Source organism: Urocitellus parryii, chromosome 8 (assembly GCF_045843805.1).
Source record: "Urocitellus parryii isolate mUroPar1 chromosome 8, mUroPar1.hap1, whole genome shotgun sequence".
Lineage (NCBI taxonomy): Eukaryota > Metazoa > Chordata > Mammalia > Rodentia > Sciuridae > Urocitellus > Urocitellus parryii.
In genome coordinates this window covers 150,395,939-150,468,027 of record NC_135538.1, presented here as the reverse complement: position 1 = coordinate 150,468,027, position 72,089 = coordinate 150,395,939, and positions in this window count along the sequence as shown.

The following is a 72,089-nucleotide window of genomic DNA, read 5'->3' as shown; positions in this document are numbered from 1 at the left end:
CCAAGCCCGAATTCGCCACGTTTTTATCTGCACATAGTTTTGGCAAGGTATCCAAGATGAGCAGGTCATTCGGAGACCCACTTTGAACATGAAAAACATCAACGCTTTCTTCTCTTTCTTGGATCAAAGAAAGAAGTTTCGAAAGACAATCCAGGTTTTAATAATTCTTTCCTTTAACACATTAATGAATGCTTTATGGGACAAAGAGGGAGCACACATTTTTATCTTATTATACCTTTTTAAAAAAAAAAAAAAAAAAACCTCTTAACACATTCACAAGTTCTTTCATTACCAAGTAAATGTAACTTAGTTCAACAAAGACGTAAAAGGTGTCACTTACGGAAAGCTCTGGAACCCAACCTACTTGCTAAGGCTCCCTACAACACACGCTCGCTCAGGTGGCTTCCTTTTGACCCTGGGATTTCATACTTCTTTCATGTCTTCTGAAACGCTTTTTTTTTTAACCGTTTCGTTAGACTGACTTAATCTTGTGGTCATTAATTGAACATAATAATTTTCACCACTGTGACTCCACCAGCAAGGCTCGCCCCCGGCCTGCCCTCATCCTTTGAGGACTGGCCTTTGGTGTGTGATTGTTGATGTAAAGTGGAAGCAGCAGACTGGAAACGGCAAACTCAATCCAGATTCAGGTCAGTGCTGCGGCTGCTGCTCTCCCTCAGAGCCCGGCCTGCTTACTCCCTGAAGAGCCAAGGTTGGGGAAAGCTAGCCGGAGGGATGGCAAACACACAACCCGAAAAACATCTCGCACTACTATGGCCCATGTCCAAAAGCTTCTCATCACACATGTACCCTACGGAATACACAAATTCACCCAGAGCATTTCTCATTATAGGCACAGTGAGATATGTAATGGAAGGTGGACGAGTATTTATACACAGAGAAAGAAACGTAAGAAACCAGGCATCTTCCGCAGTGAAATTGGGAGGTGACTCTATTATTAAAAATGAGATCCTGGACTTTTGTTTTGGTCTGATTCACATCCGTATTTTATAAAAATGCCTAAGGGTTTTTTTTTTTTAAATTTAATGCAAGTGTATTTCAATCACACCGATCATCAAACATAAATAATTAATGCAAAAAGTGTTGGGTGTGCTGAAGCACTCCAACTAGCATTTTTTAAAATTTATTTAAATCAGGTCTATATGGCAGCAGAATGCATTTTGATTCATTGTACACAGCTGCAGCACAACATTACATTTCTATGGTTGTACACGATGCGCAGTCATAGATGTACCCAGGGTCATGATGTCCATCTCATTCCGCCATCTTTCCTACCCTCATGCCCCCTCCCCACCCCTCCCTCTCCTTTGCCCCATCGAATCTCCTCCATTTTCCCATGGCCCCTCATTATGGATCATTACCAGAGAGAACATTAGGCCCTTGGTGTTCTGGGATTGAAAAATGCCCGAGTTTTGCAGCAAAGGTGGTGGCCTATGGTGCTCACCTGCCCAGAGGCCTGGAGAGCACACCCCACGCTCCCCATGAGGCTGCCCCTGTTATTTCCACCTGGCCATGTTTCACGGAGATCATCACCAACAGGTCAACCTCCAACCCAAGGGCCTCGGCGTTTTTACCTCCTATTAAATTAAAGAGAACTTAAAGGCATTTAGCTCAAGTTCCTCTCCTTTAAACATGCCTACCACAGAAGAATCTTGGGAATATAACTCCCCAAGTTTGAATTGGACCCCCAACTGGTTCATCTTTGGATACAAAATCACTGTTGTTCCATCTCAGAGCTTTGAAGCCTGTGGATTCGGTACCGGCCAGCAGTTCCTGCAGTCATCCGGGGACGAGGGTCACTCCCTCTGGCCACCTTCCTGGTCTCTCCGTCCTCCTGCGTAACTGCTGCTCACTCTGATTGCTGGTGCAGACCCCGCAGCTGGCCGGTGGACCCTCTGATGGCTAAAGGAAGGGGGACTCACACCACTTCACCTCGTTCTGTCAGGGTCACAGTCCCCAGTTTTCATAATGAGTCACTTCAGAAATGCATGTGTGTTTTTTTAAGTAATCAAGGAAAGAATCGCTAGGTATTTCTGGGATAATTCTTCCATTATTTAACAATCCACTCCGACAGCCAGCCTAGGCAAATCCTGAAGGCGATCAGGTTTGGAGCGGGCTAGGCAGGTGGCACTCTGGACTCCTGTCCTAGCTCCTCTTTCTGTATCCCAAACACCTACAAAACAGCCAGGCTTTGACCCCTTTGCCTCCAAGAGCCTCGCCCTGACGTCCATCCCTGTCCTGAACCCTCACTGCAGCACACGCCTGGCTGGACACCTTCACCTTGTGCTAGACCCCTGCTTCTTAAACTCCGTGATCTACAGATCCACTCCTGCTCTGGTCTGGACATGGTGGGATCTCAGAGGCCTCCTGTGTTGGGGCATGGTCCCCAGTGAGCGGTGTTAAGAGGTGGTGGAACCTTCGAGAAGTGAAGCTAGATGAGGGGGAGGCCACAAGACAGGACTCCTCCTGGTCACTGTCTGGCTTCCTGTCTGTGCATTCGACCCTCCTGCACAGTCTGTCTTTGTGACGCACCTACCATGAGACCCTCACAAAGCAAGCATGACTTTGGACCTCTAGAATGGTGAATTAAATGAACATATTTTCTTGGGCTGGGGTTGTGGCTCAGTGGTAGAACCTTGCAGGCGTGAGGCCCTGAGTTTGATCCTCAATACTACATATAAATAAATAAGTAAAATAAAGGTATTGTGTCCATATACAACTAAAAAAAAAAATTAAAAAACACCTTTTCTGTATAAAGAACTCAGCCTCTGGCATTTTGTTATAGTAACAGGAAATGAACTAATATACTCATATTCCCAGTATTGACTTAAATCACAGTCATCACTATCAGAGGAGTACCTCCATAGTCACCAAAATCCATAGATGCTCAGTCCCTTGTTTGAAATGGCAAGGTATCTGCATATAACTTACATTCATTCTCCTGGATATTTTGTCATTTCTAAATTTCTTATAATACCTAATACAATATAATGCTACCTGAGTAGTTGTTATACTGTATAGTTTAAGGAAAAATGAATGACATGGGAAAAAGTCTGTACATTTTCAATACAGACTCTATTTTTTCCCCTGAATATTTTTAGCCTGCAGTTGAACATACAGATGTAAAATTTGTGGCTATGGAGAGCTGATTATATTTTATTACATTTTCAAAATACATACAGAAACACAACAAGGAATAAACTTCTTCTGCTTATAACTCCCTTACAACTAGAAAATCAAAACAAATGTAATTTAAAAATTCAAGAAAAGTTCTACAAAAAACCAAAATTTAACAATACTGACTGAATGCGACAGACGAGGCTTTGCTACAGCCGATTTGCCCCTTGTGGCGTGACCTTGGCACTGACTAGGTCAAGTCCTTTGAGCTGATGGGCAGCAGGAAGGCTGGATTCTCCTATCACTTTTTCTATTAGACCTCTATCAGAAAATGATGTCAGCTGGCTAATGTTGGTGGGAAGCCATCATTTACAAATCCACCATGAGCCAGAAACAAAGACCGGTCCTGAGAGGCAGGCACACCGTAAACACAGGTGCTCAGGCCTCGGGGGTTGACCTGGTTATAAAGTTGCCTTCAGAGGATTCAGAAGGCGTTTCTACCAGTTTATTACTGTTGTCAAAATGAAAACCTGACATTGACCTGTTCTGGTAGACAAGTCCCTGTGTGTAGATGTGCGGCAGTGAGGGCCACGGAGCCCCAAAGACGACACTTCTTCCCCTACTTGCAACCCAACCAGAGTGCCAAGGCAATGCAGTGCACCAAGCCCTATCTTACTGACATGGCTCGAGGGCTGCCGAGGCCTGCGGCCGGCCTGCTGGACCCTTGGGAAGCAGCAGTGGGCAGGGGAGTCACCACTGGGGAGGGTCGGAGCGCGTGGCCACGTGGCACCTCCACACAGGCACAGCAGATCTGAGGCATGGGGAGCCCGTGCCCAGCCGAGCCCACGTGGGATTGCCTGTCACCCTTCCGTGGCCAGGCCTGAGCATCGCAGGGTCGCCTGCTGCAGAAGCCCACTCCACCCATCCCACCACCTCACCTCCCACTTCCTGGCCTGCATGGAGAGACTGGAAGGGGGGAGAGCTGAATGGGAGTCCAGACTGGAGAACTGACCAACAGCAGTTACTATGTTTCCAACCTTAATTAGCATGATTTTGGACCAATAGCATTGATACTTCTTCCAAACCCTAATTAGCATAAGTTTGGGCCAATAGCCATGACCCGAGTGCTCTCTAAAGCCCTAGACTAAACCACTCCTGCAGACACAACTTCCTGTAGAGGTGCCTTCTGCCTGGCAAGTGGGTTTTTGTTTCTGTGGGTCAATAAATCTTGACTCTTACACCTTGTTCATTCTGGTCTGTGTGTTTCATTCTTCAAGTTCACCAAAGAGCCTGGAAGAAAAAGGAACTGAGGGTGAACTGCTAGGGTCCGTTGCGACATTGGGGGGCACGGCCTGTGGTTAGGAGCTGCAGAAGCGGAGAATCGAGTTTCATCTTAAAATTCTGGCTTTCACTACTAAGAATATTCTGCTCTTGAAAAGAAGCTCTTGGAAGAGGCCAACGTCTAACTTTAGGATCACTGTATCGGAGCCAGCTGGAGGGAAAGAGGGGAGAGGGAAACCGGGGAGGGGGTGGTAAGGCAAGGGGAGCCACCGTGGAACCTTCTTTTAAAGTGCCAGGCCTCTTCAGAAAAAGGTGACTCCCTGGTGTCGCTCAAGCACGGGTGCTCCACGGTCCACAGAGTTACGCCCCAAGAGCTCAACAGCAGCAACCCTCCCCAGTCTTTTCTACCTGCCTTTGGAGAAAGCACAGATTTCGTCCTACAGCAAGCAACCCCGCAATGACAAGTTCTGCCGTGTCTTTTGCTGCTACGGCCCGACCCTCAAAGGCAGAGAAGGGCTTGAGCTGAAGGCAAAGCAGAGAGGTATCCGTCCCTAGGAGGATGCTCACAGTCACACTCGCAAAGTTCTGACCTCAGGCAGCTGGAAACAGCTACGCTCTCAACAAATGGAACTCACCAGCCTTTTCCCAGAGTCTATCAGGTGAGACTTATTCTGGAGCCTACACCTTTCAGGAAAACTACCCTGCAGGGAAATAATCACCATCAGCAGCAGTGCTGGCGATAATAACAGCTCGCACGCGTAGTGCCCGGCACAGAGGATAAGAGAGCTACTGAGATTTTTTTTTAACCTCATGACTATGAAACATGTAAAATTACCGGAGAAGATAGTGACATCTATGATATTTAAATATTTATAAAGAGCTATTCCTATAACCATTAAGACTGGAACCCTGGGAAAGTCCTTACCATGCTCTGACACAGAAGGGCTCAGTATGACATATGATCATCCATGTGCAACGGACTTGTAAAGAACTGACTACGTGCTGGGCCCCGATGGCACATGCCTGTAAGCCCCCCGGCTCCGGAGGCTGAAGCAGGAGGATGGTGAGTTCAAAGCCAGCCTCAGCAATGATGAAGCACTAAGCAATTCAGTGAGACCCTGTCTCTAAATAAAATACAAAATAGGGCTTGGGGTGTGGCTCAGTGGTCCAGTGCCCCTGAGTTCTATCCCCCACGTCCTGCAAAAAAAAAAAAAAAAAAAAAAAAAAAAAGAATTGAGTAGATACAAAACTGTTTGTGACGCAGGAGAGGTGGAAGGGTGTTCTTGTAAACTACCGCCACTAGTTTGCAAGGGCTGCTCTGTGAGAATTCCGCAGACGGGGAATACGCGACAGTCGACAGTCGACAGTCACCCACGGACTCAGGGCTCTGGAGGCTGGACTTCTGAGAAGGTGTGGCAGGCAGGTTTGGTCTGAAAGTGCTGCTGTCTTCTGATAGCTGTCCCCTAACTGCCAGACGGGAACAGGCTCACCCCCGAGGGCTCAGGCAGCTGCCCGCTTTTCACTGGGGCCACAGCTCCAAATACAGCCCCACTCTGGGGTTCTGGGGGGTGGGACTTCAACACGGGAGGCCTGGAGAGAAAGCGCTCAGGCCCCAACACACACCAGGAGGACAGAAGACACGGCCCCCCCGAAGCCCCCTCTGTGGCTCCCTCCAGGTCCCATTCCCTCCACGGCCGGGGATAATGCTCTTCCGATTGCTATCCTGCACTTGATGACTTTACCAACCACATTTGCACATTTTAAAAATCTTATGGAACCATTTAAAGCAATAAATTTCCTTCTCAGCAGAGCTTAGGCCACACCTCCTACAGATTTTGATATATTGGCTACACATCATTTCATCATTTCAAAATGTGCTCTGGTTTCCCCTTTGATTCCTTCTCTGGCCTATGGGTTACAGGGAAGTGTGTGGTTTAGTTTCCAGATGGGGGGTGTGTCTTGATGGCTTTGTGTTATTAATTTCTAACTTTGCCATTGTGAGAGAAAATCCTTTGTATGATCTCAATCTTTTTTAAATTATGGAGACTCGTTTAATGGCTCAGCATATGGTCTTACATTCGGAATGAAAATAATAAAGTTGATAATAGCATAATTTAAAAGCATAGGTACAGCCACTGTGGCTGTTGACTCAAAATATTATAGGATTACGGAAGCAAATAATAGCAAACCCAAAGTTCTTGTTTGTTTTGTTTTGTTTTTTAGGTGAAAGTCTGATTACCACTCATGGGAAAATGGACAAAGAATTTATTTTTAGGAACCCAAGGATTCTTTTTCACTCAAAGTGGTAACAAAAAGATGCTCAATGTTACAGTCATACCCTTTCTTTGGAAGACAATCCCACACAATTTCCAAACCAAATATTAATCGCTTACTTTATTTCTAGCAATTAAGAGAGTAGTAAGAGAGATTTTAAAAAGAGTTTAGGACTTACCCTGTCGCAAATTGAACTGAATAGCTGTTTGACATTTCCTTGAGAAATGTCCAGAAAAAGGGGATTGTCTAGCCCCAAGGCTTATATTAGAAAGACAACATATAGTAGATATTGAAGACACTTTTTCAGAGATTCCCAAGTGTACCCTAGGAGAAACAAGCATATAAAACTACATTTGTGTTTCTAAAAAGATGGTAACCTAAATATATATATATATATAAAAGTTCCAAACTGAAAAAATACTCAGTTCTTACTGCCTTACTTACTTGAGGGAAACCATTTAGTTAAGCACATTTTCCTCCAAATCTATTTAAACCCTGAGATTCAGAAGTAAACCTTATTTAGAGGACTTTCTTAGTCAAGGATTTGACCTACATAAGTTATATAAATCAAAAGCCAGGCAGCATCCTCCAAGGCAGGGGCCAAAAGCGGTTTAAAACTGTTCAGCCTTGGGATAGATAAACATGAGCCAAAAGGAGTATAAATTTTCCTGAATACATTGTATCACACGGCTAAGCAGAGAAGACATTCAATGCCTAATTTTCAAACTTTTAAAGGGGATTTCCCGTGAGTACCCTGGAGCTGGGATGCCCTAATTCTGGCCCCATTCACGGCCATATTCATGTGCCAGCTGTGACCTTTTCAGATAAGACCCATGGATCCAACATCTGGGGGCCGCTGCCTTCTAACACGCTCTGAGTAACACCGTGTACACAGAGCTGTGGTCTGACCGGATTCCTGCTAGTGCAAACTTTCCACGGGCCAGCCTGTGTTAGGGAGAGTTCTCCTTTGCAAAGACCCTTGGGGCCACCCCCACTGAAATCCTGTCTCCGAGCCAGCAGAGAGCCTCATGCACCAGGTCGTTAACTGTACATTTTTCAGGCATTACACCAGGTTTTTCTTATACAGTTCCCTATTAAAATGGTTTAGATTCCAACCCAAGCCTTGGGAAACAGAGCATATCGGATCTTGAGCCCTTCTACAGCATCTGCAGTGGGACCAGAGTGTTGTAATGACATCGTCTTATACTAGGAAGAAGCGAATCCTCACTCTAGGAACCAGGGGCAAAGCCTTTTGTTACCATGGATTGCAAAATATTCTTGGGACAATTTTGATTTTTATAAAATTACTCTTGGCCTTAGCCTGTGGGTACTTTCCTATCATATCACCACCTTTATGGCTCATTCTTGTCAAAATGACAAAGGAGAATTGATTTCTTTGGGTGCGGTATCCTTACCCATGGAAACTGCTATGCCCTGATGGACAGGTATTAGAGGAAGGAACTATCAATTGATTTGAAATAAACAAAGTAAAATCTCTCCTTGTGACTAGCAATCCATAAAGACAGCACTTTTTCATCAGTAAATTTCTTTAAAATTCATGAAGAAGCCCAAGTCAACATTCCCTCAACTTATTAATAAATTACAGCTTTATTACAGCAATTCCCACGGACACAGCCCACATTAAAGGTCACACTCTGCAGGATCATCTTCATGATAAGTAAAAGAAAAGCCAAAGTCAAATGGAAAACATCACTTAGAGTGACATGGTGACACAGTGGCAACTCGGAGGCTCTGCAGTCAGGAGGTCTAAATCCAAATTCCAGCTCAGCACTTGAAGATTTTATCAAAGCTGTCAAGAGGCTGTTTACTCATCTCCAAATCTGCAACCCCCCCCCCCGCCCCCCGACCCCCGCCCCGGATGAGTGATGGACTACACTGGGTTCAAAGATGCATTTATCGTATTTAAGAACACACTTCCAAGGCCTTTCTAATCATGAGCCCATGGCACGGAGGCTAAGTGCCTGTGACCACCTCGGCAAGAACAAGAGAGCCACCAGAGCAGCCCTGTCGGGGGCACCCGGATGTGGACAGGAGGGCTGCTCTGCGGTTGCCGTTCTTGTAAATACTGACGGAGAAAGAGAACGAGAGCCCTGGAGATGAGGGAAAGGAAGGTCCCACTTTCAAGAAGACAAGAAAGAAAAACAAAAAGGGAGAGTCCCAACCCTCCAGGCCACCGCGGCTGTTGCTGTTGATCCTGGACCAGGTTCTTGGCAGCACGTTCAAAGGACGGTTTGTGACGGCTCCAGAGAAGCAGGCAGCCATCCTGGCCGGCGGCACGGGGTCAGCAGGGACAGGGCAGAGCCTCTCCTCCTCTGGCAGGCCAGCAGCCGGGCACACCAGGGAAATACAGTGGCCACCGCACGTTTGGACGTGAGTGGGGAATGTGACCAGGGCTCTCATGACAACTTAAAGGACCAGATTTTAAAACGCAGGAGGATGCCAGTCCAGTGGCCAGAGGGCCAACAAGGCCTGCTGTCCGAATCCAGTGGTGGGCGGTCTAGGGAAGGTCCCTGGGTGGGGCCTTGTCCCAGGTCCTTCTGCGTCACCTTTTTATTTCTTAACCAAGGACCTGGATGAAGCCTGAGGAATATCTGTTCAATATCTGTCCAGTATTCATATGAACAATTAAAATCCAATATCTGTGCGGTGCTTTATCCTCTCCCTTCTGTCCCCACTGTCTCTACATTCAGTGTCCCTGACCCTCACAGCTATTCCAAAGGGAGTCAGGACGTCCACTCTTCCATTTTGGAAACGAGGAAACTGAGACCCAGGGCAGTAAAGGACTCGTTTGGTGTAACAAAGCCAGAAAATAGCAGAGCTGGAATTCGACCTCAAGTCTCAAGTCTCAACTTTACATTTTTGACCAAAATCTGAGACAGGCAACAACCAGAGATACAAGATTCTAAATAAATAAATAAATAAATAAATAAAAATCTTGACAAGCAGAAGGGAGAAGCAGGATCTGAGAATCGGCTTGGAGCAGAGCACCGGGGTGGGGTCCCCGTTCACACGGAGGTCCTGAAACATACCGTCTGACTTACAGGATGACAAGTTAGCTCATCCCACCCGCCTGCATTTTGTAATTTAGAATAAAAAGGATTATAGTTCTCCCTTCTCTCTGTAGGTCACAACCCACTGGGTAAAGAGATTTATCCAGCAGATGTGATATTTAAGATCCTTTCAACCCTGGGGCTCAGTATTCAGGTGTAAGGTATATGATGGCTAAATAAACATATTTTAAAGTGAATGCTAACAGCTCCATCATATGATCACTACGACATCACAAAGGGAAATAGATCAGAGAGCCTAAATCCCAGAATGCCAAGTTTATGGAGTAGTTATTTAAAAAAAAGTTCACAATAGCCATGTATACACCCACACACACAATCTTAGCACAGACTCCCGACCACAGGGGTCGCATCTGCACAAGGTATCCAGCACTACTTGGAGTACAAATGGAAAACCCAAGGGACATTCTGGACACCAGGAAGCAGAAATGGTGGCAACCATTCCCAGGCCTTCGCTGCTCTCCACCCTCTCCGTGAAGTTCTGCCCAGCAGCATCTTTGGAGTCCCCGCAGAAGGAGATGCCTGGAGGTGGCTTGTGTCCAGAACTTGTGAATCTTCCTAAGGGACCTGCTCTCCCTTCTCATTTTGACCAAGTGCCCCAGGGCATGGATTTCCAAAGGCAGGAGAAACTCCATCCAGCCAACCAAATGGAAGGGTATGGCAGCCTACCAAGACGGCATCAGAAAATAGGCAAGATTCTCCAAATAGCGCAGGAAATCCATATTTAAGCATATGCTCCATTTCCTATGCCAATAGCTTCTAAACTTGTCAACCTGTGCCTGCCCTCTGGCATCCAAACAGAATACGCTCGCTCGCTTCTACTTTGGTAACCAAAGTTCCTTCTAACTAATTCACAGCTACTAAACTTTTGCCTCCTAATATCCTCAGAACTTTGAAAACCACTTTACATGGTACCATCTTCTGCTGTTCTCATCTTGAAATGTCTCCTCCTCTTCCATTTCTGACTCTTCCCACGAGTTTCCTTGTTCCCAGCTTCCTGTGATCAACACCCAGGGCGAAACTCATTAAGTAAACAGGCCGCTGGGGGGGGCGGGGAGGAACTAACTAAAACCCACACCACCACACCCGCTGCTCCTGGGGTTTCTCCAGGAGGGGGAGGCTACAGCTTACTCTGGAGCAGTTCAAATACCTCCTGCTGGGACCTGGGCAGCCTCTCCTGCCATATGCACCCGGTCACCAGCCAGTGCCTCTGAATGCCAGCGAGAATCTGCAGATTAATGCCACTCCTCCCAGCAGCAGACCTGCCACGGCTTTACTCCTTTTGACGTTATAGGAATGCATCTCAGGCCCCCGGTTTACCGTCCGTCTGTGCTGATTTTCCTGATGGCAGCCTTACGCCCACCAAGACAGAGCATCCAGACAGCAACCCCAAGGGCAATGTAAGGAGAGTTTTCTGATTATGTCATCCAACAGGAAGCCTCACAGAGACTCTGGGATTAATGTGTTTTCCACTGGAGCTGGGCTGGAGGCAGGCCGGAGGGAGTCACTGGAACAGGGAGACGGAGGGAAAACTGTCGGTGGAGGTGGCCTCTGTCACAGGACAGTTAGAGGGGCCACTCACAGGTCCCCGCGTCCTCAGGCCTCCGAGCGAGCAGATTCTGTCTGCGGCAGCGAGCAAGCTGTCTGAGCGCACCCCACCCAGAGCAGCTCCAAGCCATGGCAACGTTCTTGCTCCAGATGGCATGGAAAATAATTTATAAATGACAAAAGTTCAAGGAGTGTGTGCCAGCTGTTCAGCCCCAGTTCTCTGGCCACCCACTTCAGAGAACTGAGAGCTTTCAATCAACTCCCGGCTCTCGGAGGGCCTTCAAACGGCCCAGAACATGTGTACAATATGTTCTCAGAGAGGAGCTGGCCAAATAGGAAAGATTAGAAAATCAAGAGACATAAAAATAGAAAATAGAAATATACACTTGTTTTGTCCCAAATCGTAATCCCCAGCAGGGACGAGGAACAAAGGACTTGGCTGTTCTGAAGCCACACCAGGAGACCTCCTCGTAGCCTCCCAGCTTCCTTTCCACGCAATGAGAAGTACCTAGAAGCCCAACGATGCCATTTCAGTGACCAACGATGCCATTTCAGTGACCAACGATGCCATTTCAGTGAGGGGCCGTCAGCACTTTGCTGTCCTCCTTCGTTGGCTCCTCCACACCCTTATATTCAGAAAGTATCTTGGCTGGGTTAACCGAGGGCCAACTGCCACTTGGGAACCTAGCACCCCTCCCCACCATTTTACATTTCCGTTCTGAACACCTGAGCAAAACAAAACTTTAAAAGACCACCCTCCTGCAAAAAGAAAGACTTTCCTCCCCTTTCTTCAGGAAGAGTGACTCGGGGGCTGTGCGAGTCCCGGGAAACCACTGAACCCAGAGGTGAACAGAGATGATCATACCAACTACACCCTCTAAGCTATTTAAAAATCTAACTGGCCGAGGCAGCAAACGCAGCCTAAGCCACTTGCCACTTCCAGAAGAGCGGATCTCACGCAAGGCAACCACCGTGGCTGAGGCTGTAATTTAAGCAGAGAGGACTTAGGCTCGACAGTGTGGTGAGGTCCATCTGCAGGACTGACGCTGGCAGGCACTCTTGATTGACTACAGAAGCTTGCTAAGTCTCAGCCCAAGAGAGCTCTGGGGGTGGGGGACAGACTGTGAAGGATGATAAACAGGAGGCTGAGATTCTATCACTGGAGGCACCCACCCACCCACTCACTGCCGCTTTAGGCTTTTCCATAAATAGCTCTCTTAAAGGAAGGCTCATGGGAGGACTCCGAGGTGATGTGGTTGTGACATACATGGGGGTCTGCTAAAAAAAAAAGAGAGAGAGAGAGAGAGAGAGAGAGCTTCATGATAAAACTTATACCTATAGCACACCATTTTAGGTGAAGATATTTATAATTGCAAAAGACTTGAAGAACCATCAGAGCCAGCTGAATCAAAATAACAAAATGGTTCACCAAATTCATTTTTAATCTCACAGGAGGGAGCGCTTGGTGGTGGCCTGTTCTTTTAATACCATGGAACTCATTGTTCAGTTTGTACCTTGTCTTTTAGGTAGTGTTCATCAGTGAATGAGAAACAGAAGAGTTAGGAGAGAAAACGGATCAAGCAATCCAGAGGAACACGGAAACCAATCATCTTCCATACTTTTTAAAACACATATATTTTCTGTGTTTCCTAGCTGTTACTACCGATAACAAATCAGCAATGCAGAGTAGAGGTTTTCTTAACAAGTGAAGGCATTTGGACACCAACCCAGAGCTGGGTAGCAGATAGAGAGATCTGCCAAGCATTAAAATTATGCTGAAGATACTATGAGGATTAAATTTCATACCAAAGAAATTGTATTCACTGTGCAAAATATCTCCAGTTAAACAGATTATTCAAAACTTGGGACTGAATACATTCAATCAAGCTGTCAAAAAACAAGGCTCCATTGTCTCCTTTCTTTGCCTTGAGGAACTTGGACAGACAGCGACCAGACAGAGCTCAACTCCCCGGCCCGCAAGGGTGAATTTCTAGAGGACAGTCTCCTGTCTGCAGAGTGAACTTTAAACAAGTCGTTCTGTAACTTAAGACTCCCTGTGTTCGATTTTATACTAAATTAGTCTGAGTTTGAGGCTGCTTCTCACCCAGTTCATCCATCAAACGTACAACCCATCAAAACCAGCACCACCGTCAGTGTCTTTAACAAAATGATAATTATTTAGAACACAGAGTTGGAAACAAGGTAAAATCACAGTGGTCTTCGCTGTTAGGTGTTCTATGGTGCATGACAAAAGCAGCAGCCCTCCCAGAGTACCCAAGCACACTCTGTACCCAAGATCCTATTCCAGCTATGAGGTCTGGAGGAGGATACCCGATTCATAATGTTTTCACCCAAATAAACAGAGGATCAAAAGCAGACCATGAAAACCACCTAGAGCACCGCTGTCCCGCAGAACTTTCTGCAGTGATAGGAGTGCTCCGTACCAGCCTCTCCACCCTGGCTGCCCAGCAACCACGACACCAAACATCTCAACTGAGGCTACCGCAATCGAGGAACTGAAGCTTCAGTCTGCTGTGATTCTGTTTCCTTAAGGACCATCATACTGGACACCAGGGCTCTCAGGGTCCAAATTGGTAGGAATAAAAAAGTAACCACTCAGGTTGGGGGTGGAACAGCAGTAGAGAGCTCTTGTCAGCCGCGCACAAGGCCATGGTGTGAGCCCCAGGGCAAATAAAAAAAAAATTTAAAGGAAAAAAAAAATTACCATTGTACCCTGGCTCCAAATAATGTTAAGATCCTGAAAGAAAAAAAAAATTGAAACTAGAATTACGATCTATCCTTAGAATAAGGTAAAAGATCTAAAGGTCTGCATTTTAAAATTTTGCTCAGTTGATTTTCTGTAAACTAGACTATTTTGCACACCACATTAGGATGTAAAAACAGGCAAGGAATTGTGTTAAAAATGGGAATCAGGCCACCCCATGAGTATTCAGGAAGGTAAAATACCACTGAAAAAAATATTCATTTTGCTCTGTGGATATGACTGGTCCTTGACTTTAAGAATGGAGAGCTGACAGCTCATGCCTCCGTCTAGCACTTCCCAATCTGCAGGCTCATACCTCGACAGACACAACAAGGAGCTGATCTTGTCAGGTGTAAACAGTGTTTTCGCACTTCCTATAGAAGTGCGCCTTCGTTATTATTCAACATTTAATTAAGTCAAAACACCAGCAAAGATCTGGCTGTGAGTTTCAGCACCCGCTCTACGTGACCCAAGTGACAGAGACAGAGGTGGATCCCCACCCTGTAAATGGTATTCCAATCCGACACCTGGCATCAGCAGGAACGAACACCGTGCCAGCAGCCCAAGCTCAGCGGTCACCTGGACACGTTGGTCAGGCTCCACAACCCTCCTCTGCAGGCCAATAGGGGAGCCACATCTCAGTCATCCTCAGCTGGCTTCTCTGACTGAAAAATGGGGATAGCAGTCCGATTCAATGCTCCGTCAGCCCGGGGCAGAACGCCCTGCGTGCAGAAAGCAAACAGTAGGTGTACGCTCTGCTAACCTCAGGAGCATGATGAGGTTATCTTTGTCCACTTCAAATTACAAGATCTCTGATGCAACCCCCACCCAATTTCAACTCATTCTTGGCTCTGAATGAACAGGGAAAATCTTATTATCCAGTTTTATTTTTTTTTTTTTAACCACACAGGACAGGTGAGGCTCAGATGCATCCTGTCCAGATACTCAGGATGATGTCGTCTTCAATCCAGAGAAGGAAACAGCCACTTTACCCCAGCAGTCTTCCAACTCTTATAAACATGCTCAGATGTTACCAGACACTCGTTTTCTCCTGCAAGAGAGATTACTGAGGCAAGAAATGCCCATGAAGTCAGGATTCTAAAACATGATAAGCTGAGGGGACTTCAGAGGCCACGCAGCCTGTGCCCTTGGTTTTGTCTCTTGGAACCTGGGCTCTAGAGGGTAAAAAACGGACATTAATATTTACTTAGAGGTCAGTAGTTCCGTGATCCTCGTATTGGTTTACTGGAGCCTTTTTAAGTGATGATAGCAACAGTTACAGCAAATTATAATGTGTATGTGAAAATGCATATCAAGCATGGGCCGTTGTTATTAAGGGTATACGGGGTTTTACTTAAGACATAAATGGCCCAAGTCAATGGTTGGAATAAACACAATGGTTTTCGAAACATTGTTTTTAAAAAAAGCACAAAAGATAAATGTATTAGTCTGTTGGATATTAAAGACAAGTTCAATGCTTAGAATTTTATTGCTTTAGTTTCTCAGCAACTTATTTAGAAATTGCACTCATATCCTTCTCCTTTTCAGTAAGAACCTAAAACTACATTTGCACTTGCCCTAAAGGGGGTGGGGGGTGGTCCCGGTGTTCACTCTGGAATCACGACGGATGCCTAAGTGCCATTTGTACAGGGCGGCCTGGACTCCCGCGACCTCCCAGCCTGTCCCTCGGTGGCCGGACGGCACGGAGCACTTCTCAGCAGCACAGCAATATGCACACCATGGTGGGCCAGCAATGAGTGCAATGGCCGGAGAGTCTGGAGGTGGGCGGGAGGAGAGGTCATGGAGACATGGAGGCGATTAGGGCCGACAGGGTGGGCTGGCTCGATGTGTAGTCTCACTGTTTTAACACACTGGTCTTGAGTGGGAGAGAATGGAAGAGTAACCAAGTGCTTGTTCTGTCTACCAAATGATAGAAAGGATGGCTTAGGGGGTGCAGGTCTCCTTGGGGGTACAGGGACACAACAAGTGACCAGGAGAAACAGGCGAGGGACCCCAGTGGCCAGGAGGAGACGGAATCTGTGCTCACTCAAAGCAGAATCAAGAGGCCCCAATCAGGGGTGTAAATGCAGATGGAGGTCCTGCTGTAGGCTGAAGCAGGAGCAGGTTCTGGGAGCCCAGGTGACGGACACCAAGGTCAAGAACAGGGCGCCATAAAGAATCATCCCAGGAAAACCTACCAGATCCCACCAAAGGAAAATTTAACTCTGTGGCGTTGCTAGATCTGTCCCCAAAGTCGTGACTCCTGGGTTTGCAACCACAGCCTATCGAGGCAGCTTCTCCTCTCCCACGAGGCCGCCTCGCTGGTGCTGGGCAGAGTCTTCTCCAGCTGTTTCCTGGTGCAGCTGCTGGGGATTCTGAATGGCTTAAGGGCCGGCGCCTCTGTGTGAAGGCTGAGTGTCCACTCAGAGGCCTGGAAAGCTCTGTCGTGCTCTCAGTCATCCTGCGGCACGGGCCTTGCTTTGTAGAGCTTATATCCTAGGACACAAGTAGGACAGGACACGGAAGAAATTACCCAAAGAAGTGAAAGATAATGTCAAAGAGATTAAAGAGGCGGAAACATAAAAGTGACGTGCTAAGAGTGACAGGCAGGGCCGGACAGGGCAGGGCCGGGCAGGACCAGGCAGAGCCAGGCAGGGCCAGGTGACTTTGGACAACATGACCAGAGAAGGGAAACCTGGGCTGAGAAGAACAAGGCGCCCTGGACACCCACAGCAAAAAGGACCCTCTGGTGTTTCTTTAAAGCAAAACAAATGTTGTTTGAAGAAATCAAAGGGGAGTGGAATGAACTAAGCTCTGGTTTGTGCCAGGGACCGTGCCCACCACCTGGCACTCATTAGGCCCCTGGTCCTCAGCACGGGTCTTGGGCTCCCTGTGACTGCCAGGTGCACACAGGTGAGGCCAGCTGCCCAAGGTGGAGACAGAACAGTCACCTCCAAGTCTGTCCAGGGAGGGGCTGAGAAGCCGCCTGGAAGGAGGTTTGGTGAAGGCAGCAGCAGCCTGCGTGGGGGTGTCAGTGACCAGAACCCCACAAAGACAGAGGCAGGTGCTGAGGAAAGGCCTCAGAGCCAGGGGGCAGGCAGGACTCGCAGGTGAGACAGCGGCTTCACCCTGAGCCTTGGGAGAGGGCTGCGGACGCTCAGAGGAACACGGGGCTCAGAGGCTTTGGACAAAGACCGTGAAGTGCCTTGGATGTGTCAGCTGACGAGGGCAGGGTGGCTCGGGACAGCTGGACACTGACATCCTGACAGGTGGGTGGAAATATGAGCTTCAGAGGAAAGGGGGGGAATTGCCAGGCCTTGGGCAGCTCAGAGCGTCTCTGTGCCGTCCCACAAAGAGTGTGGCATCCACGTTGGCTCCAAGAGCCCGTCCATCTCTCTCTAACCTCAGGCCACATGGAGCCACCCCCCAACATGACTCACCCCAGAAACACACAGAAACACACACACACACACACACACACACACCCATGATGAATTTAATTTTAAGCAATGGCCCTATGACACAGAGTCCAAAAAGACATGCAGGATGACATTCTGTTTGGATTCAAATGCATAGTGTTAAAATGCTGGGAAATCACGTGGGCTTCGCTTTTTTTTAATGTTATTCAATTGATGTCATTAAGAGAGCAGAATTAGTCTTGTAATCATTCCCTTATGAGTTTGGCTGTCTGTCTTTTAAAAAAAGAAAGAGCACTCACTTCTGTCCCAAGCCATCTTATTGAGGGGGAAATTAGTTGAGATAAAGACCTCAAAAATCATGTCTCAACGTTCACGTGGGAAGGGGGAGAAAACGCACATCAGTAATGACTGCTGTCCCTCGTCCCTCACCACGCCAACCGCCCATCCGGAGCTCGGAATCCGGTGGCCACACCAGAGAGGGCCAATCCCTCCCCCCCTGCTTGGGCCTTCACCTGGCCTACCACCCCAGCACTCTGCCAGCATGCAAACGTGAGGCTGCTGTTTTGTGCCAAGAACACTGTGGATTTCTGAAAGTCAGTCTCCACCACAGCCACAACACAGGGGCACAGTTGTGAAAAAGACCAAACGCGAGCTCACGCCATTATTAACCAGAAACCAAGAAGATGCTCCGGACATCGTTTTCCCCTTTCTATCTTGTGACTTTAGCCATTGAATCCTCTTTGTGAGCCGCAGAAGAGTCCAGTTTTCCTAATAAGCACACCTTCCTTTAACTCCATGAGGGAAGCCCGCAGAAAGCCAGCCTGTCAGGGGACTGTGGTGTTGTGGACCAGGAACCAGACAACGCGGTGATTGTCCCTGTTCTAACTCTGTGACCCTGGGGGCTCATCTCACCTCACTGAGAAGGACTGTCTTATTTACAGTGTGTTGTGGTACCTGATATTACCTTTAAATATTTATCTGGTATTTTGTACCAGAATGAATCCGTGAGCGAGGAGTATCAGTACATTCACACCTGTTAAGACCTGTCAGGTTCTATAATGACTTTAGAGCCATTTTATGAATGTCTGTATCATCTTCATCTTTTATGGGTTCCGAGGGCTGACAAGAATACTTATGTGTTCGTCAGCTTTCTGTTGCTATCATGAAATACCTGAGAAAATCTATTTATAAAGACAAAATGTTGACTTTGGCTTAGAGTTTGGTTCCAGCCCAGGATTCCTTGGCCCCACTGCTTTGGGACCACGGCAGGGCAGGAGAAGGTGGCAGAAGAAAGCCACTGACCTCGTGGCCCAGAAGCAAAAGACCATGTGGAGGTGACTGGAGCCCCATGACATCCTTCAAGTGTATCAACGCAATGACTAGAGACCTCCCGCCAGCCTCGCCTCCTTCGGGGCTCACTGCTCCCCAGGAGCACCCTGCCTGCAGCCACGCCTTAGGGGTCGCTGACCACCCACATGCCAGCAGTGTTCTCTCCCCATGGGGAATCATTTGTGCTTCAATAAGGTACATAGAAGATGATGAGCTAAATGGAGAGCAGTGAAGCTACTGTTTTAAAAAGCGACTTTTAATTTACAAATGAGTATCACCCGAGTGAAAATGCGATTTTAGTTTGAGGCACCTAACACGTGTATTTATTTCAAAATTCATATGGAAAAGCCAAGTGCACAGACACCTAAGTCCACCTTGAAAAAGAAGAAAAATAAGCAGGACCTACTGTACCAGATTTTGCATTAAAATCACGAGCTTTATTAACAAGACACTGAACTCCAGTTTAAAAAAAAAAAGATCAGAGGGTCAAAGTGTCCCCCCATGAACTTGAAGAAAAAAATCACCCTAGGAGAAAACAAAACTAGGTTCCCGCCAACCACCCGAAACACAGGAACTTAATGGAATGGGTGAAAGACCTAAATGTAAAAAATACCATGATAAAGTCTACATTAAAAAAGGCAATTTTTATAAAAGATAGAGAAAAATTTATTTTGCAAAACTCCCAAAGTAAAATATTAATGAAATGAATTACATCCAAATTAAAGAGTTCAGTTTAATTTAAAAAAAAATAGAATATACTGGACAAAGTTAATAGAAAAGTGTCGGGTGTGGATGAGTCTGTGGTTAAAGTACAAAAGCTTCCAGTGGAAAATTGTACAGTGAATTTAAGGAAAATTTGCATAAGGAAAAAAACATAAAATAAGCATATGAAGAGATAATAAAATTCATCAACAATCCGATGAGAGGAAAATAAAACAAAAAGATGTTTTACAAGCAGTATTCAGAAGTAGGAACACCAGAAACCTTACAATGCCGAGGACTGGTGGGAAGGTGGGTATCTACCCCCATGCTGCTGCTGGGGCCTGAGTAAATCATCGGCAAAGCCTTGGGGAAGTTATTTGCATACACATCTGAGCTGGGTCCACACGCACCACGGCCCAGTGAATCGACTATTAGTCCAGATCCCCAATTAAGTCCCCCTGGTGCTTTCTAGTCAGGGATGTGTGCGGGGGGTGAGACAGAGACAATGCTGATGCCCAGCCCTGGGGGAAGCATGGGAGTAACACGTGACTCGGGCACACTGTGACACCCTGGAGCGTGTGGATCCCATGAACTTGATGTACCCACAGCAATTCTGTGCACTTGGAAACAGGGCAGAGGGGAGGAAATACTAAGAAAGAAAATGGGATATACAACGCATATAAATTAAAATGCCATCACTGTAAATGTAAAGTAGGGTGCTGTGTACATTTCAGAACATGCCCACTGACCAGGGCAAGCACTTTGAATGGTCGGGCTCTTGAATAAATAGAAAGAAGGGGAGTGTGTGCCTGCCAGCACGCACGGGTGCCCACATGTGCAACCAGCAGGCCCCGGTGAAAGCAGGCACCGATGTCTGTGTGTACAGATGTGTCAAACAGGAGCCTCCCGACGTAGCACACTGTCGTTTACATGGAAGGTTCTCTTTTGATACTGACTTTTTCTTTCTTTCTTTTGGTTCTGGGGATTGAACCCAGCAGAGCATGACCACTGGGCCACATTCCCAGCGTCAAGTTGCTTAGGTCCTCACTAAGTTGCTGAGGCTGACTTTCAGCCTCTCCTCCTGCCTCAGCCTCCTGAGCCACTGGGATGACAGGCGGGGGCCACCCCATCCAGCTCCTATTTCTTATTTTTTGACGCTGATCTCTGGCCTCTACATCGGCTGTCTGACCTGCCAACGGGTTACGACTTCCACTTTAAAGCCCTGATGCAGACAATCATCGGGGGTGCTGGCGAGGTGCTGGCGCAGTCACAGGAGCGCCCCCCACTCCCCCTGGAGCCCGGAGTCCTCAAGGACACGGCAGGCACCGGCAGCAGAGCGGAGAGGAGCCGTTCTCGGGCAGCCTTCTCCAGGGGTTCCCGTCCCTGGAGTCGCAGGGGGCTGGGACTGCTCCGTCACGTGACGCTGACCTAACAGGCACTTCCGGAGGGTGAACTTTTCACCCCTGCTTCAGCCCTGCCTTGTGGGACGGAGGCCAAAACTCGGGCAGGAAACAAGATGCCAGTTGCTAAGGCACAAAGGGAGATTTTAAAACATCGAGGGACACTTTAAAGCATTCCTTAAACACACCAAAATGAGACGTAGAATCGTGAAAATAGGATCCTTCTCTTAGAATCGGAAAGTTTGCCAACAGGGTTGCAGTACGAAGGTCCTAAATGATCAAGTGGAAAGGCCCCAGGACAGGAGTGGGTCACACAGGCGCAGAGAGCAGGAAGCTGTCCGAGGAGGGGGGACGCCAGGCAGGAGATCAGAAGAGTCCACCGGCTGCTCCCAGCCCTCGGCTCAATAAACAGAAATTAAAAGAACACAAGAATGTCTCCCCCAAAGCAAGTGACTGTCAGCTTCTGGGGACAGCTCCAGGTCCTCCTTCTAGGACAAGGTCTGCCCAGAAACACATTTTGGGGACCAGTACTGCAAACATCCATTTTTAAGTGGTCTGATGGACGTGGAGACTGCTGAGCTAAACAGGACTGGACACTCCTGGGGGAAACGAGGCTGGGGACGAGCTGGTACTGGACATGGGTTCTCTCTCCACAGCTGTGCCCACGTGCAGATGTGAGGGGGCACGCGGCCCTGGGTGTCACCCCGTCTGCAGCCACCATCAGCAGAGAAGAGGAAGCAGCATTTTAAGCCCCATCCCAGCTGCCTGGAGGGCCACCATTGTGGAGGGATCCCCGAGAGCCAACCACCAGAGCCTGGGTTTGAAGGGGATCCACAGAGGATTCAGTGAGGCGCTATTTAGAACAAAACAAACCAAAAGGCTGTAAAGAACTATTTTCCATAGAATCCCCAAAGTGACCTGAAGAAGAAGGATAATCCACATATGGAAAGGACTGGCTTTGAGTCGGTAAGGTAGGAAAAGGTAGAGAAGTAAATACATGGCCATGCAGGTGAGACGGGAAGGGACTGAGGCCAGCCACAGGAAGCAGGGCAGGCGCAGAGGAGCCAGACTGGGGGTTTAATTCATTTGCCAGTTTATGGTCCTTAAGTGACAGGTGATCCCAGAGTCCACATACCACACGGGAGACACTGACCAGCCACTGTCGCAAAGTCTCTTTACCTGCACATCGGCACACTGTCCCTTTCCTGCCCATGAAGAGACAGACATCAGGATTAAGGGGCAGAACCGAGACTGGAAACTAAAGCCAGGGCTTCCTGACTTCAAATTGTCTTTTCAGGAAGCTTACTTATTCCAGAAGTAAACCTAAGTGAAAACAGATGAAGCCAAAAAAAGAAAAAACCCTCCATTTAAAAACACACTAGAAGGCTGGGGGTGCAGCCCTGTGTCCACGGAGCGCACGCCGAGAGCAGGCGAGTCCCTGGTTCTGCACTGAAAAACAGAAATGAACTAATTAATAAGAACGAACACAAAAATGGGCTCAGCTCTGGAAAAGTACCAGTGTCAGAGTCATGGTTTTGAGGTTGTCCTGTGGTTATTAAGGACAGTATCTTTGGGAAGTTGGATGAAGGTACGTGAGAACCGTGTGCGACCTGACTCATGACCTAACATCAGTTTATAGAACAATGGGAATGGACGTTTGGGAAGGTTGTATAGTAATTTCTCTTTGGATACCTGTAGGTGTGCCTGCACGTGTGTTTTGAAGGCTAGTTCTCAACTGTCTGCAGAGACCTAAGGTGATGAACAATGCTGGACGCCTTCTATCCCTTCAATTCAATAAGCTTCTCTCAGGTGTGTCTTACTGCCTGGGGCCGTGCTCTGTCTTCTTCACATTCGTTCTTTGCCCACCACCTACAGATACCAAGGAGGTACAGCTACAGTCACGTCCAAGTTGAACCCAAGAGTCAAAGCCTTCATAAGGACAATTTGGTCACAAAATGTATGCATTTATCCTACAAATTCTTAAGCTACCTTTTTTTTTCAATAAATGGGACAATTTTGAAACACCATTTATTGAGTGCCTTCTTGTCAATAAATTTACTATCACAACATTATCAAACAGAAAAATACCAATTTTACATAGAAGGAAAAATAGACTCTGAAAGACTGATTTGCCAAAGTCACACAGCTATTAAGAGGCAAAATGAGGATGGAAACTCAGATCTCTAAAGATAATACACCTCCCATGTACCTCTGCTCTGCAGATTGTATCCGCTACCCACCAAGTCTTAAAGGCAGAATATCCATTCCACGCACGTTCACACATTTTTTTAAAAAATTCTTAATATTCATTCCTGGCTCCTATTTAAAGAAAAAGTTGGTTCCTAAAGCTGAAGAAAAATCCTAGAAGAACGAAAGAAATGCAAGTGTATTCCAAGCAATGTGTGCACGCTCAAGTGGGAGACCGACCGGAGAGGAGCTGCTGCCAAGTTCGTTTTGGCCCCATTTGATACTATCTCACTGATCTGAGTCCAACTTACATTTGTTTCTCTCCATCTTTCCCTCCCCCACTTCCTCTGTATTCCAGAAGCATAGAAAAAGCATAGCAAAGAAGCTGGGTAGAGTTTCCAAGAGCACTCTGAAACACCGTCCAACACGGGAGTGGCTCTCTGGGTCCCCCCGGAGCTGCGTTCCAATCAGGAAGACTCTGAGCACCTGAAGCAGATCCTTACGGGGCCCCGCGTGACAGCGTGACAAGATCATCTCAATATTGGTTGTACAAACAAATATATTTGGGGGAGAAACAGTTAAAGAGAACTAATTAAACTTGCCTTTTCATCTGTACTGATGCACGGGACGTTGTAATTTCGTGTGATTCAACCTTCAAGCTGGATATACTTTTTAATTCAAACTTATATGTTAAGTCTGTAATTACATTTAATTCTACTTCCAGCCTTTGTTCCCCAGCACTGATTCCTATCTATTCAACTCTGGTGCCAATGAACCTCAGATTTCTTATGCTTAACATTAAGCACCATCAGAACTAAGCATGGTTTTTGAAGGTCAGCAGACTTCATCACGCTGACCTTGACTTCCCTCCACACTTGGGAGCCACTCTACACAACCGGTTATTTTATAAAAGGAACACCTCGTTTGCACTCAGTCTTGCTTTTCAAAGGGTCAGTGAAAAGGTGGGTGCTTGGTTTGTCTTTCTGTAAGTCACCCTACCACGTTCCCCACACGGTGCGATTCCATGGCACCCCCAGTTCTTTCCTTACAAACTTCCTGGTGAATCAGAGACAGACCTATATTAGTAAAATGGGAAGGAAAACACAACTTTCTAGAAAAACAGATACACAGGCTACAAAGCCTGTCGGTTGTCCTCACCAGCCAGGCCTGGCTTGGTGAACCCCACCCCACAGCGTCCTTCTCCTGCCCCAAGCTCAGGCGGTCATGCTATGAAGTTCAGTCCTCCACCTCAGAAAAGAAAGCAGAAATAAGATGGGACCGAAATAGCTGCGTCAGGCTGTGCTAACCCGGGAGAAACCACGGGAAATATTTTAGTGCCCTCTCTAACAGGTTCACACTCTGATGCAATCAAGTCAGCAGGCTATTAGGATTCAGCGAGATGTGGAATGTCACCAGAGGAGCACAGGTTGCCAGGGAGTGTGTAGAGGGGCCTGAGAGAGGAGTGTGGGCACTGACAAGTGTTCCCCAGAGCAAAAGCACCCAGGGTCTAGGAAAGTGGACAGTCTGCATCCAGGGAGGTCCTAAAAATGACTGACCACCTCGAGAGTTGGAGGATGTGCAGAAGTGGGAGCCCTGGTTGTGGCCGGGGGTAGGTAAAAGGGTACCTACTGCCACATGGGAAAACAGTCTGGCAGTTCCTCAAAGGATCCATCCAGCATAGAATTTCCCCACGACGCAAAGTTCCACACTAGGGCTACATCCAGGAGAAGCCCAACACGAGTGTCCACAGTAGCCTGTTCCAGATAGCCACCAAGTAGAAAGGACTCAGCGTGTTCAACTGATGGGTGGACAGACCAGACGTGGCACATTCCGGAACGTCTTGCTGTGAATGAAGTTATGGCGTCTAGGAATACCACAACCCCGGGACTCGGTGCTCTCTGAAGGCAGCCAGAGGCCAAGGGCCACGGTCTGTGATTCCACGTGGCTGAAATCTGCAGAACAGGCACATTGTCAAGTGCAGAAGGCAGACTAGGAGTTGTGGGGGCAGGGATGGGGTGAGTACTAAAGGCGCGGGGTTCTCTCTGGAGGAAGACCAGGTTCTGGAATTCGATCGTGGTGACAGCTGTGCCATTCTGTGAATGTGCCGAAGAACACGGAACAGCAAACTTTAAAATGCCACATGGCAAGGCCTAAGAATCATCTCTCGATTTTGAAAAGGGAGAAAAAGGAAATAAGAGGAAGCAAGACCAACAACTCAGGGGTCAGGAAGAGGGAAAGCAGAAGAGGGAAGGGGGAGGGGGAGGAGGGCGGCCTGTTGGGTGAGGGGGTGGTGCCGCCCAGAGCCCAGAGGGCAGCCAGTGGCCAGTCCTGCATCAGGCAAAGGCATTGCCAGGGCAGGGCAGGGCTGGGCGCAGACAGGGTGAGGGAGTCTGCCACAGCTTCTGCCCTGAGTGGAGGGAGGGAAGTCCAAGGTCAATCGTGGAGCTAGAACCCCCTCTGCTAAGAACAGAGTGAGAGAGGGCATCTGACTGGTAAATAGGCCAGGTCCTGGAGTTTCTCACACCCGCCCTGTAAGCACATCTCCATATCAGACTCTGCAGAACAATTCTCCTAGGCACAAATGAAAGGGGGCATCTTAGAAGAGATTTTCTCCTCTGCTCGGCCTCTGGAATCCCTGGTCTGAGTGGACCCCAGCTTATTTCCCGATGCTTCTTATGGCAGGCAATATGTGCATCCTTTTCAGGGCTTCCTGTTCAGTTTTTCCATCGCTTCAGTCCTGCGGTGGGATGCGTCTGAGTTTGTTTTCTTGCATTTTGTGATACATTTTAACAACTGGATACTGCAGACATAAAAAAATGGATGTGATTATTCTTAGTAGGAAGCCTTTCGAAACCCTCAGGCAAAACAAACCCCCCCCCTCCTCCATTCCATCTTCTCTTTCTCTACCGGCATTTTATAATGACTTCTTCAACATGAAGAAACCAGAATTCTGGGCGGGGGGTGTAGCTCCAAGGTAGAGCACCTGCTAGCACAAATATGCAAGGCCCTGGGTTTGATCTCTCGCAGGGGCGGAAAAAAAAAAGATCAGAATTCTAATTGGTATCTTTTAGATCTCAAGACAGGTTCATAACTTTTGTTCTCCATGCTGAAAAACTAGTAATTCATGTGTCAATAAATAATGTTCACTTTTGCCTGTAGCTTTTGAGGTTGACACAGTCTGAACTGGAAGATCTTGTCAGAAATGTCCCCATCAAGACGGGGATTTCCTCAGGTGGTAATGGAAGTACTCCAGGTGGTTCACCTACGGAAAAGTCGGTGCCGACTCGAGCTGCGAGTGTGGTAGGAGTCACAGGTTCCCTTCCTGCAGACAGGGGCCCCCGACCCCACGTTCTTCCCACCTGAGTTACCTGCAGCCGATCCATCTGCGCAGGTGACATGGAAAAGTCCCTTACACAATTCAGAGGTGTTAAATAATTTTTATTGGATTGTCGTGATTGTTCCATTTCTAGTTATTGTTGATCTCTTAGCGTGCCTAGGAACAAATTAAATTTTGCTGTGTTTGTAAAGGAAACGTCCTAGTTCTACCTGTGTGTACAGACAGAAGGCCTTGGTATTGTCTCCCGTGGCTAAGGGGGGAGGACGCTACACCAAGGCTTCCAAAAATATTGAAGTCCCTGTTCCTAGACATAAGTATATACTAGCTAGCATTTTCTGAAAGCTTCCTATTGAGCAGGTACTTTTTCACATACATCCTCATTTTTTATGACATTTTACAGATGAAGAGAACGGATTGCCTAGGAACCAACAGAGCAGGACTCGTACCCAGCAGGTCTGACTCTAAGATCCAAGTTCTTATCACTGCACATGCCTCCTGTACTCTATAGAAGTCCCAAATCCTAGAGGCATGAGGAACGTCAGACTGCTCACCCCACTGTGTTGCTAGTGCTTTCCTAAATAGGTAAATGTGTCCAAAATTCAAAATACCTAGTCCAGGGATACAAGAGGAAGAGGCTGAATCAAGGGGAGGCAGCTTCCATTTTAGGAGAAATGCCGATTAGTGAGCTAGGTGACCGCCATGTGCTGATGGGTCTGGACTCCACAGAACCAAACAGGAACAGCCACCCTCCATGTGACCTTCACCTCTTCCATTGTTAGTGCGTTTCCTGCCCTCGTCATTCACAGCCCACCCGGGCTCTGATCAAACCTCCTCCTTCTCTCTCTCATGGCCAATCAACCTCTTCTTTCACTTTTTACCATTAATTCAGCTCTGTCCTGGACAATTAGCATTTATTAGGATAAGAGATGATTCCATTTGTTCTTTTATAGCCTTTAAGAAGGAAGCAGATATATCTATTGAATATATAGATATTTGTGTGTACATGTACACACAAACACACACACACACACACAAACACTATGCAAATGTCATGTACAGTGTGTCCCAAGCTCCACTGGGAACCCTTCAGGGACAGGACACAGTCTGCAGAGCCCCGAGCAGGTGGCAGGATGCTGTCTGTTGGGAGGGGCTGTGTTGCCCAACTCCTTGCAAACATGGGAACGTGCTGAGGTTCAGCGCATGAACGTGAAGCGCAAAGCCTCCAGTCACTCTTCGCCCCGTGTGTTTCTGCCGAAGCCAACGTGTCCACCTTGGATCCTGATTCTTGCATCTCGTTTCCTTTGTATTTCGTCTGGATAATACCATCTTTGTTCCACCGTTTTTCCTGGAGAGTCAAAAGGTGCGCCTCGCCTCTCACCGAGGAGTGGAGAACCCTGGGATGTGTGGGTGTTGGGACTGGTTTGGGGGCTCGGAGAAGCAACTTGAAGGGTCAGTGCACGGTGTCAGTGTCCAATCACGGCCTTGCTGCATCTCCATCAGCAGAGTAGGACCCCTCCCCAGGGCAGCTGCCCCTCACCATCCCTCTGGTGATAAGTGACAGACGTCATAAGTGATACGTATGTGATCGACGTCATCACGGGCGCAATAGTCACACGTAGAGTAAAAGCAACATAACATTCACCCCGAGCCAGGATCCCTCGTAAGCACCTTTAGTGGTGTGAGTGGCGCGGTCCTCATAGTCCCCACGTGAGGGGCCCTTTTAGTGATGTGCGTGTTACAGATGAAGACAGAGGCAGGAAGGGCGATTCACTTGCTCCGTCACCTGCTGGTAGGTGGGAAAGGCAGACTGGAGCCACTCCCTCTCCCACTGATCAAAAATGACGAGCCACAGACAGGACACCTGTGACAATGACCCTAAGTCAGTCCAAGGTCCTGGTGGCCTTCTCCGTCACAAATGAGTGAATCTGGGTGGGTACACGAGTCACACCAGGAGTCAGGAAAGTCCTGATGTACAAAACTGTATCTTTTCCTGTCCAACAATTTCACAGAACATCCAGACCTCGGAGTCTGATTTGAGGACGACACCCCGGTAAGTCTCCCATCAAATAAAACGAGAGAGAATCCGGGTGCTTATGCCTTTTAACTTTGTACCATAAAATAAAAACAAAAAGCTAAGCATTTCCATCCTAGTCATTTTTTTACTTTTTATTTCAAAAGAATTTCAAACTTGCAGAAATGCTGCATGAGTGGTGTGTCAGCTTTTTGTCATTGTGAGACTAAAACACCTTGTCAGGGCCACTCTGGGAGGAAAGATCTGTTGTGGTTTCAGTCCATGGTTAGTCACTCACTCCCGAAGAGTGACATTCCGTCAGGCTGCCGAGATGCCCCTTTGCCCCTCGTGGGTGATGTGACCTGGGACCACTGGCAGGAGGTCATGCCTTCCAGGTCACTCTAGGAAAACTGCTGTGCTTCTCAATGGCCCCTCCTCCGGCTTCTGTCACTGGTAGCACCGGAGGTCCCCTCCCCAGGGGCATTGCCACGGTGCCTGCCCAGTGGTGATCCTTCTAGTGGATGGCATTCTGTCCCAAGGAAGCACTTACTTATTTACCCCAGTGTGGACTCCTGGAGTCCTCCTCTATTTGGGGGACACAGTCTCTATAATCTCAAGGCTCAGATGGCCCCGAGTTGGACAAGAGATTAGCAGGACCCCTCAGGCTGGCGGCTGGGTGCTCTGGGCATCCCCCCGTCTGTTGAGTACTTCTGTATTTTCTGACACAATTAGACACTGGAGTCCTCTCACACCTTATCTGTCCAACTCTCAAAGACCTTTCTCAAAGACCTGCAGATCCCTTTAGCAAAGATGGGCATTTAGGAGAAGGCGGTCCATTTGCTCCTGTCTCCTGAGAGTCACTCATTGGCCTGTTGGTTGAGTGGGATTTGAAAATGCGTGTGGAGGATGTGCACGGATCCAGTCAAACGTCTAATTATACTTGAGCATTTATTTCAATGCACATGTTTTCCCCAATCCTGAAATCCACGTACATTCACACTGATCCTCTAACTCCCACCCACAGCACAAGGGTCAGCCCCACTCGCCTCTCTTAGTCTCTCTAACTTGCCTCTCATGATGGGAAGGGTGCAGCCCCCAGTACCTTTGACGTGTTGGCTTCTTGGCCTCCCTGGGCCTCCTTGCCCAGATCTGCCTAATGGCTTTCTCACTAAGTTATTAAGGCAGAAAGGAAGGCAGAAAGGAGGGAAATGGAGGGAAGAAGCAAGCAAGGCAGGCGGCCTGTCCCAGCGTCTCCAGATCTGTCCGTCGGTTCATGATGCAAACACCATCCAGGCCGCCAGCCACACACATCAGTAGTGAGCCGTCTTCTGACACCCTGCCATCATCGATGGGTGAAGAAACACAACTGCTCACACACTAGGATTTTGATGTATGAAAGAATGTTACAGGAATATGAATTTTAAGCACCAGGTGTGAGTTGCAAAAATGATAAACCCAGGTACATCCTCACTGAGCAAATAATGGGGAAAGTGGGGTCACAAAAGGAGACAGGCCCTGAAACAGTCAGTAGCAAAAGAGTCCCGCTTCTGAGTTCATGACCCTCTCCATCACGGTGCCACGTCACCTTCGAAAATGCTTCCCCAGGAACTAACATACAACTTGAAAATGTGTCCACTGAGAAATATGCAATGCCACCAAGTCCCCAGAGAAAAACGTCCAAGGACAAGTGTCGCAGCCTACCTTGAGCAATCAGAAGAGGACCGCCTTGCAGGAGGATGTGTAAAGAGACACTCGGATGCTTAACCCTGAAGATGGTTCCCATATGCCACCAACACGTCCTGACTTTGGTATTCAGCGATTTCCCCAGTCGCCATAGTTAGCATCACAGGGGAAACAGAGAGAAAGGAGAACTGGGACAAGCAGGAAGCCCACCTTGGCTATGGGGAGGTTGGAGACAGTGTGGCGGCTGCGTCCACGTGAGCACCACGCGGCAGCCACACTGGATCCCTCCATGGACAGAGAGCACCTGCTAGGAACGGGGCTGAACCAACTTTTTGCAACATGGTCTCTGCTCCAGCATCAAGCTGACCTCAGTGGGCAGGTCATTCAGATTCCCAGTGCAAGAGAAATTAAATCCCTGTCCCAGTGAAGACAGCCGGGTGAGGAGGGGAGGCTTTGTCATGGTGCACAGTGAATTGTCATCCTGATCCCCAATTCTGAGATGAGTGGCGTTGGCGGGACCTTTAACTCTTCCAAACCTCCACTCCTTATCCATCCAACAGAGACCATGGCACCTGGTGTCAGAGCCGGTGTGCGAATCAAGTGAGAAAGCATAAATGGCACTTCACGTGCTGATGGTCCTCCGCATAATAAATGGCAGCTCCCAGTCGCCACCACCCTCCCCATCCCACCGCCATCGCCATCACCGCAGTCGTCACTAGCGCCTCCAGCGCTCACTTGCAGGGTGCATCGTGGGAGGCGAAGGCTGTGTGAGATGGACGATGGTCGTTGTTCTAGACTGAACGTCTGTGACCCTCCGGGATCCACGTGTTGAAATCCTAACCTGGGGGGCTCCTGTCTGGAGGTGGGGCCTTGGAGACAGGATTATGTCATCAGGGTGGGGTGCTCAGAGATAGCAGTGGTGTTCTTCAAAAGGGACACGGAGGAGCTGTCCTGTGCAGTCTTCACCAGGTAACAACACAAGGAAGTCAGCAGGCTGAAGCCAGAAGGGGGTCCCCCCAGAACTGGGCCCTGCTGCCACCCTGATCCTGACTTTCAGCCTCCGGGACAGTCAGCCATGAACCTGTGCCGTGAAGCTAAATACCCGAGGGGACTTTATTATAGCTCCCCAGCTGACAAGCCAGACATAGATAAAACAGAACTTCCATGTGCAACAGGATGTGTAGGCAAATCCTGGACCCCGTCATTGGTGTCTGGATTTGACCTCACACTCTCCTTCCAGATGACCCCAGTTCTAGCCCTCCATCCCCAGAGGCCGCAGGAGGTCAGTTTACCCAACAGCAAGGGTATGTATGAGAGACAGAATCCATCACCCAAGATAAGATCCTCTGGTCCTCTGCCACAAAGCGGGTAGTTAAGGATGAAATTTCAGAATAGAATTACAAATTAATAAATGAGCTAATATTATAGAGAGGGAAATGGCAAGACTCTTAAGAGATCTAAAACAGATCACAGACATAAACAGTCTTCAGGCAGGCCAAAAATGGTGGATGTCTCTTCATAAAGCATGACTCCTGGCCGATGGGCTGTGTTTTATTATTTAAAGGTTGGCTTTTTTTTTTTTTTTAACACTTTCTCTCCCCTCCCCTCCAGAAAATAAGTAAGTGGGGGGTTGGGGTGAGAGATTCAGTGGAATACCAGGTGCACGGTGGCTTTCTCTCTAGTTGAAAAACAAAACAAAACACTATTGTTGCTCAGGGCTTCAGTCTGGCCTGTCAAGCAGGAATTAAAATCTCTTCAAAAGGAAGCTTTGCATGGTTCATGTGTCATGTGGACATGAGCTGGATCGGCTTACAGAGGGGCCACAGATAAGGCACCCAACAGAGGCCAGAAGGAAACCGCCTCCGAAAAATCTGATTTTTTTTCCTCATCTACCCCCTGCCCCTCCCCATGTCTTCTTTATAAGAACTGGTACGATCCTTGACTCGAAGAAAGAACCACCTCTGTCTTTCCCTTTGTTCAAAGCAGCACTGGATTCTTGAAATTAACCCTTCAGGAAAAAATCCCCACCTCCCATTTCTAAAGATCTCTGTTTGTCTCGAAAAATCATGAAACAAACAAACAAAAGACATCATTTTATTCTTCTATGGGCCCTTGGGTGTTATGGAGTCCAAAGGTACAAATCCTGTTCAGCAAGGACTGTTGGGTTGGTCTTTAAAGAATGCATCAAGTATTAGCTGGAAATTGGTTGTAAACGCAGCCACTTCAGGCTCCATGGAAAGGAATTGCAGAGGCTGGGGTGGAAAATTGCAGGGAGCCAAAAAGAAAATTGAGGAGGAGAAAATGATGACTGATGGCTTTGGTGCTATTATCTCTGAGAAGACGAAGGACATCAGGGCTTTGGGGGAAATGGCATGGGTGACCTTGAGAACAGGCGGAGACTGAGAAGCCGCCTGGGTGTGGCTTCCCCAGGGTGGGTGTCCACTCCCACAGGGATGACACAGACGGTTCCCATGAGCAGCTCGGATTTCCCTTTTGCACATGGAGCCGAAAGCTGCATCTCCAAAAGGAACCAGTGTCACGCCCTCCCTGTGATGTGTGGCCTCTTCAGGAGCTGTGGACTAAAACTCACGATGGTCCCGGCACGACCTTGGGACCTGAGAGCCTGGAAGTGAAGACCCAACTCTGTCCACCGTGACCCTTCCATGGCTTTCCTCTGTCACTCCGTACAGAACAGGGAGTCCCCAGCCAGCCAGGGCACCCCACCTAAGCTTCCTGAAGTTCTACTCAAATGAGACCTGGGAGCAGATCCTGGACCCTGTGCCTGCAAGGAGGGCAGATCCCCACCCTACAGCTTGCTGCAAGATGTACTCGCCGACACATTGCCTCGGATGAATTGGTTAATCTCGGGATGCTTTCATTAACCTCAAAAATCACTGTGATTCCAAGGAGCTTTGGTTTACACAGGTCATACTAAGGAATATCTACCATGTGACAAGCTGGCACTGAGAAATGTTTAATATGTATTATTCCTTAAAATTACTTACAAATCCAGGGCTAAGGTTGTGGCTCAGCGGTAGAGCATTTGCCGTGCATGTGTGAGACACTGGGTTCCATTCTCAGCACCACATATAAATAATTGAATAAAACAAAGGCCTATCAACAACTAAAAAAAAATTTTAAAAATAAATAATTTACAACCCATTACTGTTAGCATAATTGATATATTTTTATGAACCATTAGATTTTTCCAAAATGATTAGTGGCAAGAGTAGTACTGCTGCATGCTGGTGGGGCATGTTTAATGTTGGTCTTCACAGGAGACAGCTGGAGTCGCCTACCTGCGGCAGTAATCACATCATTGGCAAATGGAGAAATCACAAAATAGCCTTTGCAGGTAATTGTGGATGTCCTCTGTCTGATCACCAACACCCAACCACATGGTAGTTTCCACGGGCATCTCAACAACTCTCAGTGAGCCTCCCAGTCTGCTCTATGCACACCCATCCATCCATCTAGCACTTCGCATGGATCCCTTGTCCACACCAGACTCCGCATCATGACAGATCATTAATGAAACGTGGATTCCCTGGTCTGTACAGAGGCCCCAGATGCACAGGGAACCCTTCACTGTGATCTTGGGGAGAGAGTGATAAGAAAGGCAAACACCATCCCATCATTATCATGAAAAGGTTTGACTGTGAAGACCACCGGGAAGGTCAGAGAGACCAGCCTTCTGCAAACCACTTCAAGAACTACCAATAGCTCACGCAGCTGCCCAAAAACAGGGTCTGAGAATGTGCAGGAGTTTTCTGGGTCAGAAGGGGTTCTTGGGCCAAAGGACTGGAAGGTGAAACGTGCCCCAGGCTGGCTTCCTTCTAAACAGGCTGATCTCCAGGGCTTCCAGGCCTTCTGCTCAAGGCAGAAGAAACTCGCTGGATTTGATGACGCCCTGCATTCATGTGAGCTTCAGCAACCACCACCCTGAAGAGCCCAAAGCTGAACCCTTACAGGTCTCAGGACAGTAAGCCAGAGCCCTTGACTATTGGCATTTCACCTCTCTGCTAAATTCTGAGGTTAGGGACCCTGCCACTCACCTAGGGCACCCCAACTGCTGTTGGAGAAGTCTAGTTTCTGGTCTAGACCATTCTCCTCCATCTTCAACGCTAACTCCTACAGCAGGTTCCTGACTTCTCCTGCTCACTTCTGTGTCCCAGTGCCTACCAGCAGGAAAGGAAAGCTCTTTAGAAAATTGGATGAACCAGTGTAGATCTGAACACTGTCAACAGGCTCCTGGTAAATGCCACCACCTAGATGCACACTGAGAAACGGCAAACCCAGCCCTCGACCTCCAGGGTACAGTGACGTTGGAACAGAGAGGGAAGAAGAGACGAACCATCTATCGGTAAGCCAGCTTGGCTTTAACTGGAACTACTTAATCCACGGCTGTGTTTGTAGTGAGGCCCTCGTGCCCTTTAGAAACTCGGATTTGATTTCAAATTCAACCCCTAACTATTTTTAATTCAATGAGATGCAGAAAGTCACTAAAGAACAAAATCCTGCTGCAAATAGGCTGTTGTTGCAATGCAACCTGATCCTCTACTTAAGGAGAAAAATAAATGATCCTTTAAAGATCAAACTTCTGTCAAAGTTGGGCAAGAAACCACACTTTGACTAAAATACTCCCTTCTCTCAAGTGTGTGTGTGTGTGTGTGTGGTTGTGGGCATATTGCGTGTGTAGTCATGTATGTAGTCGTTTGCAATTTGTGTGTGTGTGTGTGTGTGGTTGTGTGTGTGTGTGTGTAACTGTGTGTAGTTGTGTGCACATGTAGCTGATGCTGCACCAGTTCTCACGCTCCCTGTTGGCTGCAGAAGCCTTCCCCTGATCCTTCGCTCGCAGCAGCAGAGTGGGGTAGGTGTGGAGAGGAGGAGCAGAAGGCTGGCCTCACGAGTAGCCTTGTATTTCAGAAGTTTTGATCGTTTGGATTATGTAGGTTATTTTTTTTTTTTTATAGTCCTACTTGGGGAGGAAGTCTGCCTCCTCGGTGGGCAGAAGTGGCTGTTTGTGCAACAGAATTGATTATCTGCTCAGGATGGCTTAGGCTGCAAGACTATAAAAAATTGCAGGTGGCTTTGGTTACAAGGGAGCCATCAGTCTTCCTGAACTATTGACACGTTTTTATGTACTGTAGTCTCAAATCACTCACTGAGGTTACTTATTCATCCATGAAATCTAAAATTTGGAGTCCTACCCAAGGGAAAAGGAGGATTTAACCTGAAAAGTCCACTCTCCTCCGTCTCACAAGAGCATTGTGTTTTACCGCTGGATGGAAGGAAAGGCCCAGGCCCTGTGAGCGGCCACCCCAGAGTATCGCCCGTGTCCAGACACACACCTTGGTTCCCATGATAACTGAGAGCCACGAATCCCAGGGATTGGGGGAAGCCACTGAAACTCTTTTCACAGCTTTGACTTACGATGGGCCATGAACTAAGAAAAACTACAGTGAATATTTATTTTTCTTCAACAGCATCCTTGTAACCAGACAAACTGCAGATAAAATCAATTCCAGTCTGGTCCCAGAGGCTTAAAAGTTATTAAGCACATGCTAACACTGCTGCCTGAGAAGTCGTGGTTGAATCATGACACAAAATGCCGAGAGTGCACAGCTCCTTCCAGAAACAGAGGGAGACGCTGCCGCCGGGCCCTGTGATTCCCCAGCACAGGGCGGACCTCCAGGAGAGGCCGGCTAATGGCCGTAGGGTCAGTGGTTTTAAGCTCAGGATGCTGGATTGAGATGAGGCAGCAAACTGTCTTTATCAGCCTGTTTTCCCAGTATAAAGATTCTCTATCTGGATCTAACTTCGTGGATGTTGTTACACCTCATTCCACGGTCCCCCTCTTAAGTCTCAAGGGCTCTGCAAGCCCGTGTTCCATCCACGTTCCAACCAGGCCGTTCCGCCCTAGGACCCCGAAACCTTCGACCCCTCCAGTCATCTGAGGAAGAGCTTCCTTTCCTTCCCTCCCTTCCTAGCCGGATTTTTGGGTATTTTAATTCATGGGAACATCATTCAAGCAAAACCTTAGTCAAGCGGATATCGGGACAAGATGTGATGATATCAGCTGTCAAAAGAAATGAGCAGTTACCACGGGGAACAGAAGAACCCATCAATAATACTGCGGTCTCTGTTGCTGTTGATTTTCTTTTTCTTGGTTATCATTGTCTTGAAGCATGCAGTGTGTGCATTTGACCGTCACTCTACGGTGTCATCAGGGGTGAGATATACTGAAACCCTCAAAGCATTTCATTTGTAAAAGAGAAAGAGGAAGAACAGAGGCAGATCCAGGATCTTGGTGAACTACGTGAATCTCAGTCAGCTTTACTCCCCTACCTGGCTCCACCCAGGGCAGTGGCTTCATTTCCTGACCAGTGGACAGTCGTACGATATAGGGGACAGTAACTGACCAGGACAGTAACTGTCCTCTCCTCCTCCTTAAGATGAGCACTGACCACTTCAACTCTGCCAGAGAGCGCGTTTGAGCACACTCTCTCTCTCCTTTCTGGAAGCATAATCCATATGAAGATTCTCCATTCATTATGAACCATCACAAAACTTAGTTCTGCTCACATGAAAGCAGAATCACCATTCCCCCAGTTTTCCCAACCAAAATCACCCCTCCCTCCTTGTTCTGCAATCAGTTGGTCACCAAACCCCTTAATCTCGATTCTAATCTCTTAAATTGCTCTCACATCCCCCTTTTCTCTTCATCCCCATTTTCCAGAATATTCATTTCATTGTCAGGAGATAAATTAATACAGATACAGTTTATTCAATAAATAAAATTACAGAGAAGTCACCATGGAGCACTGAATCATAGAGTTGAGCATCACCTTCGTCAAGATTACAAGCACTCGTGTAAGTGAAATCTGTAAACGGAGCGCCAATGTACAGCCTGGCACGGAGGTGTTTTCTTATGGCGATTGAAAACCTTCCCACCAGCCTGATCAAGAGCCTCTGAGAAACAAAGGCCCCAGGTGGCAGCCAGGGTGAGGCTGGTGTCATCTGAAATGACTGGAACACAGCATCCAGGCCTGAGAACACGTAGGGTTAGACCTCTTTCCAAAAGTCCTTCGGCTTCTACTTGAATATCGTGGAGCAGAGCAGATCCGACCCACCTTCCCCCAGAGGACTGGAGTAACCAGGAGAGGGCAGGTGGTTGGAGGAAGAGCCTGCCAAGGTTCTGTGACGGGTGGGGACTGCAGAGAAGTGACACCTGACCCCTCCCTAACCCACGGCGGACTCCACTGCAGACAGGGCACTTTGAAAACCGCCAGACACCTGGGATTCTATGGTCAGAGCCGTATTTCACATGTCAACAGCAGGGCCGCAGACTCTCAGAAGGAACGTGGTAGCCGGGGAGACCCAAAGGGGGCCTGTGTGGGCAGAAGGGAAGCCCCTGCAGACAGAAGGGTGTCATACAGAGTGCAGTGACAGCCTGTGGGCAGAGGGGTCCTGGCCACCTGTCCTGGCCACAGAGAGTCCACCTCCAGAATTTCTAAACAACTCAACCAACTCAATGATTAAAAAAAAAAAAAGTAATCCAATTTAGAAATGGGAAAATGATCTGGAATTGACACATCTCAAAAGAAGAACTACAAATGGCCAAGCTAGGACAAAATGCTCAATGTCGTTACCAAATTCGACAAGAAACCATCTCACTGGGGTCAGAACGGCCACCATCAAAGAAAGAAAGAAGAAAGGGAAAAAATAATAACAAATGCTGGTGAGGATGTGGGAAAAGGGAACCCTACTCTCTGTTGGCGGGATTCTAAATTAAATAAACTGCCACTAGGGAAAACAGTTTCCTTAAGAAACTAAAACAGAGTACCACCAGCAATGCAGCTCCCCACCCCGAGGATGTATGTGAGAGAAAAGGAGACACATTCCACCCTGCTTCTCCTGCAGCATTGTCCCCACAGCTAAAACGTGGGATCCGCTTAGGGCCCCCCGTCAACAGGTGGAAGACGCGAATGTGAAAGATAACCAGGATGAGTGTCATTCAGCCATGCAGCAGGGAGAACTCCTGCCGGGTTCTGCAGAACAAGCAGAACTGGAAGACATCATGCACAGCGAGGGAGGCCACCAGGGCAGGTGCCACACGTTCCCTCTCAGGTGTGGAGACTAGATCATCAACCCGACACGGTGAAGCAGAGAGTGCGAGGGACGGTGCGGCTGGGGCGGGGACTGGCGGGTTAGGCGAGGAGGGCCGATGGCTGGGTGTCACCAGCTCCTGCTCCGCGTGTGGGTGGGGCCATCACACTGAACCCCGTTAACATGGCGCCTATTTTAAAAGACAGTTCTCTGTACAACTTTTCTAGGGAGAACTTTCACGTAGATGTGGAAATAGAGATTAAAGATCTGAAGACTGAAGGGGATCTCTAGGTCTCCACTGATCTGTCCTGTTCAGTATTTGCGTCAGTCACCTGAATGGCCACTCATGGTAAATAAATACAGAAAATAGGAAATTCTAAATGCTCAGTGATATTTAAGGATCAAAAATGTGCTCCCGTGCACCATGAAAACAAAATGATTCTCCATACCAAAAAAAACCCTTATGATTTAGAGCTGTATTTGTCTAGGCCGGCCCTTTAATACCCTGCATTCCCACCCCATCATTTCCAAACTGTCAAAACCTTTCCTTCCTTGAAGCCCCTTTGTAATTCCTCCAGCTACCCCTGACCTACCATCTATTACACGCCTCCTGCTCCCATTATGGCCAGGCGCTGTGTTAGTTTCTAGGGCAGAAAGATAGATTACATTCCTTGCCTTCTAAGTGTAGAGGTTTCCTGGTTCTCTCCCAATTGTACCCAGCTGAGTGTAGGCACCTTCTGTCCTACAGTGCCCATGACCTTCAGCTGCTCTCATGTGTCACCTCAGCAACCAGAGTCTCCCTGAGACAGACACTGGAGTCCTCCAGCCAGGACACAGCCCGCAGGTCTCACCCCATCGCAGATCCAGAGATCCACCATGCAGGGAGGGGGGAACCAACTGTCGCGATGGAGTTCAGTCGACGACAAAGACAACAGGCACCTTTAAGATTTCAAAAGTGAACTCGAGAACTCTTGGGTGGGTGGGCCTTGGCTGGTGATGGACAGTGCATTAGCTAATAGAAAGCTGGGTGGAGTGCAAAGGTCTTCCCGAGGTTGCATGCTGTTCTTGGTGGGGAAGAGAGAATCATCATGCACAAGGCCCGCTGCCCAGCCAAACACCCACGGAAACTAGGTGGCCCGCACAGCTTGCAAAGGGTCTCAGAAACCTCCCCACCCAGCCTGAGAGCAACTGTGCACCCATGTCCACAGCCCAGGAGAAGGCTCTCTGCCGCAGTGCCTCTGAGCCAACCCTTGACCCCTCTCCATTGATTTCCAATTCTCCTGCTCTAACCCTGACCCTCGCCCTGAGTCCTTCCTACTCATCTCTCCCGACACCTCTGCTCCTTGGGGGCTGCCTTCCAGGTGCTGCTTCGTCTGGACCCCTCTTCCGACCTCCCCACTCTCTCAGGTCCCTCCCCTAAACAGGCCCACGTGCTGGCCCACAACCTTGAAGGTGATCCTGAAGTCCCCTCTCACGGCGCGTCCCTCCTGTTTCTTCCTGACATGGCATCCGTCTAGATCCAGGGAGTGGTCAAAACCATAGTCGGCTCTTAGTGCTGTCTGCAAAGAGCTGTTCCTTTGGTATATTCCCCTTTTCTCTCCCAAAGCGTCCGTGGTGACTCTCCTGCCATCTTATGAAATCAACCTCGCAGGAGGGTCACACTGAGCCAGCAAGGCACTGCCATCTCAAAGGTGGCACCTCGGGCAGCACGGGGAGTCGGGAGCTGTCCATCAGGGGTCCCTCATACACCCCCAAGGACTCAGCCATCACCAGGAGAGAAGAAGGCTCAATGATCCCAGGGTCAGAAAATCAAGGGCAAATGCGGTCAAGTTGCGATCGTGTGAATGAGAAAAGTATTCACTAGGCATTAGGGGCCCAGCTCAGTGGTAGAATACACGCTTAGCACATGCAAAGCCCTGGGCTCCATCCCCAGCACCAAAAAGGAAACAATATTTACCGAATCCAGTATGAAAATAGCCACAATCAATCAATCATCAATTCAAAGAATAGCAAACCACGACATATTTCTAAATAATTCTTCCAGAGCAGTAGTTTCAATTAAAACTACAGAGTATTTTAAGATAGTCTGTGAAAGGACTCCTTGCGTTTTCCACCAGTCATGTCGACGTGCTACAAAAGGAAGAGCACTCTGGTTTAGCCGACGATGAAATCCCAACCTTGCTTACACTCCAGGGCAGGTACAGTAAGACTAAGCCATGCACAAGCAATGTCTCATGGTCCGCCTCAATAAGAAAGCATTTTCTTACACGCAAAAGTCTCTCTCAAAAGTCCTCATTGGTAATCCCTGAGGCATACACACACTCTTAGTTAAAAAAGAAGGTCTTTTCTTTCTTTCTTTTTTTATTTATTTTTATTTTTAAAATTTATTCTACTTTGTCATATATGACAGCAGAATGTATTTCCATTCATGTTACACATATAGTGCACAATTTTTCACAACTCTGATTGGACACAAGGTAGAGTCATACCATTCATGTCTAAAAAGAAGGTCTTTTCAACCAGAGCAACTTCCGTTTTTCTTGAGTGCTTAGTACTCCATGCCAGGTCTTATTGGAAGCACTTCGGGTCCTTGATGCATCAAAGCCACACAGACAGTCCTAGGAGACAGATTGCCTCATCCCCACACAACAGATGAGCGGAGCAGAACACAGACATCAAGTCAAGTTGGCCCTGGGACACAGCTGGTGAACCACAGAGCAGGCACCCACTCCCCGGCACTGCAGCCCCACGTGTTCTGTGGGACCCCAGAGATGGTGTCGACCTGGTTGCATCATCAGGGCTCCAGGCACCACACTGGGGGACAGACCTACGCCCACCTCCAGGAGCCACGCCCAGGAGCTCACCAAGGAAGCGGCTCCCCTGGTGAGGTCAGTCCAGGACTCACAGTTCCAGGGAAGTCTGCAGCTCTGCCCACTGTCCACCCTGTGGCTCCAGACCCCTCTGGGACAGGAGAGACGCCCATCGGGTTCTCAAGCTCCAGGGTGGGTCTGGAAGCACTGGGGCTGCCTCATAGGAAGGCACGGCTCCTGTTCTTCAGAGACCCGAGGAACAGCCTCTGTCCTGTCCTCTCCGTTTCTGAGGCACACGAGTGCCAACGGTTTCAGTGCAGGCTCCGGGGAGTTGGCCGACTTCTCGACCTGGTGAGAGTCCCATCTTAGGTCCGTGTGGGACAATCCTTCTGGCCACACAACTGTGGGTTGTGTACTTACCTGCAGGTCTGTTCTATTTTACCTCTTTTTTTTTTTTTTTGAAAAAATATACTAAGTCAAGTCCCAATACTCTACGCCAAAACATTGTTATACTCTGTCTTCAACTGAAAGCATCTGAGACAGAAAACTTCATCAAGTAGCAGATTTGGATGTCTTAATAATTAAGTATATTAGCTGAGCACAGTGACCCAGGCCTGTGATCCCAGGGGCTCTGGGAGGCTGAGGCAGGAGGATCGTGATTTCAAAGCCAGCCTTGGCAACTCAGCAAGGCTCTAAGCAACTCAGCGAGACCCTGTCTCAAAATAAAATAGAAACCAAAAGGGCTGACGATGTGGTTCAGTGGTTAAGCTCCCCTGGGTTCAATCTCTGGGACGAAAAACAATAATAAGAATAATTAAGTATTAATAATAATTAATAATTCACTGAGCTCACACACAAACAAGGTTCAGGTCTTCAGAGTGCCTCAAAACAGTCAATCTCTAGCCTCCCTCAACTCACGCCGCCCAAGATCCAGCGGACCTAGCTACCTGCCGTTCCCCGAACCTGGGATGCCCTTCCTCTAAGTCACGCAACAGATGATGACTTGGTCAGGAACCAGAGTTGAACAAAGAGATGCAGCCTCTGCCTGATCAGAGAGCCGGTCTCCTTCAAATCATCATGCAATTGATGCACCCTGCAGCTGTGCTGGGGGCAAAGGGCCTGAAGAATGAACACAGGGGTGGAAGCAACTGACCTAGAGAAGTCAGGCTTCTCCCAGGGAATGTCTACTGCATCAAACCAGCTAAGAGAGGTGGGTGGTGTTTTCCAGGCAGAAGGCTTCTGGCTAACGGGAGGCAGTCCGTAGGAGGAGGCAAACGTGAATGAGGATGTGCAAAGGCCCTGGGGTGATGAATATAGGGGCCAAAAGAAGATAATAACCTTCTCTGCTTTCAAAATCCCTCCTCTTCCTACTACTCAAATGTAGCTTCTCCTGTGGGGCTGTTCTCTCCTCTCCATTGGCACCGTAAACTGACACCCCTCGTTCCACTACGGTACTCTTCCACCCTTCTGCTAGCACTTAGCTCACTGTATTGCAATTATCTGTTTATACATCTGTCTCCCCCAGTAGACTGAGGCTCCATGGCGGACAAAAGCAAGAAGTATTATCTCTGTCTCTCTCAGTGCACAGGGGCAAGCACATTTTAAATGCTCGCTGTGTGTTTATGAATGAAACGGGGCCATCTGAGCACACCACACACGCCCAGACACAAACTCGTTGCCCTGAAGATGCATCGCCTACTTTGTGAGTTGTCTCCATTCCCTGTTCAGACTCAGCTGTAAAGGAGGAACTTTTTAGAAAGCTCTTTCCCCCCAACCTCCATGAATCATAAGGTGTTATTCACTTCGGCATCAGAACCATCTGCCCAGACTTCGTTAGCACAACGTAATTCATTTTATAAGTATCACACAATTATCTAATTTCTAAAAGTCTCTGCCTGCTTTGAAAGGTGCTATTTTGGAAACAAGTCCTGGCTCGTCCTAGGGAAATTCCCAAACCAGCGCTGTAATTGCTAAGTTTATCTACAGGCTGAAAGGCCCCAGAGGACACATAATCCCCTGCCCTGGACACTCAGCAGGGGCACAGCAGAGGCGGTCACCTGCAGCTGGACCCAGTCCCGCCCAGCCACCTGGCCTGCCTGCCCCTCCAGGCAGCCCCGAGGTTTTCCTTACAGGGTGTGAGCAGCTCCACACACTCTCCTCCCACCCCAAATCCAATCCCACCCTTTTAGGGAGAGGAAGCCCAAAGGAATCAAGATTAGGGTGTCCTGTTGCAACCCCACCCCAGGCCTCTGGCTATTGGATCCGGCTTGTGTGATAGGGCCCTGCCCTGGGTCTATCTGTAGCTGCCATCTTTACAGGGACCCAGGGGAGGCCTAGCCTGGTCCTCTGTAATTCAAAACCTCGCCTCCTGGAGCTGGGCATGAATTCGAGCAGATGTGGCTTATCATTCCCATTCCCAGCTCTCTCTGAGGCCTGGAATAAGGAAGGCCACGTCCCTGAGCAGGCGGGCGCCCATGCCCTCCTCTGCCAGGCTCAGGCCTGCGAGGGCAGGGTGTGGACTGTCTGGGAAAGGGGCCCTTGGCCCGCCCAGGCACAAGGCTGGCCTTAGAGCTCCTCCCTCCAGACTGGACTGTTCTGTGGGCTGCAGGCCAAGTGTGTGAGTGTGAGTGTGTGTGTGAGTTGGTGTGTGAGTGTGTGTGGGTGTGTGAGTGTGTGAGTGGAAGTGTGTGTGTGTTGGTGTGTGAGTGTGGGTGTGTGAGTGTGTGTGTGGGTGTGGGTGGGTGTGTGGGGGTGTGAGTGTGTGTGGGTGTGTGAGTGTGAGTGTGTGTGTGTTGGTGTGTGAGTGTGTGTGTGTGTGAGTATGTGTGTGGGTGTGTGTGAGTGTGGGTGTGAGTGTGTGTGTGGGTGTGTGTGTGTGTGTGATCTGGCCAAGGTGGAAGTCAGTGCTGTATTACAGATTTCCTGCCTTTATCTCTGTTAATCATAAAATCTCCTGGGAAGAAGGGGAGGAGTCTGAGATGCCAAAGGAAGGGGCAGAACCCTTAGGGAAAGCCCAGCCGGCCCCGAGGAGGGAGGGCTGAGGCTGGTGGCCTAGGGTCTGCGCAGGCCTCTGCAGGATGGCGCCTTGGGTCCCACACAACCCCGTCTCCCTCCCTCTCGGGTGGAAGCCATTCACTTTAGGCGGCCGGGGTCTCTTTTCCCTCCCCAGGACAGAGCTTAGGGACAGCTGTGAAGCTAGCAACGTCAGGCTCCAGTGGGTGAGGGAGGCTGGCCTCAGAGGCCTCTGCACACACTCCCCTCTCGAGGACAAGGATGTGGCCAGTGTTGGTCCACTCCTGCTGCTATAACAAAACCCCTCGGACTGGGGAGTTGATCAATAAAGAAACTGATTCCTTGGAGTTCTGGAGGCTGGGAGGCCCACGGCCAAGGAGCCCGCCGATGTGACCCTAGCCAGGAAGGGCTGGAGCTCCATCCACAGGTGGCCCCTGCTGACCTGGGACAGGAGGAGCAGGCAGTGCCCTTCACCTGATCCCATCCATGGGAAGAGCCCTTCCCACCTGTGACCTCCAGAGGCTGTCTCTGAATGCAGTGGGCAGTGGAGATTAAGTCACATGTGGCTTGAGGAGGGACACTACAGCAGCTAGAACAGGTCCTTTCACGGGGACCCTTTTTGAGTAGCCTTTTCTACTCTCTCCTCAAAATGTGCCCCTTCACACTGTGTTCCCCTGCACATCTGCCTTGGGGGAAGGTCACTCCCAGGGCCCTCAGAGCAGGAAGTCCACCCCCTGACCACAGCCCAACATCTGGCACATGGTAGGTGTTTCATGTGGATGAAGTCAGTGGACTCTCCAGCAGTTTGGTTGTGAACATGCAGCCTCAAGTCACACACATCAATTTTTCACTGGTCCACTTTGAATTCCAAAGAGTTGACACATCAAAGGAGCCCACATTCAATCAGAAATCATTCTGTGCTAGCACTGGTCTTAGTAGGCACATCCGAACCTATAAAAGTAGCCCTGGTTTGCTCCGAAACTCCTTTATTTCCCCCCGATTTTGACATACTCTGTTGTAATGAGTCTTTACTGAGTAACTGTCACCCTCACTTTTAAAACCTTCACAGGGACACCGACCCTGGTACAGAAACCCATCCGCAGCCCTGGGGAGATGCCCAGGGCAGACTCCTGCTCTCCCCGGCCCTCCCCTGGTCGCTGGGCCTGCCTGTCCCTGGCCGTCCTAGTCCGATGACGCTGCCTTTAAGCTTGCTGCCTTGGTCCAGCCAATGTCAGAACTTCCCCCACTTGACTTCAACCCTGCTGTAGATGCCCAGCACCCAACCACAGGAAAATAGAAGGAAATGGGGGCTTCTGCAGGTTGAAGTTTGGTCTGATCCTTCCTCATCACAGAAGCGCAGAGGAAAAGGATCCATATTTAATAGAATAAAGACGCTTCAAAAATAGCTTAGGGTTAGGCCAGATACTGCTGACTCCAGCCATGGAAACCGAGTCCTCCAAACGGATAACAACCAAACTTCTCTCTCCACGGCATGGAATCCAAAGTCACAGAGGCAGGCTCAACCCTCAGAGGCATATTGCAAAAAACACAGCAAGACTGTTCTTCCTGAAGCAGCCCACACACCTTAAAATCTAGAGAAGGGAGCCCCGAGTTCTGCTGATGTGTCCTATAACCCCGGTTCAGCCAATTCTCCCTGTTAAGGGACAGACAGTCCCTGTCCTAGCTGCCCGATGTGCCCTCAAGCCCCAAAGCAGCTGCAGTCACGAAGTGCGTCCACTGCTGGACCTGGCTGTTCCTATAAAACTTTATTTACACAAACAGATGACACAGGCCAAGGCTGAGCTCACGGACATCACCAATGGCGTTAGCCTGTGTGAAACTGCTTTTGTCCCACCTGGAGCGTGGTTTGTCTGCCAGCTCTGCCTGGCCCAGAGGCTCAATAAAACCAGGCTCTCCTGGGCTTGAAGACCATCGGCACTGACTGAAACGTCTCCAGTATGGTTGGAACCCAGGCCCCCCGCTTTAAAGTAACCCAAGTCTTCGGAAACCGCGTTGTGTGTCCGCTGGCCGGACAGGTTGGAGATACACAGAAGGTAAGTCTGGTCTGGAAATCAAAGCAGCACTCCAATCTGCATATAGACATCGAGGAGGCTGATCAACTCCGTCCCCCACCATTGGTCACTACCTGGAGCGTCACAGAGATCAAAATACGTGAAAAAGTCTATCTCCAGAAGAAATCTGCACTGAACAGGATCTTATGGCTCGTGTGGAGGAACCCTTTAACGTACACAACAAAGAAATGAACTTTAAGGAGGAGAGGAACTGTCACAGAGCTAGGATGTAGGGCAGGTGTGACCACATGACAGTACACTGTAAGCTCTAACAAGGAGGCACCACATCCGCATGGCCCAGCGCTGAGTCCTGGGCTTTGGCCCTCCTTCCTGGCCCAGGCAATTAGGAAAAGGAATAAAGAATCAACGACGGAGGGAAGAGAGGCCAGGCCGCTGAGCTTTCCCATCGAAAGGTGCGTGGACAAATGCATTCTTTGTTCCAAAAGAATATTCTGACTTTCATCCTGATGTTGAATCGTACATTTAGCTCCTCAGACACCACAGTAAACTGCTGAACTACAGTGAGTGGCTAAAGGAGAGGAAGAACCACTCAAGGCAACGGATTCCGGCCTAAAAACCTGTTAATGCACCATGAGGATCTGTCGTCTGGGGCATCCAGGATGCCTTCTCTCACACCAGGACTCAGTTTGCTGATACTGTCTGCCCCGGGGTTTCCCAGGACCTGCAAAACTGTAGGCCTGGTTGCTCAGAGGGCTTGTGGCTTATTGCATGTCTCTGCAGCTGCCCATCCATCACCCCGTGACTTCGGGGCATACAGAGCAAGAGGCAGGATGCACTCCTGACTGCTCCTGCCTGTCCCCCTTCCAGGCTGAGAGGAGGGTCCTCCTCAGCCACCCTCCGCCCTGAAGTGCCCCCCTCCCCAGCTCCACAGTGGAAGGTCAAGTGGAATCAACCTGCATTCCTTCCACAGGTGTTGGCCTTTGAAAAGGAATGCAGACTTTGAGCTCCATTTGTTTTCAAAATACTGCTTTTTCTTTGAACTAGCACGGAATGTGTGACTTTATTCACAGACAGGCAATTTCAGAGCCACCCAGTTTTTATATGACTTTTCAATATTTCAGCTGTCCAAAAAATGTCCTTAAAGAATCCCACTATAAATGTCTAGAGATAACTTTTCTGTGGAAAAGTCACATATACCTGCATGTATATGTGTGCATACTTATTTTCTCAAGGACGACAGCCTTAATTATGAGTGCCAGATTCTTCCACAGCCACTCTGGCCAGACTTTCTCTGCTCTAGCAGTGACCACTCAGTAGCAGGAGAAGGTCCTGCTCTTTAATCCCTTAGCTTTGTAAAGAAAAACACTACCAAATATGTTTGGCTAGTGCACAGAAGTTTTGCAAATTTTGCCAACTGTTGCAACTTAATAAATGAGATTAAGTTGATCATTTGCAGAATAATTAAAAGGCTTTAAATATCTGACCTCTGGAAATGAGTATCTTAGATAACACTTTCTCAGTTCTTCTGTTATTGATACAACATTGTTCTGAAAAACAAGATGCATACTGAACTCACAATGAATTTTGAAATCATACTGAAAAGAAATACCAACACAAGTACTTTTCATTTTACTTTGGCTATCCCTCATTTTCCAGGGTGGAAGCACACAAACACACCTTCATAGAACTGAAATGCCAGGATTCAAAAATAAATTCAAAGCATTTACAAGATAAATTCAGATATCTGAAGGGGTTTTCCCACAATTAAATTTGTAGTGCTATCAACAAAATCGGTTTATTTTAAGATTGCCTGCCCAATATATAAATTTCCCTTTGTATTTGAAATACTTTTATCAGATAAGATAGCTTTTGTTTAAACTGCTATTTTCAGAATTTGCTTTGGGGGTTTTGAATGCACACAGCAGAGTAACTTGAGATTTCCTAGGCTGCTTTAGAATGTGTTTCTTCTGTCTGTTTGTATTTAGTAATTTCCTGTCAAATAACCTCACATAATTAACTTTCCTTGCTCCAACCTACTTTTTTTCCTATTCCTACTTCCTGAGGACGGTAATAAAATGCTGATTACATTGGGCTGTTATCTGCCTCCCTCCTCCGCCCCTCCCTGGCTCCCTTTGTCACAGCCCACAGGGTTTCAGCAGTTCCTGGGGGTGGGGTGGGGGGAGACCTGGACCCAGCAGGGCCAGAGCGGCCTGTGGGAATCCCTGATGAGCCCTCTGCAGGGGTCGGAGGTGGGTCTGGTTCTCCTCCCAAGTTCCAGAACTGAGACCAGCTCCTGCCTCCACTGCTCCTGAGGAGCCCGGGACTCCCTCTCCTTTCCTTCCTCACCAAGGACAGTGGTGGCTGGGGGCAGGCCATTCCAGAGCCCGGGACCGGAGCAGGCCCACAGCAGTGACCAAGTTCTATTCATAGACAGGAACAGAAAATAAAGCAGGTGGTTTCCACGGCACTGGGCCTGTCGGTACATGCTACCTCGTGATGACCCATCCTTCGTGACTCACGGTGCGACTTTCCAAACGTTTGTGTGGGCTTCCAGAACACCCCGACCCATCGCCTTCAAACGCACCAGGACCCGCTCCTACCGTCATTGACACATTCGACCTCCAAATTCTCCCTTTCAGGAGGCTGTCCTCCACGTGGTAGCGAGGTTTTTGCTTCCCGTGATTCTTTTTTTTTATCTGACCACTGTGAACACACCAAGCCCAATAATTCTTTGCTGTGCTGGGGACCGTCCTGGGGAAAGTCTGGCCACACTCATGGCCTCAGCCCCCTGGAGGCCAGGGTATCTTCAACCTCTAATCCCCACAAACAAAGCGTCTCTGGACACGGGCAAGTACACCGCCCGCCCCCCGCAGGGGAATCACTTTTGATGAAAATCACTGATGAACATTAAACTCAGAGCAGAAAGCTGCGTCCCTGAGCGTCACACCCACAATAACCAGTGGTAAAATAAATAAATAAACACCCAGCCACCTCCTCAAGCAGAGGATTCCCTCTAGAATTCCAGCAAGGTCTCCACTCTGATCACCAAACCTGAGCACAGAATGATGCCACCTTCACTTCATGACAGTGGCTTGAGATCACAAGTGACATACGCCATGGTCCCCAAACCACCGCACAGACTAAAGGAGAAATCCCCAGACACAGCCCCCGTCGACCTCCTCCTGTCCCAGAAATGCCCTCGAGCCACAGGCTGGGGGAACCAGAGTGGGAGCCAGGGGGCTCGGGAATCTCATCTGTGCTGTCCTGGGTGATAGCCACTCGCTACGGCTCTAGGGACACAGCCCCCATCCCAGGCTGGGTCACTCCGAGGTGGGTGCCCCAGAGTGGAGCAGCAATGTGGGCACCGCTGGCACGGAGGAGGGTGTCCCTAACAGCACTGCTGAGGGCACAAATGGAAACACAAGGACCCACCGTGAAGGGCTCCATGTACAGTGGCTCGCAGGCCTGTGACATCCATCCAGCCATCTGCTCGGGAGGAGCCTGCTGCTGCTCCAGGCCACACGGAGGGGACTCGGAAACAGGATTCTGGGAAAAGGAGAAGTTTCAGAACACAGTGTACAATGAGAAAGTGCTTTTATAATGTGCAAATACAAGCAACCTTAAACCTGTTATATGTGTGTTTAAAGGCTACTGAAACCTGCTTTTAACACCACAGTGTGTATGTACGTCTCCCTTAATCAGAATCCCACTAATAATCCAGGAGGAAAGGCATCGTCATTTGGGAAATCCCAAGGAAATAGTGCAGTTGAGGAATGATCACCCATGGCTGCTAAAATCATATAAGGACAACCAGAAGTTAGGGTCCTCCTGAGGGAAAGGGAGGGAGGACATCGATCAACCCAACCAAGCAAGCCTCCCAACCAGCGCTGTGCAGCACAGAATTCCCAGGAACAACGGGAATCTCATCTGTGCTGTCCCGGGCGGTAGCCATGAGCTACAAATGGCTAATAAGTTTCTGAAATGTTGCTGGTGCAACTGAGGAACTAAAGTTTCAAGCTGTGTGTGTGTGTGTGTGTGTGTGTGTGTGTGTGTGTTGCTGGTGATTAGAACCCGGGGCCTTGTGCATGGGAGGCAAGCACTCTACCAACTGAGCTACGTAGCTTAAAATAATCACATGGGGCCCATGTCCACTTTATGGGACAGTGCAGTTTGACATCTAATTACAATTTATAGGACATGCAGAGAATAAGAGAAAACAATGAAATTAACAAATTGAAACAATGGGAAGTTCTGTAGCACATTCTGAACAAAATGAAAAAAATGGACAGAGGCAGGGGGAATCTGTGGGTTAATACAATCTAAGAGACAGGGTAACTGATTGCAATACACAGACTTTATTTAGATCCAGATTTTTTTTTTAAACGTAAATAAAATCAAGACCACCAGAAATGTGAACACTGACGGGCTATTTGGAACTACTAAGGAATGCTGTTAATTTTAAAGATATGGTAATGGTACTGTGTGTTTGCTTCTAAAAACAAACTATCTTTTTTAGATAACACATTAAAATGCTTGCACATTGTGGAGGGGAACAGGTATACCTGCCACTAGATGGACCATGAATTGACCAGAGTGGGCAAAGAGCACACAGGAAGGTCCACCACTGTTGCCGCCCTGCTGTAGTGCAGGACTTGTTTCCCATACACAAAGCTCTCTCTCTCTCTCTCAAAAAATAAAAATAAAAATAAATAAAAGTACAAGGTTATCATTTTACTCAAAGGCTTCACTTTTAGGAATACATTTCCCTAAAACATAAATCTGGAAATAAATGAAGTGATTGGCATTGCATTTAATTTGCCCGTTAATTCAGGTTAGTTTGTTTAAGTGTTGTTTGCAGATACAAAAAAGTAAAAGTGCACTAACAGGTAAATGGTACACCCACACCATGGTGCATTACTCAGCTGTAAAAAGAATGAAGAAATTTTCTAAATATGCTAAATTTCAGTGAGAATAAAAACAGGTAGAGCTTCATGTGTATAAATATTCTATGTATCTTGCAATCTTTTTTTGTGTGTGTGAATGCATATATATGGGAACAGATACAGCCACAGAAACTTGGAAAACAGGAGGAAATCAACAAGTTCTTCATGGTACTTCCTACTAGAGGTTGGAAAATTTTGAGAGGCAGATTGGTATACTCTTATATCTTCCACTACATTTCAAATGTACAATTTTAATACGAAAAATTGTGGTAACATTATTGATAAAACACAATATTTCCAACTTTGTATGAAAAGTGCTAGCCAATGAACTAAGATAATAATAACAGTAGTAACAAAGTTGAACTAGAAATCAAAACTCTGAAGCTCATATTAGTATATGTTATCTACACAGACAATCAAGAGAATCTAAAAATTATAAGAATTAGGAAGAGTTTAATAAGGATCCTATATACAAAATGAACATTAAAAATTGAGAAACATTGTTGTAAACCAGTAAAATCATGCAGAAAACATAACAAAAGCAAAAATGAACTTATTCACGATAGCAACACATAATATAAAATTCTTAGAAATTCAACAAAATATGTATAAAATTACTCTGTTTAAAAATAAATGGAAATCACAGTAAGTGGAGATAGATATTGCCTTCATGAATAGATTTGAAATTGAAAAACAATCTTAACTCACCTCAAATTAACCTACACATTAAATGCAGTGCTAAAAAAACCATCTGTGGTGTGGGGCGTATGATACGCCGTCTTAAAATGTCTGTAATCCAAAAGCCAAGAGCAAGTACAAAATTGTAGAAGAGCAAAAAATTGGGGAGACGTTACCTACAAGGGAACAAAACTCCACAAAGCACAGTCACTGGACAGTCTTGGATGAGACTCCCAGCCAAGATTCACAAACACAGGGAACTCCTGGATACGGAGGGGTCTCTGCAAAGCCTGAGCCTGAGGTCCGGGAAGACAAGAGACGCTCACCCGGCAAACACGAGAGAACTGGGAGCTGGCGAGGAAGTCCCTGAGCGGTGGGAAAGACATGCGCGTCATGGGATGAGCAACAGTGCGCCTTTCCATGTGGTGGGCTGTGACGGATCAGGGTCAAGGATGTGTGGGTGACCATCAAGAGGTGTAAGAGGGGATCTGGGAGCAGGACAAGACTGCCCTTGGTTAACAGTGGACACAAAGAGGAGATGGGGAAGCCGAGCTGGATTTCCACCAGGATCCCTGGAATCCAGAGGTGAGTCCACCCCACCTCCGCTAGGCGAGGTGCAGAAACACAGCCACCAGCTTGGCCCAGCCTGAGCACTGAGCTCTGGATCCCACGCACTAGCCATAGGATGGCACCGGCTGCTGTGAAGGAGCAGGAGCCCTGGCGCCCAGCTCTGGGGTGAAGCCCCCCTGGGCAGGGCACCGCCTGGGCTCCTGGGACTTGGGGTTCTGCACTTTTACCAGGATCCTGAATTCTTCCTTCGCCTCCTCATGCCTCAGCGTCCCCACGGGTGAAATGTAGATAAGAATAGCACTCCCTCGCAGGACTAATGTGAACATTTAAAAATTTAATATGTGCAGAGCACTTAGAAAAGTTCTCAGAAAACTGCGCGCTCAATAAACGGGAGCGGTTCTCATTACCAGCCTGCGCGCTCAGTGCCTCTGGGCCCTCGTCCTGGAAATCCCTGAGCCGCTGCCTCCTTCTTCTGAAAACATAATATCCCCGTCTTCATAACATCACTGGGTGGTTTGCGGGAGAAAATAAAAGGGAAATGGCTTCATAAATGGCCGTACTGCGGCCCCAGCCGTCACACCGCTGCGTTCTGTGCTGCTGTCTCTCAAAGAAGTAGGAGCCCTGGTTCCCACAGAAGTCGATGCTGGTGAACTCCTTGAGTGGCCAAGAACTTCCAGCAGCAATTTCCTTTACAAAATGAGCTGCTCTTGGTTCATAATAAGGAATTAAAGGAATTTTCTCCAGAACATTTGCACACTTATCAGCCAGGTGCAGTGGACGGTGTGCAGCCATTGAAATGTCTAAACAGTCTAGCTGACCGTCAGCCAGGAGGAGCGTGCTCACACCTGCTCATGAGGAGCGTGCTCACACCCGCTTGTGCAGCTACGAGCTGGTCCGGCTTCCCTGCAGAGCTTCTGGGTCATGTTGAGCTTTCTTTTTTTATTGCTCCTGGTTATTTTTTTTAATTGTAGCAAACTCAGGATAAACTTTTTGATGAAGTTTCTTTTCTGAAAACTCATCTCAGGATATGGGAAGAGACACAGGCTGCGGGAATGCAAAAGCAAAGTCAGAGGATACAGATATAGGAAGGGAAAATGGGTTATTTTAAAGTCAGTTTCCTAAAATAAACCCTCCTTGGCACTCCTAATCCACTCTCTAGGCTGGCTCCAGATTACTTAAAAGGAGGTTAATTGCTTTGTGGATTAGTCAAATCTTCCATTCCGGTGGCTAGTCACAACTTTCCCGGTCTCTTTTACTTCTGATAATTTTATTGATTGTAAACCTCCTTTACCAAAGCACACAGGAAAGGGGTCACGAGAAGAAAATATATACGTGTGTGTGTGTGTGTGTGTGTGTGTGTGTGTGTTAGTCTTGCTTTCTATTTTCAGATAGTTCTGATAAAAGTTTAGAAGGAGGAGGAAATAACTAATAGCTAAAAACAAGGGCTTAAAAGTATTTGAGTTAACCCGGGTTTAATAAATAATGCAAAGCATATCACCATCAGGAAGCGGGTCCCGTCAGTCACTTTTTGATGCCCAGAGACCAAATCTGAATGTTAAATGTGTGAACAGACAGTGATACCGCATGCGTTTTGTTGGAGACGTAACTGCTGGTGTTATAAGTAGAAGCTCAAGACAAAAGATAGCTAAGAGCATCCGTACCTGGGGCCCCACTCTCGGAGAGAAGTTAGGAGGAAGCAGCCCGAGGAGTCAGCCAGAAACATCCAGCGGACCTGGGAAAGGACCCTCAGACCCCCGAAGCTGATTTGGGATGCCCTGCAGGGAGTTAATTCCAACAAACAGCTGGCTCAATCTTCCCATCTATCTGGTGATTTAAAAAAAAAAAAAAAAGATCTTTCCGTCACAACATGCATAGAGTTAGTCCCAGGTGGACTGCAGGACTTCGAGTGGGACGGAGAACAATGAGGCTTCCAGAAACTGGCATGGGAGGGAGGAAGAGCCTCCTACACAGAACACAGAGACACCTCGTCGGAGGGAAGGCCACTATACGAATATTCAAACATTCTGTTCACCAAAAGCCAGCTTTGTGAGCACAAAAGTCAAACCACAGAGTGGGCAAGGATGTTTGAGACTCGCAGAACTGTCAAAGGGCTCATTTCCAAAGCATACAAAGAACTCTCAGATGTCAAAAGGAAAAATAAAATCCAACCCCCAAAACAGGCTGAATAAGCTCTTCAGAAAGAGGATCTCCAAATGTCCACTAAGCACCAGAGGAAGCTGCAAACTTCATTAGTCATTAGGAAGAAATGCAAATCAAAACTAGGATGAGATGCTACAGCACACCCACCAGGACCGCTAATGTGAAGGACGGATAATGCCAAGCACTGACGCAAATGTAGGCAAGAAGATTCATGTGCTTCAGTGGTCGGGCAAAAGAGTATATAGTTGGTTTCAAAATCTGCTTGGCAATTCCTATCTTAAGGAAATGATCACAGACACAAAAATTTCTAGGCACAGTATGTCATGCAGCATTATTCATAATGGTGAAAAGGGAAAGTTCAACAATAAGGACATGTAACTTATGGCAGAACGGCTCAGTGAAATATTACACAGCTATAAAAAGTATACTTGTGACGCCACCTCCGTGGTCTTTTGCCAATGGCCCCAGAAGTAAGGAAGATCCGTCTTTCATAGGAAGATGTGCTTGGTGTTCTGGTCATCGTGATGTGACAAGGATAGTAACAAGCATGGGCTGTGCTGTGCTCCATGGGGTATTTTAAGACTATGGAGTCTATTTCTACCCTCACACAGCTGGGAATCTTGGGTACCACATTCAGTGCACGATCAAAGCCAAACAATAAGATGGAAATGAACTGTGCATCTATGATGCTGAGCAGCATGGCTCTTTTCCTAAGCTCTGACCTCTCGGGGGCTTGGAGGCTGGATTGGGCTCGTTCCAGGAGAGGCACTCTGGAAAACTGGTAGACAGCAGCATCCATGCTCTCCGACTCCAGTAGCCACAGTGGCCACAGATTTGTGCACAGTCTGATGACCCATGTCATGAAGTGGCAGCAGCAGTGAACCGTGGCTCCCGTGGGGACTGAGTGACAGTGCTGGGCGGGGGGCACACTCTCTTCCCTTGGAGGCCATCGCTCCCTGCAGGCCCTGACCTGGGTGAGCACCAGCTCGCTGTCCATGGGTTCCTCAGATCCTATGGACGATTGTGACCTCACTCTCCAGTTCTTTGCCTTCAATCCTTCTCTGCTGGACATAAACCAGGCTCAGTTTCCCCGACTGACCCCTGACTCAGAGTGACCAGGAATTTCTGCTACTGGTCCCTCTTTGAAACAAGTGAAATCTTCCTAGACACACACACACACACACACACACAAACACACACACACACACACCTTGCTCATTCCACACCAACTCCTTTTAGCTAATTTTACCATGATCGTGCGTTTTCTGTTGATTGTAAAGACTGGAACAAGATGATAGAAAAATTAAAATTTCTATCTCCAACATTTGACAGAGATTCACACTCTCTTGGACTAGTAATGTTTATCTGTAAGAACACAATAACACATTAAGTCCAGCACCATGTCCCCAGAGCTGAGGACGGTTCTGTCACCACTGCAGGCTGGCCGGGCTCTGAATCACCTACGGAAATCATGGTTGTGCACAGGAGTGTGCGGGTGCACACACACATCAATATCAAATACCCTTTGAATTTGTCTCCCTATCTAGGTTTACATCATAATTTGATATATACAAAACTTAACTAAATTGCACCATAAAGCACCTAAGACTATGCAGGGTTCGTGAACAGCACAGAAGTAACGATGCTCCAGGACCGTCACTCAGGACCGTGCAGCTGGGGAGAGGGAGGCAGCTGCCCCCAAGCTCAGGCAGGATCGGGTGGGACTCCTGGTCTATCCCCCTGCACAGAACTACATGCCTGAGCAGAAGACAGAGAGTTTGGAGACTCAGAAAAGCAACTGGCATCAGGCAAATCACAGACGATGCCTGAAATCAAAACTATGATCAAACTAGCTGTGAGTCCCCCCACACCCCGCCCTCCAACTGTGGCCTCTGGTCAGAACTTGAGGCAGTGAGAACCCCGGAAACAGCAGTGACGGGGTTCTAGTGCTGGCTCATGCCACAAACGAAGGGCCCATAACAGGACAAGTCCGGATCCCTGGCTTGGTCTTGGGGTCAGTTCTTGTGCCCTGGACCCCACACAGTCCCAGAGCAGCAAGAGCAGAGACCGTAATGATATGTTCATGGAGGGAAAGCTGCCCCCCCCCCAGCTGCTGGAGGACCCAGGAGGCCAACCTCCTCTGCTTTGGTCCCCTCTGTCATCCTGTCCCTAGGGTCCAGCCGAGGCTCAGATAGGGACATGCACAGCAGAACCCGGAGGGCCAACGAGGAGAGCCCCAGGGAACCAAGAGCATGAGAGAGCGTGTCCACAGGAAAGTGGTCCATAACACCGTTCATGAGTTGCAGAGATCATGACCAAACCACAAGGCGTGGGTGAGACTGCCATTACACACCTTGTCCCCGAGGCATGAGGACAGACCGACCCAAGAGGTCCCTGACTGACCTAAGTGGGGGGTTCACCCAGAACAGAGTCAAGAGCCCAAGGACTTTGAAAAATAAGCTGAAATTGAAAGCACCCCTGCGGGTAGGTCAGAAATTGCAGCCTGAACCTAACCCAGTCGAATGCCTGCCTTAAAACAGAAAGAGAAAAGTCCACGCCTCCAACAGGTTCCTCACGACTCGGCCTCCTAACGCGATCTTCAACGTACCCAGGAAAGTTCCCAAGATCACTGCACACAGAGGGCCACGAGAACTTCAGCTCCCACAGGAAGAGGCTCCACAGACGCTCCCACATGGCGCAGAGGCTGAGGTTATGGGGAGACATTCAAAGACTCGGCCTCGACACTGAAATGCACCTACACGTTACCTACAGCTGAATGACAAATCGTGAGCATTCTTGAAACAAATGTTTAAATTAAAAGCATTAGCAAGGAAACAGAAAACACAGAGTGCTTTTTTTCTTCTTTTTTGTCACTGTGACCAAAAGGCCTGACAAGAACAATGAGAAGAGGAAAGGCTCACTGGGCTCATGGTTTCAGAGGTCTCAGTCCATAGGTGGCTGACTGCATGGCTCTGGCCCACGGGGAGGCAGAGCACCATGGTGGGGCGTGGTGCTGGAGGAGCTAAGGGTATGGTCAGCAGGAAGCTCTGCTCACCACGAGCAAGACAGACCCAAGGCGGGCCCCCATGACCCATCTCCTCCAGCCACCCCCTCCCTGCCCAGAGCCACCCCCAGTTCATCCATTCAAGGGGAGTGATGTACTGGTTAGATTCAGGCTCTCTTAACGCCATCATTTCACCTCTGGTTTCTTGCATTGTCTCACATAGGAGCTTTGGGGGGACACCTCATCTCTAAACCACAAGAAGAAGAAACCAATGGAAACCAAACACGCAAAAGGCGCTCATCAAAATTTGAGATCCACTGGATGGACTCAAGAGCAGCATGAAGACTGACAGAGGCTAGAGTCACTGGACTTGGAGAGAAATCAACAGACTACAATCCAACCCGAACGAGAGAGAGGAGAAGGTTGGGAAATCAAAAAAAAAAAAAAAAAAAAAACAGGCTTCAGAGACATGCGACTCAACAACCAGAGACCTGACATTCATGTCCATGAGGTCCCCAAAGCAGTCGAGGAAGAATGTGCTAAAAACATATGTGAAGAAAGAGCACTGGAGAAGGTGGCCGTTCAGCCAAAGGTACGAACCTATGTAGTTTGAAGAATCTGAGCAAACCCTAAACAGGGTGAACCCAGAGAACCCCAAAACAAACCGCTAAATATGAAAGACACCGAATTTGGAATGAAGAGTTCCAACCCTGGACAGCGTGACAGCTTATGATATCACAGGTGCAACCAATGCCACTGAATTGTTCGTCCTAAATGCTGAAGTGGCACGTTGTATGTGTATTTTACAATTAAAACCATCAAGAAATGCCTTTCAAAGCAGCTAGCGTGAGATGATTTGTTCTGTATAGGGAAGTAATCAGAAGGACCCCGGATCTCGTACAAACCTGGAGACCAGAGCAAACCAGAAGCCATCCTTGAAGACCAGTCACCCCAGACTCTATCACCATGAGAACCTCTGTCAGGAATAAAGGTGAATGAAGGCAATCGCGGGGGAATTGAAGAATTCTGTTTCGGCAGGATTGCTAGAGGAAGTTCTTCAGACAGAAGGAAGCTGATACCAGAAGGAACCGTGACTCACCGCATCAAAGGAAGAGTGAGGGAGATGAGCAGTATCTGGACCACTGAAGCAGACCCGTGATCCTCCTGAGCCCTTCAAAGTGGGAGTGAAGGTCAGAAGCAGAAAGGGCCTGATGGGACTCCTCTGCAGGTCAATGTCCCATGAAGACAGCCGTGGCACAGAGGAGGACTCACAGAGGGACCGTGAGGGGTGAAGACTCTGTGCCCGAGGAAGGGAGGCACTAAGAACTACAAGTGGATGCTAAAAATCCCCGTGTGTCGGACTCTACGGAGCAGCACACAAACGCTACACAGAGACACGAAGGTCACAATCACAGCCATCTAGTTGGTACGGAATGCTAGAAATGTTCAAGGAACCTAAGTATGGCAGCAAAAGTAAAGAAAAAGAAAGAAAAAAGAGATGGAATGGTGGATCTAAAACAGAATCTATCATGATCATATTACACGTACACCACCTAGATACAGAGCTAAAAGTCAGCAGCTGTCAGATGGGATTGACAAAAGACAGTGTGTAGGGGAGTGTAGCTCTATGGTAGAGCGCCTGTCTAGCGTGCATGAGGCCCTGGGTTCCATCCCCAGCTCCACAGACAGACACAATTCAATTATACGACAGCCATAGAAAATCACTCCAAATATATTTATGTAGGATTGGAAAAGATATAATGCAAAAACAAAAATTTTATAAAGCTAGAAAAACAATCCAATTTTTAAAAAATGGCAAAAGACAGAGAGAGACATTTTAGCAAAGAGGCTACACGGATAATAAATGAGCACATGCAAAGATCCTCAGCACCATTAGCCATCAGAGAAATGCAACCGAAACCACAAGGTGACATTACGACACCCCTCTCGGAAGGGTGAGAATAAAACACAGCAGCAAAACTTCATTCTGGCAAAAGTGCGGAGAAACTGTACACTCATCCCCGGCTGGTGGGACAGACACGGGCAGCTGCTCTGGAAAACAGCTTCTCACAGAATGGGAGATCAGCAAATCAATCAGCAATAAAACTGAACAAATTATTGAAACCCACAAGTTAGATCCCTCCAGGGAATTACACAGAGAAGAAAGACAATCTTTAAAAGTCACATGCTGGGTGACTCTGTTTATATAGCCTGTTTGGAATGACATGATTATAGGAAAGGCCAACAGATGAATTATTGTCAAGGTCAGGGTCTGGGGGAAGAGATGAGCCTGGCCATCTCAGGACAGGACAAAGGGCCCTTCGCATGGGAACAGCTCTGTACCCTGACTGTATAAGACTGTGATGGACACACAAAGGTGTGGCAAGATGCCCTGAGCTGGAGACACACACACACACACACACACACACACACACAGAGTACACGTAAAACTGGAGAACATGAACAAGATCAGTGATTTACAGGAACAGCTAGAGATTTAATATCAACATGAAAATCCCTAACCTAGTTTCTTTACTATATGTATTATCTATTTTGGGGAAGGGGGAATACCAGGGATTGAATTTGGGGGCACTCGCCCCCTGGCCCACATCCCCAGCCCTATTTTGTATTTTATTTAGAGACAGGGTCTCACTGAGTTGCTTGGTGCCTCGCTTTTGCTAAGGCTGGCTTTGAACTCGCGATCCTCCTGCCTCAGCCTCCCAAGCCGCTGGGATGACAGGCGTGCACCACCTCACCCAGCTGTGTGTATAATCTTAATATTTGAAATCTTATCTATGCGTTGGGATTAAGCCTGCAATGGCTCCAATTGTCTGGAAATCGCAGACTCAACGGAGTCTGCCCACTCTTGTGCTGCCAGCAATGGTGCACAGCACAGTGTGACCACGAGAACCAGGTTCTAGAAATGCAAGCTCTGGCTAGGCAGGTGCCTCGCTGCTTAGAAGTCATCAGAAATGACTGGTTTTTAACAGGGCCTCTTTACCCTCATTTTTCTCTTCCTCCCCCTGCAATCTGTTATTAGCAAAAACATGCACTGAAGGACTCAGTGCTGTAAAACACAGTTAAATCCAGGCTGAGATGCTATCTGCCCGACCTGAACCAGTCGGCCCAGCTGCAACTCCCCTTAGGTAAGTGTAGACACTTTAGGGGTTGCAAGACCCTCCTTCTCTAAAACATGAATGCCTTTCAGACACTTGAGACGGGGAGGAGACTTTCTGGTCTGGAGGCAGTAAGGCTGGACCTCATAAGTGGAGGTCAGGGCGGAGACACTCTGTAAACTGTCAGAGAAGTTGGCTGTGATATGTAAGCCAGGGTTCCTGAATTTTCTAATTTTAACTTCTACGCTTATCTCCAACAGGTAGCAGTGCAGCTATGTTAAAGGTAAAAGGAAAATAAGCGAAAAAGTAAACAGCATGAGCATACTAACAGACATACCAAGCCTTTTGACCAGGGACCACATCAAGAAGCCGTGTCAGCACGGCTGCAACTGACACTCACTCCACAAATATTTATTGACTGTCTATCGGGTGCCAGACGAGATACAGTCATTGCTCTTGGGCAATACCTGATCCAGTGGGGGACACAGACATAAACAAACTATTACAGCTCACCGTGTTTGCTGGGACAAAGGGGCCCCAGACCACGGTATATTGACAGAGCCCGCGCGGAGACCCGTTGGCCAGGCTTCTGAGTGGGAAGAAAGATTCAATTCCCACAGTCAGGGAGCGAGAGAAGCCAGAGAAGCGTGCTGCACCCTCAGAATGCGGAGGGACCTTGAACACAGGAGGAGGACAAAGGAAAGCCCAGGGTCCCCAACCCTAGAGGCTCTGAGGCAGGGGAGAGAAGTATAAGAAATCTCCCCAAATATCCTAACTCTAGAGTCAGGCAGATCTATTGCAGTCATCTCGCAAGAAATAGGAGATAGAAATCGGAGGTGGGACTACATGAGAGCCCAGAAATGGAGCGGAGAGGGCTCCTTCCAGGGACATTCACAGATCAAGTGGGAAAGACTCCTGATGGGTGCCCTCCGCCTGAGGAATCAGGAGTCGGTCATCACAGCCTCCACCTGGATGACCGTAAGGTGGAGAGGACGTGAGGACACAAGGCTGAGTAAAGCAGGGCATGGATTCGCTCTGAGCACCTCGGAGTTCAGCACACCGGAGTCTCACAGCACAACTATGGGAACGTGGAGGCGGATTCTAGGACAGGAAGACAATGGGAAGTCGAGGTTTAGGAGTCAGTAGTCTATAGGAATTCGAGTCCCGGGGACAGGAGACATCAAACATGGAAAAAGTATTTTTAAGATGATTGTAAGAAATGCTTTCTTAGCAAGCACTGACGGGAAAGCGGATTTAAAGATTAACTGTAAAGTTTCTATTATTTCTAAGAGTTTGCACACACTGTCCAAAGTGATCTTCAAAGAGCCCATCACGGGCAACCGTCTACCGCGACAATGAACCCCACCTCCCAGGGGAAATGAGAATCTGGCTCACCACCAGCCCCTCCAACAGCCAGGAAGCTGAGCCCACAGGTGGCATGCACTCTCACACTTGAGCTCCACGGAAACCCAACACATCCACCCTGATTCCCACCCATGACCTTGGCCCTTCCCCTGCTTCATTTGGAGGGTGGAATATATCCATATGCCCCATGAGCACTTCTTAAACCAGATGATGCAAAAACTGAATACAGTACATTAATAAAGAAATAAATACGGAAAGGAAAAATGATTTCGATAGCTACGGGAAGGCAAATGAGAAGTCAGAACTACAGCAGGAAATACCACGTGATTCAAGTAAAAATGGTTTCCTCGCTGGCAAATGTCAGGGTCTCCAAGTCCAACCAACTTTCTTCCGAGTGCTGGAGGACTGAGGTGGAGGGGACAGTGCGGGAGGACTGAGGCGGGGGGCGGGGGGGACGGTGCAGGAGGACTCTGCCTGCCTTAGCTGCTCAGGAGCCAACCTAAAGCCCGAGCAGCCCCTGGCCCTGCCTATAGGAAGCTGGTGTTCAGCTGCTGCCAGAACCCAGGGAGACCAATGTGCTAAGCGTTCTGAATTGAAATTATCAGCAGCGCACTTCCTAGCCAAACCTTCAACAGCAAAGGGCTGTCAAGAACCTGAGGGATCAGGAATGGGGAGGAGCAGAGGGCAGGAGGCCCAAATCCTAAGGCTACCTGGGCTCTGGTGCCTGCTTCTTTCATCCCTCAAAGCCGTCCCAGGGGCACCTCTGTGGCAGCAAGATTGATGTACTCAGAGAGGAGGAACAACACCTGGGGACTTTGGCCCCTTCACCTACTGTGCAATTCACATGAATGTTTGACTATTTGGTGAGGCCTTTCATTATCACTAGAGAAATCTCTAAAAATACAGAAATATGAACTGCCGGTGTCTGCTTTGCCTGTCTTAGGGACTCAGAGGTGGTGGGGTGGGGAACTTTCCTGACTTGCCCTAAGGGTTTTCAGACTGCCGTGTAATAAAGATGATTGAAATGCATATCGTGTCAACAGACCCTGTCTTGCAAAGCAGGTAACCAGAGGACAATACCTCACTCATCAGAAACAGTCAGACATACCTATAGGGTATGCAGAGCAGGCCAACAGTCTCCTAGTTCTGTGTTCTGAAAAGGCAAAAATAGTTTAGTACAGATCAACTGAGAAAAGAAAAGTGTGCTCCCCAGCCCCATGATGGCGCCATGCCAGCCGCCGGCCTCAGGTCAGCTACAGTGCCACAGGAAGCTAAGGACAGGGATGAGAAGGCCCAGGCCCCCAGGCCCCTCCCGGTCAGGTCTGCAGCCTTGCTAATGACCTGCGGGAACAACACTCCCACTGTGCAGAGTGCGGTGACAAACCGCCCAACTGGTTCTGCCATTTCAAAAGCTGGTCCCATACATACACAGGAGAACCCCACCTGCAAATCCCAGAGGGTGCCATCAAGGAACACGCAGGCACTTCCAAAGTAGCTAAGCCCTTCAGAACCCCTGCATCTCCACCATGAGGCCTCCCGTCCTGACCAGGGGGAGGCCAAACGGCGACCCTCCAGCAGCAACTGAAGCAAGGGTGGTTGATGGAAAGCAGAAATGTGGTCATCAATCATAAAAATGGGGGAACCTGAGCTCTTTTTAATCGTTGGCCTTTAATGCTTACTCTTGGCCAAACCGATGAAGGTGTCGTTCTACGCACAAGGCTCTGGTGTGAACTGTGGGGCGAGAGGGGATTGGCAGTTTCCGCCACCACACCACCAAGCGTTCGCTTGAGCCTTCTCTCCTGGGGAAGCTGTGCTGGTGTCTCTGCTGTTTGTCCTCAGCCCTCCTTAAACTCTCAGCACATAATAAGCACCCTTTCAATAAACGCAGGAGTGGAGGCGGTCAAGGCTGATCAGGACTTCCGAAGGCCTCGGTGAGAAGACACAGCAAATTTATGGCCCCGGTCAAGTGTTTTTATCTTTCCACTGAGCAAGATACTTGTGACCAGAGGAGTCAGATCCTGGAAAGAATGCAGCCTCTCTAACTCTTTATCGTTTGTAAATTCCCTGCCTGATGTGATAACAAATATCACTTTTCCCTCCGTTCCACTGGTGAGGAGAAAAAAAAAAATAGTCACTGTGATAACAAAGGTGCCATTATTTCTGGTAGCATGTCCCTGGGTCCTGTTAATGATCACACTTGCAGTCAACTAATGCTCAGGGTTCTCACATCACTAAATAAATATTACCTGGTGGCAAATATTAGGATCCCTAACTCTGCATTCCTGCGAAGTCAAGACACCTATCAGAAAGGTCAGATCTTGGTAAATAAGGCCGAGCCCCCACCCTCAAAATCCCCTATTTCAACACAGATACCTGGGCCTCCCACCCTCAATGGAATTTCCTACCAGACACACATCAGGATTCGCTGCGATTGTGTCCTGTGTGGCATGACACATTCAGTTAGTTAAAGTTCACAACGACAGTGGGGGCTTTCGGATCAGGCACTTGTTAATCCAAGATTGTTAAATACAGGTGGTTCGTGGACACCTTGAACTTACGGTTTTTAAATTTCTGCACATAACCACTTTTCTCGGGACAGAATATTTCAGGGCTCCTAAATCTGCAGACTCGTACAACCCTACCCATTTTAGAGTCCCTGATAGCCCACCAGTGGTTCTCAATTCTTGCTGTGAATCAGAAGAATCTTTGGAGAGATTTTATAAAAAGCACACATCCGAAGCCCACACTAGAATAAACTCAACTAGAATAGTGATGGGATTCAGGAATGGGATTTGAAAAAATAAGAATAAAATAAAAAGCCCGAGGAATTATAATAGATAACTAGGGTTCAGAAACACGGCGGCAGCTCCCCTTCATTAGTCTTTTTATTTTTATTTAATCACTGAACTTGAAACCTGGGAGAACGGCTAGAGCTCAGAAAAACAGCCCACTCCTCTTACAGCTCGGAGCCAGATCCGCTGAGCAGCTGGCAGGACTGGATAGCTCCTTACAAACAAGGTCCAGCACACACTGCTTTAAGTTTTTTAAAACCACAATTTTTATTTTTCAAAAATCACAAAGTTGGGTTGACCAGTCCTCTTTCTCCTCAGTCCTCTCCCACCTCCTGCGTCTCTTCTCTCACAGAAGTCGGCCGTCTTGGCAGCTCAGTGGCAAAAATCCACCTGTATCTACCTGAAGGCTGGAGTGACCGTGTTCACAGGGACGCACCAAGGTGGGGAGTTCATTATCAAAATACACAGTCCACACGGGCCAGCGCCTCGCCCACAGCCAGAGGTCCCACTTTATCAGAATCAAGGTGACCACAGTGTGCTGTCCTTCCCTTTACAGCTGTTTCATTTTATTTCTAATTGTCAAAACCCAAGGCCCAGGCACCCCTGGGCGTCAAGAGCCAGGCTCATCCCTTCAGGGAGCTGTTTACACACCCTGAACCAGGAAGCCAGGCCCTTGTGTAGCAGATCAGATAACAGGCATTCATCCGAACCAGAGGTTTCCAAAAGGCAATTTGAGTCTAGGGAAGAGAGGAGAAGAAGGAGGTGACTTTTCCTTTGTTAAATCTTACAACAAGTTGACATCCAGATGGGGCGAGCAGCCTTCTTCACAGCAGCCTTCCGGGAGCTGAGATAACTGTATGACGGCCCACTTGACGCAGGAGTCCCCGTGGAGAGAAGCAGGCTAAACCCGAGGGCAGTGTTCCAGGGTGCTGAAAAGCACCCTTTCAGGGCACACGCACAGGGTTCGGGCAGGATCTCTCCCGCCCACTGCAAGAGCAGGGGAGCAGACAGGGACCCAGGCGGGCAGGGCCGCAGTGAGGACAGTGGACACCTAAGGCTTTCACATAGGCCCTACCACACTTCCCTTAGAGCCGAGGGCAACGTCTTTATACGTCCCGCAGAGACGGGATGAACGTTCGGTGGGTGGAAGGAAAATTCCAGGGCACAGTTCCAGCAAACAGGAGAACTTCCTCCCTGACTACCTGAGTATCTTAATGGCGCTCCACAGAAAGCCCCAGGCCTCACCCCCAGGACAGCCGCCCTCCTGCTCTGTGAACACTCTCCCACCTTGTCTCTGTCGGGGCGGAGTGTCTGGGCCCTGCCTGCAGACACAGCACACCTGTGAGGAGGAAGCCACCTTCATGGGAACTACGCTGCTTATTTATCCTTTTATTTTCTGTTTCCTTCTACCGAAGTGCTAGCTCCATGAGGATAGGAAATTGCATGTTTGCTTACTGTGCCTGCCGACATACCTGGGACAATGCAAATACTGCGTAGGAAAGAAGTAGCCAATCCATGTTGATTGACTTTGTGTTTCAGGACTGATGAGTTAAATGTGCAACACCAGAACACTGGGCCAGACCCAGAGACAGGGAAAGAATGCATCAACCTATTCACAGAACATGCTCTCCCGTGCGCCCCTGCTGAAGGTGGATGTGACTAAGGCCAACCTGAAGCCTTCCGTTAAGGAAACTTCTTTTCATATATGTGATAGTAACCATCTATAAAAGCACAATTGTGCCTTTTATGATGATTTCTCCAACCCTGTTTGCAACATCACCAAGACCTGGGCAAGAGACACCTCGACCCTGCCTTGATTTTGCCCACGTAGGAAGGGCTACGAGGACCAAAGGCACATGTGTGCCAGAACCCAAAGTGCCCTGAGGTCTCCTGCCAGATACCGGAGTTCCTGTCCCAACAGCCTGAGCTGGCTCATCAGAACTGAGAAGGCACCGGCCCCAGGCACCGTCTCCACCCTGGGGTGGATGGGGTCTCTCCCCACCTCCCCCAGCCAGGCTCTGAGAGGCTGAAACCCCAAAATTCAAATCTGGCCTTCACATTCCTTTAAACAGGTAGTTGTCAGGGTAGAACTTCTGAGCGTGGTTTCTTGGGAAGTTCTTTAGTCTGATTAATAACTTCCAAATATTTAAGTATAGAGCACGTGCGTATTCATTCACATTCCCTGGGCCATACAAACCTGAGCTGCATAGTGGCCTGGGAGGAAGGTCAGGGTGGCCAGCTGACTTGACCGAGGACCAGAAGACCCAGAACCCAAGTCCAGCTCTTCACAATGTAGGTATCGGTGAGGAGGCAAATCCCTCCCTCAATGTGACCATGTACAAAGTGCTGGCACGTTCTCCCCCGGGGCATAATTATAGCAACCATGGAGGCTCCCAGAGGGGAGGCCAGGGGTCCAGTAACTCAGGGTCCACCCTCTGCCTAGCATCTGTGCTGTTCCCCAATACCACGGCAGCCCAGCGCAGGAGATGGCTGTCTCCACGGTCGCCCTGCATGTGCACACTTGCAGATCCTGTGCGGCGGACGGAATCCATGCTAGAGGCGAGCCAGCAGGAGCACAGGCCCCAGGAACCTCACAAGATGAGGCCTGAGGCTTCTGAATGTACCTCTTTACAGCTCTAAGCCCAGAAGTGCATTAGCGTTCTTGCCAAACAGGCTGTGCAGCAGTCAAGGAAGCCCAGGAATAATACCTCCTTAAGACCTGTGCTTACAGGGACCTTTCATCCAAGAAATTCAAAGCACTTTACAGCCTCAGAGCCAATCCTGTAAACACTCCAGAGCTGTGTGCAGGTGGCCAGGGTCATACTCAACTCACGAAGAAACTGAGGCAGCTGACAATCTTAAGTACGGTTCTTTACAACCATCTTTGCTTCTTGAAAATGGATAGCTTTAAACACGAACCAGAAACAAGCCACTGAAATACCAGGAAGAAGGATTTCGCACTATTTTCTTGGCAATCAAATTGAATGTAACAAAATTAAATACCGTGCTACAAAAACCTAGACCTTGCTGTACTTCTTTCAACCAAACGGGCCATGAAAAATTTATGCTCAGTCCACTGCAAATGGCTTATCGTTAAATTTGAGATATGATTGCCTTTCGAGAGGTAAATTCCATAATCACAAATTTTAAGACAGAAATTTCAACTTTTTTTTTTTTCCCCCAAATGGAATCAGGCTTTTACACCTTTGACCAAAAAGCACTTAGCCAAGGTGATTAGCATATTCTCTCTGGACGAGATGGAATCAATATCCAGCCCTGGAGACTGGACACATTGGCTTTTTAGTGGGCAGTAAATGGCCCCAGGGAAGCTGTCTGAGAGAAGTGGAAGAAGAGTATGTTCACAGATAAGGGAGGTCAGGGCTCGGGAAGCATGAAGCCTGTAGGTCACTACTGCTGTTATCTTCACATGACCAAAATAGCTAGCTGGCACTGATGTGCGTACCTGAAGGTCAGGTTCATCACAGCAACATCTAGTGAGGGGCTACTGTGCGCCACCCACAGCATTATCTGCACATTAAGTGACCTATTTCACAGGCCAGCAAACTGAGGTTCAGAGAAGCAGGTACAGACCATCTCATAGAGCTTACAGCAGAGTTATAAAAGTGCTCATTCAATACACCCAGCTACAGAGAATCTGAGATAGGAAAATCTGTAAAAATGTCTGAAGAATTTACAACCCAGTAACAAAATACACAGATAAACCGACATCCCAGAGACATGGAGAAGGTAACATGGCAATGCAGTGGGCAACAGAAGGAGGGTCCGGGCAGCAATAGGAGGGACACTGCAGAGGGGACAGGCAGATGGAGGGGCCCTGAACTGACGGTGGCTTCTGCAGGTGCATAAAGACAGAAGAGGGTTTAACCTGGATCTCTAGGTTATCCCCAGAGAATGAGGACACCAGCAGCTAGTGGGGGACCCTGGAGCTGGACCAGCACAGTGGACAGGAGTCAGACATCAAGAATCATGTCTGCAACTGGGTCCATCTAATTTCTCCAGCCAGGCACGAGGCCAAGACCTCGCCCTGGATTCTAGCAGAGTGGCGTCTGCCTGAAATGACTTCACCTCAATCCCCAAGGGCAGTTATTGCTTCTTCATCAGTGTGCTCAGAGCTGGCCCTGAGAGGCTGGCTACAGGAACCACTGGTAGCTCTCCGTGTCTATTAGCCTACCGACACATCAGAAGGGCCCAACGAGTAAAGTCTATTGACCAGCCCCATTTTACAGAGGAGGGCTGAGGCCAGACACGCATCTGCTAAAGGACACTTCGTGAAATTCACGTCCCCACGAAAGCATGCCAAACGTCAGTACAAGATTAGGTGGCTAGGCGTCTTCTGTGTCCCTAACAGGGAGCAGGCTCCTTCTCCACCACCATGACGGAATGCCACAGACTCCCCGGGAGAGGACACAAAGCTCATAAGCCAGCTTCTCAGCCATGGCGTGGCCTCTGCCTCTGCCTCTCCTCCTACCTGGGCCCGTCCAATGACATCTGCCACTGAGCATGCACGTCCCAGCTGCTAACCCCCCAATGTGTTCAATCAGCTGCCAAGACTCCGAGATGGAACTCTCCTCAGCTGCCTGGGCTGCCTTCTCCTGTTGCCACCAACCCACCCCCCCCCCCCCCCGAGGCAGTACTGAGGACGTCACCTGCAGACTCCACAGGCCACACCTCCTCTGTGAGTCAGTTCTCTTGAGCTTTTTGCTTTTATTCTTAATACACTGCAGTCTTCTTGGGTTTCCAACACCACTCCAGGAGGAGTTGACCTGGAAAGTCATCCAGGGAGTTGTCTAACTGCGGCCCTGGATCTATCTCCGCCTTAACACCTATTAAAGCCTGGTTTATGTCGGCACTGCTCCATTTGACCGGGGACTCCTTCAGGCAAGCACTAGGAGGTGTGACATTCACAGATGCAGGTTGCTAGTGGCATTGGCTTTTCGGGTCAGTGCATGGAGTATGAACCTTCTAATCCCCTTGTGAGCTCTCTGAGACTGTATGCGGCTCTTTTTACTTCTCTGTTCCTCGGTTCCTTGTCTAGAAAATGGGCTGACAGTATGAACTCCACAGAGATGCTGTAAGACTGGGAAGGCTCTTAGAGCAATCCATAGCACCCAGTAAGCACTCAAAAACACTAATTGTTATCATGAACATAATTCCATACGCATACAGTTGTCACATACGTATATACATGCATATGTGTCTGCATGCACATGCATGGATTTATTCATTGTTTTTCTTTTGACTCACTGAGATACATCTGGCTACATTGCCCAGGCTGGTCTTGAACTCCTAGGTTCAAGTGATCCTCTTACCTCAGCCTCCTGAGCAACTGGGACTTCAGGTGCAGCCCTGGCACTTTTTGTTTCGATTCTATAGGCACAAGCGACCGCTACTTACCTTTTGCATATCTCCTGTCCAACTCAACTATGTCATCCCATAAAAATGAGGTCTTTCCAAAGGTCCTTGGTCAGTCATAAAAAGAAACTTGTGGAACATAAAACACCAGACCTTCAGACAGGTTCAAATATGTCTGGATTCAAAAGTATGAATGAGCAGAGATAAGGCCCAACCCCTAATACCTAATACCGTAACCATGAAAAGTCATGTTTCTCCATGAATTTAGAACTGCCACCTGGAAAAGATGCATGTGCTGTGGATGGGCGGGCTGTGCTTCTGCACAGCAACAGGAAGCCTCCAGCTGACCCGGGGCTGCTCTTTCCCCCCACTCAAGGGCTGCTCAGGAATCGCGACAGCATGTCTTGCGTTTTGGTTGACACCCCAGCATAAATCCAGCTCATACCAGACTGTGTGATCTCACCCTGGGACGCCAGCCAGAGGTTTCTCCCGAGATCTCTGAGGTTATCAGATCTGCAAAGTGCTTTACTTGCTTTCTCTTTTAGCCCATTTTTAGCAAAACAAAAGGTAGCACAGACCACAGGAGACACGAAGGTACAATCAAAAATTGTCCACACTCCATTACCCTAAATTACCTGACGATGAATAAATATTCATTGTTCCCTGGTTTCAATAGAAAGTAAACAGCTACTAAAAAGGATCTGATCTTTGTCATGCTTTTAATCTCTTCCGTTTCTCTTATATCAGAGAAAGAATATTCCTGCTTCCGGACCAAAGGGTATCTCTCTAATACAACCTCAAACAAGCCCCATCCCAAGCCTCGATTTCTTGTTCTAAGTTTACTTTCTTCTTTCTTTCATCTATCCATCAACCTACTGCAACCCACTAATTGCAGTGCACCCCAGCTCTCTACAGGATATCTACCAGTATGCCTGAGAGGGGAAGCTACAATTCCAAGGCGTGGATGCATTGCCCTGCCTTTGTTAGCTGAATGATATCGAGCAAATCTCTCTGCTTTTCTGGGCCTAAGTTTCTGCATCCATAAAATGAAGCTACGCTCTGAAGACCTTGACCTCCCAAATTCTCACAAGGTCATTAACCCACAGGGATTCAGATACGGGGCAAAACACAGACTCCAAAAGGGCTGACCCCACTCCCAGCACCCGGTGTGAGCTCGGAGAAGCATTCCCGTGTGGGTGCAGGGCCCACCTTTGGAAAAAAGATCAAGGCAACTGCAGGTGGGAGACCCCATCTCTCAACCCCTAGTGGAACTGAAAAGTGTGAGTGCTCACAAGTACCTGGGGACAGAGCTGGCGAGGAGCCCGGCGACGTGAAAAGGGCCCCGACATCATCCCATGGCGTCAGGCCGGGTATTTTTGTATCTTTTGTGATTGGAAAAGCAAATTGGGCAGACAGGGTGTTTTTAAGGGAATGGACAATTTATTAGGTGCTATAAAACACAAGTAATCAATAAATAATGTTTCAATGGAATCCAGCCTCTTTCCCCAGGTTCTCATCAGGGAAGACCACACTGATGCCAAAGCGTGCTGCTTGGCTTTTCCACTCCTCGCGGTGAAGTCTCCGGTGTGGACACACAAACTGGGAAGGAAGCTCAGAGCAGAGGGGGCCACGGCGTGACGGCCCAGCCTGGAGGAATTTAATCAGTTAATGTCTCAGGATCCACCCGTCCAACACTGACAGCTCACAACCAATGCAAGAAGCCACTCTCTAAAATGGATTCCTCCCCGGTGAATTTGAGACCTGGACGTGGGTGTTGCTGGACTTCCCTGGAAACCCTCCAGATGCGCACTTCAGTCTCAACTGTGAGGATTGGATTTTGTTTCTAAAAAACAATAGTGAATGAGTTTGCTGCTGGCTATTAAGTCTGCTTTCAAGAAGAGTTGGGGTATTCCTCTCGAGGAGACTCTTGTTCTTTCCATCATGTTAATTTATTTTCAAATT